The following is a 60,948-nucleotide window of genomic DNA, read 5'->3' on the forward strand; positions in this document are numbered from 1 at the left end:
GAACTTGTTTAACTTTTTAGTGTTAAATAAAAAGTACCGTCAGATGCAGTGTTAATTTTGACAGCAAATTTTTATTTAGTTTAATCATAGTCTTTTGACTAAAATGCCATTTAGTTTTAGTCATATTTTAGTCATCTGAATTGTTTTAGTTTTAGTCGACGAAATACAATAAGATTTTAGTCGACTAAAATATAATGGGTTTAGGTAAATTGAATTGCGTTAATTTAGAATTTCTCTAAAATTTCCAAACCGATATACTCCCGGAGAAAACATCTTTTAACCAATAATATGAATGATTTTTAAGTTTAAACATGCAAGACAGATACCGATTTAACTACTGTGACTTAAAAAATATCTTAAAATTAAATAAAAACCACTTTTCCTAAAGTAGAACAGTCTTCTTTTCAATGAATGATATAAGCATTCTTTAAAGGTCCCATTCTTCGTGATTCCATTTTTTCAAACTTTAGTTAGTGTGTAATGTAGCTGTTAGAGCATAAATAATACCTTTAAAATTATAAAGCTCCAAGTTCAATGCCTAGCGAGATATTTTATTTAACAGAAGTCCACTTTCAAAGCCTACAGCGAACGGCCGGTTTGGACTACATCCCTCTACTTCCGTTTTTAATGACGTAACTAGAACAGTTTTTTGAATAATCTCTGCCCACGGGAAAACACAAAAAAGGGGCGTTGTCTTGTTGCGCTCCACGGTGAAGAGGAAGAGTTTCGTTTGTAGAGTGTGTTTGTTGCCATGTCGTCGAGACACTGTTATTTTCATGCCGGAGTCAATTCACCTGTGTCTGGCCTTCCCAGGGACGCTGTGCTTAGAGATCAATGGTTACAATTTATGTTTAACTCGGTTCCCGAAAATGTGCGCATGCATCTCCACGTTATGGTAAGAGGCGTGACCTTTCCGGGCAACGTGCGCTAAGCTGCTGTCAAATCACAACACAGGAACCGCTGGCCCAATCAGAACTCGTAACGTGTTTCTGAAGGAGGGACTTCATAGAGCAAGGAAGTCATCAGCCCGTTTTTTGGACAGTGAAAACAGCGGTATACAGATAAGTAATTTGTGTGAAAAATACTGTGTTTTTTTACACGCGAAACATGACCACATGTTATATTGCATACTGTAAACACAATCAAAGCTTCAAAAAACATGAAGAACGGGACCTTTAACTACTTGCATACATCATTCTTTATTCTTTCAAGTAGACATATTTATTTGTATGAATTAAATATAATTAATCCTTAATAAAGCTATTAACAAACAGTGAATGCTTTTCTCATTTTCTTTTGTTGCTTGATCAAAATTAAGGACACAGACTGCATTAGGTTTATTGCCCACTGTCACTTTAAGACATCGGATCATTGCCAATGACATGCGGATACAATTGCACTGATGCACATCCGATACACTCACAACTGTTTAAGACATAACCGACATAGTTTACATGAATACTCTCCAAAACGGACATTTAGACATAATGTTGTGTGTGTATTTGTCCATTCAGACACGAAAGAGAGCTCAATTCAGTACTCGCCCGCTGTATAGGTGTCTATTGTGCATGGCTGCACGCTTCAGGTCGGGTGTGTGGGCACAGAAAATCGTACCGAATAGAGCTCTTTTTTGCGTCGTCACTCTTATTCGGATCTATATGTCTGCTCTACTCATTCTCCCAGACGTTCACATTTTTTAACATTTTATGAGACTGCGGGGTAGATCAGCACATTACAGTACAAATGTGCGCATCTACCCCATAGCAGGACATCAGTTCTGACTGGATCGCTTCCTAAATCGTCTCTATCTAACATTTTCGTCTAGTTTTTATTCGTTGACGAAAATGTCAATAGATTTTCGTCATAGTTTTTGTCATTCAAAACTAGGTTTTATTTAGTTATCGTCTCGTTTTCGTCTGTGAAAAAATGTCATTGACGAATAATTTTCGTCATTATTTTCGTCAACGAAATTAACACTGGTCAGATGAAATCCTGCAGGTGTCAGTGCTTTCTATCCGTCCATGCAGTAACGTTAAGTTAGATGCACACCCTTGAATGAGCGCGGATTTCTAGTGCATTTACTTGAACTTTATGAGGTAATATCTTTGGTTTAACCCATTTAAGAAATTGAGAGGCGGACAAAATCAGATTTTAAAATGGACTGAATAAAGCTCTTTACGAACTTGATGTGCAATGCCCTGCTGACTGACATGTATGTGCATGAATCACTGTCACACGCACAAGCTCAGAGCAATATTGTAAGTTACTGCATGATAATACATTTTTATAGCAGAATAATAATATCACGATACACAGTCTCACTTTTAGTTACGTCTTTTAACTATTATAATATTTCGAAGAGCAAAAACATGAACTTTAACTATTGGCTTTACTTCTTCAATCAGCTGTCACTTTAGCGCGAGGCCAGTAGCATATAGCATTAGCACCTCAGCTCCACCCACGTCCCGCCTCTTTGCCCATTTTATTTATCCGGTAGTGACGAGAGGTGACGCGCTGCCAAGATGGCGACGGCCGGCCCCGCCCACTTTAGGCTTCAAAAACGCTCTTCAGAAACCTATGGGTGATGTCACAGACACTATGTCCATATTTTTTTTTCAGTCTATGGTATTTACTTAGTGTGGTGTGTAGGAAATTTGTAATTTCTGTTGGGGTTTATTGTATTTATTAATTTGTTGTGTTTATTTTCTTTTTAAGTGTTGTTACCCTCCATAGTTACTTGTACTGCCATCTCTCATGCATACATTTGGCCAGCTTGTGAGTGAAATCAAATGAAACCAGAATCCCTGTATTTCAGGGGTCTCAAACTCGCGGCCCGCGGGCCATTTGCGGCCCGCGGGGTGATATTTTGTGGCCCCCTACTTGACATTAAAGTGTAATGTTAGTGCGGCCCGTCGTTGCGTGTGCCGCGTTTTAAATGGGCTACCATACGGTGGGTTTGTTGTCAATAGTTGCCATAGACAACCGCTAAGTACAAACATACTGCGCGCCTGGAAAAAATGAGCGCGTCGCTTCAATTATGAGCGCGCTTGCCGCCCACGCGCACCTACATTTGAAATAACGAACTTGAGCTCGCAAAATATGTGAGCGCGATATGTGAACTGCCCCTTGTCGAGCTACCACCAATCAGGCCGCGAGCTACTGGTAGCTCGCGAGCGACGTGTTGGAGAGAGACCCTGCTTTAAAACAATGTGAGAATAATCATTTTGAGCTTGTAATATGTGTCTAACAGGTTGATAAGAAGGTTTGCTTTGATTTGTGCAGTCAGTAATTTGCCTGAGACACTATACATGTGTAGAAAGAATTCAATAAGACGGGCAGACATGACTGCAAATATTTGTATTTCAAAAGCAATAATTGTTTTTCTAAGTATATAATAAAAGGAAATGTGCCTTCCAAAAAAAACATTCAATATCATTAATGTGTTGTATAAAGAAAATAAAAAGGACATAAGCAAATATAAATATTACAAATATGTGTTATAGACAAAGAAAGTTTGTAAAATGAACTTCAACTGTCAGAAGGACAGCTCATGAAGAACCAATCATGTACAGAAAGGAATGTTCAAATTCAGAGGAACAGTTCAGAAGAAACGTTAATAATAAAGATTGAGAAGATTGGATCAGTTGTGCTCCTTTTTTGGAATACTTGAATACTATTTTTTGTGGAATACTTGATGCGGCCCAGCCTGACCCAGACTCTACCTCCAGCGGCCCCCAGTTAAGTTGAGTTTGAGACCCCTGCTGTATTTAACCCTTTAGGCGCCATAGGTTTTTTCCTAAAATGTTCGATTTTGACATCTTAATTTCAAAAGGCTATATCTTAAAAGTGATAAAAGATAGAGGGCCCTATTTTAACGATCTGAAACGCAAGTGTCAAAGCGCAAGTAACTTTGTGGGCGGATCCCGGCACTGTTGCTATTTTCCCGGCGGGATAAATGCCTCTTGCGCCTGGCGCAAATCTAAAAGGGGTTGGTCTGAAATAGCTTCATTATTCATAGGTGTGGTTTGGGCGTAACGTGAAATAAACCAATCAGAGCGTCATCTCACATTCCCTTTAAGAGCAGCTACGCATGTTGCATGGCGGATTGCTATTATAACGGCGGATTTACCAGGCGCGCGCCAGGAGCGGTTCACAGCCGAGGAGACCGGTGTTCTTGTCAGGACCGTGAAAGACAGAGAAGTGACGTTGTATGGGGATGGGAGAAACCCACCCAAATCAGCGTCGGTTAAACAGGCGTGGGAGGAAAAAAATGAACATTTTTACATCTTCATGGACACCACAATGATTTCCCTCATGTGTTAAAGCTCCAGTCGGCAAGTCTGGCAGATTGAGTGGATTTAGGAAAATTTTGAATGTTTACAACTCTCATGGCCCTCCCCCACTATCAACGGATACCCTCCCACCCAGTTCATGCTCGTCAGTGCGTGTGCACCAGATTTTCAGTGAACGCCAGGGCTCTCAAGTGTCACGCATCGAGCGTGACAGTCACTCATTTCGGTCTTTTGTCACGCTCTCCCGCCACACATTGTATTTCTCACGCTGAAAAACTATTTGTAATATATTTAATATGCCGCAGCGCCCAAAACTCTGGCCGCGCCGCTCTCACTGTGGCACCGGCATGAATCAAGCGCGTTTCCTCTGGTGTTGTTCGTCGAGCTACACAATAGCCAATCAGAAAATAGCACTATTGTATCTGGGTAAGATTTAACGCAACAACCAATGACAAAAATGTATCCAACCCCCCGTCGGCTGGGTGTCACTCTTACCTGTCTTCAAAACTTGAGAGCCCTGGAACGCGCCCGTCTCATCAGCATCCATCAACACCATGGAGTATTTGGAGGTATGCTGTCCTGGCTAATCTACCGATAGATTGCAATTGCTAACGTCATTTATACTCTAAATGAGCTTACTTGATTTTCCGCCATCACTCGTTACTGCGCGAACTTCCGCGAACTTCAGGCGTGTGCATGTGATTGTAACGTGCGCGAGGGGTGGCGTGTGCCCGATCTGTGATTGACAGTCAGATCTCACACCCCCCTGCGCTGATTGGACATGATGAACCGGGAGCTGTGGAATTTTGCAAAACAAATAACTTTATTTATGTTGTTCTGTCAGATTATAGTGTCGATTTCACTGAATATGATCAAAAAAATGTTGCCGACGGCACCTTTAATATTTTTCCTTGTTACAATGTATCATTTGCAAAAAATAAAAACTGCTGCATCTGTGTTGATGAGAGAATCAAAGTGTATGCGCGTTGTGCACCCGCTACATTATGGCCAAGCATGCGCGCTTAAAATAGCATTATGAACAACGCGCAACGCGCTACTGACTTTAGACTAGGTTTTTTCTGGTCAGTGGCGCAATTGTTTTATAGAACAGCAAAATAGCATGAGGGAAAGTTTGCGCCGGAACACGCCTCCTCTTTGCGCTGAACCGCCCCGGGGAGCGCAAGTGTATTTCTTAGTTAACCAACGTGTGTCTGTGGAGGGAAAAGTCCGCTTTGCACGGGTGCAAAATAGGAATGATACATGCGTCAGTGTACAAAGTCATTTCCGCCGGGTGCAAGATAGAGCCCAGAGACTTACTGTAAATTTGAGAAATATTAAGGATGACCCAAAGTTTATGAAGGGATTACATTTTCCCATCTAATTTGCATATTATGACGTCATATGGTGGTGGCCATCTTGGATTATAGAATTTTCATGAAAAGTCACATGTTTAAATGATAAAATGCAGCACTTCTTTCCCCCCAAAAAGTCCCTCACCTTCTGTATAATACTGAATGGTCAGGTAAATAGTAGTAAACAAACTGTGTAAATCATTACTAATAAATGGTAGAAACAAACCGAATGCATGTAGTGGTTGGCCTTTTGCTGTAGAGATTTTCCATTTACTACAGTAGGCACTCTGATTCCATGTATGGGGCACATATATATTATTCATATGACACACAAACACAAGTAGACAAGACCTGTTTAGTTCAAAAGCTCACTCGCCACGGCAAGGCACAGATCATGATTGATGACAAGACAAGACGAGAGACAATGTTAGTATTTAATTTTTTTTTTTTTGTGGTTTTTGTTGATGTTTTTTTTTAGCTGACAAAGACGCACACATCACAAGGACATGAACACACAAAAAACAACACATATTGTACACTACTAAATGGTCAAGGAAATAGATAGTAAATCAACAGTGTAAATCATTACTAATAAATGGCAGACAAAAAAAAAAAGAATTTATGTAGCAGGCCTTTTGCTGTAGAGATAATGACTCCCTATCCATCCAGGTGACATTTCTTGTAGTGTTTCATGGTGTGGTACCTCTCATTGCAAGGCACAACACAAAGACCGGCCCCACAATGCCTGCACATTTATTTTGTCTGACGGTGGCCTTTAGGGTGGGTCCGATCAGAACAAACTACACAATCTGGCTAACCATCAGCCTGGCAGATAAAGTGGCGCTCAGTAAGTCTCTGTGGCAAGTCTCCCAGTGAGGACGACTTTCGGCCTTTTTTGCTCTCTTTCCTGGAGAAGCCTTCCACTAAAGAAGTGATGAAATCCTGCACGAAGACTTTCAGGGGCTTGTGAGGAGCAGCAGTGCAGCGGCAGTAAATGATGTGGGCATTCACCATGCTTACACTGAGAATGCCATTCAAAATCCTGTTGTACCATTTCCTTGACCTATGGGGAAAGAGGTAGGTCTTCATTCTCTGGTCTGCTGTGTCGACACCCCCCATGAACGAATTGTAGTCATCAACACAAACAGGCCTATTTATCTCCCTATAGCCACTATCAGTGTGTTTGGTTCTGATGCGCTTTCTGACACGTGTTGGAATGCAGTGTAGAGAGCATTGTGAGGCGCTTTGTATCATGCCACGCACAAGCTAGCATTTTCCCCTTCCTCATGAAGACTGGGTCATCTCCCTTGCTCAACGGTAACTGTTCACGGGTGAGGCCCGACAATACTGTCGCAGCGATTGCGGAGAGGCACACGGTCAGAATTCAAAGCTACATGGCTAGCGCGGTAAAAATCTCCCGCCTCGTTCCCCACAACACTAACACGCCTGCTAACTTCGCGATGAACACTCCGACCCCGGGAAACATTGTTCCCAGCACTGACATTGGGCAAAGGACCATCTACATTGGGCACCAATGGATTCACCATTTGTGCTTGGTGTAGGGGTATACTTTCACTTTCAGAATCACCGTCATCTTCTGAAGGCAGATATTCCCTTTCAGAATCAGATTCCGCGAATAGAAGACCCAACACTTCATTGCGGGTAAGCTTTATTGATGCCATTAGATAATAATAATAATCTAATGCAAATACTTGCTGACGTTGACAATATTGCTCTGATAAAATGGCTCACTCGCACACTAGCTCCGCTTTTGTTCACACTGATTCAATGCGCTCTAGCTCGAAGATTTTGTATAGAAGCATGACGTTTTTTTGAGTCGGGATGAAGTATGACATGTCTGCCATCTAGTGGAGGCGAGGTCGAACGAAATTTGACACCCTATTTGACAAAATCGGCCGTTTTATTCAGTGCCGCATCTTGTCGCGTAAACTCGACCGTGGCACCTAGAGGGTTAAGTCTATTAATTGAATTGGATAGCCGAGCGGAAAACCCTTTAGTGACTTGGGATCTCCTACCCAAACAAAATTGCAGTGGCATAGTCAAGAGGAGTTAAAAAGCACCCCTACTGCCTCATTACATTAGGAAGACTGTTCCAAAGTTTTGGTGCTAAATAGGAAAAGGATCTACTGCCTGCAGTCGATTTTGATATTTTAGGTATTATCAACTGGCCGGAATTTTAAGATTGCAATAGACGTGAAGGACTATAATGCGTTAAGAGTTCGCTCAAGTACTGGGGAGCTAAACCATTTAGTGCTTTATAAGTAATTAGCAATATTTTAACATTTATACAATGTATTAAACTGCAAATTAACATTTATATGTCCTAATCATAAAAACGATATGTTACATATGAAAGACAAGATGTCGTTTTTACTGTAAAATACTGCCACATCAAATAAGCTTGTTTGCTAAGATGTTATTATAGTATTTGTTCGATTGTAAGCTATATTCAAACTAATTAATCCGCAACTGTGAAATATGTATGATAAAATGTATACTTTAGTATATAATACAAAGAAAGATTACATTTGAAATATAGTTACATTTTAATTGTTGTTGTAATTGTAACCTTTTTATTAAAATAGCAAAAATATATGTAGGCTACATATAAATAAATCTTAGGTAAATCTTAAAAGCTCAATATAAGCCTCCTCTTTAAATTATGTGTATTGTGTTTTATTAGTGACACATTTGGGATACATTCCCAAACTTTCTGTAAAAACAGTATGATAATTAACTGCACAATTACTATAAATTTTTACATTTGATATTATACAATTTGCAAGCACAATTTGAAAAATAAATAAATAATTGGAACTGTGAACCAAATTTGTATTATATAGGCATATATATATATATATATATATATTGTCATTGCATTGCATTCTTGTGGCTCAGTGACACACCTGAATGAAAGGGTCATTAGTATGCTGCCCCATTATGCGCTCATTATGCGGGCCCATTGTCTTCTCAGGTGTGAATCACAGCAGGTCACACCCCTGCGCATATTGCCTTTCCAAACAAAAAGTGTCATTTTTAAATTTAAACCAATCTATTGTTTAATGTGAATGATAAGGCAGGATGATTTTCAGATCATTTTGAAGAAAAAACTCTAGGCGACAACATCCATTAGTCAAAAGTCTTGTGGACAGATATTTAGTATGTGTTTTGTGGCCTTATTTCAGAAACTTTAAGTTTGAGTTTTTTCAATAACCACGCATAAACAATATTCTCTCAAAAATACAAAAATGTACATACATGTTGCTCACACATTATGGTAGCCCTGTGTGTGCTAAATAGAGTGTAATTACACCTTTGCCAGTAATATGTTTATAAGCAACTGAAAAAAGCACAAATGTCAGAGTATGTCAAAACATCTCAAGGACCCCAAAAACACCTTGGACCCCAGAGGGTTAATAGGGAGCCAATGCAGTGTTGACAGAACTGGGCTAATATGGTCATACTTCCTGGTTCTGGTAAGAACTCGAGCTGCTGCGTTTTGGACCAGCTGTAATTTGTTTATTAAGCGTGCAGGGCAACCACCCAGTAGAGCATTACAATAATCTTGCGTTAATGTCATGAACGCATGAGTGTGTGTGTGTGTGAGTGTATTGTATGATATTGTGTAGCCTGTGGACTACATTGCACAGGTCTCTTTAACTACTCATGCCTTTAAGCACAACAAGTTTTTCAAAAAGTGTAGCATTTAGCGTCGTCGATGGGACCGGTTGATCAGTCTAGCTAAGGAAAATAAACGCTCTACTGAAGCTGAGGATGGGATGATCGTGTTAAACCTCACAAAAAGGTGCTTGATTGCTCCAAACATGTCAAACCCCTCCTTTGATCCTGTAGGAACTCAGAAGCGAAGACTTGGTTGTATCTTCAGCAGGATTCTTTATTGAGAACACGAGCTGTTGGTAGCTGCAGTCATCAAGTCTAGTTTATATAGATTTTAGTGGGCAGTGCTTAGATATGGAGATAAAGCACCTGCGTGACAACCTTAAACAAAGCATGCAAATGAAGTATCCAGATTTAGGAACCCACAGTAGAGTGTTACCAATCCTAATCCAATCATCATAACTATTCAAAGACTGGTACAGGGGCTCCAGAGCCATTAAAGACAAAGGGTGAGTCTCAGTAATCTGACTCATTTAACTTACAATAGAGAGAACAGGACTGGCAGGAATCTCTTGCTGGAAACTTTGCTTAAATTCAATGTACTCTACCTTAGATTTTCATGTTATGTTATGTAAGGACATAAAATCAGGAGATCTTAAACAGATTCTTAAATTTGTAATCCCACAATCCTCAATGTAGTGCAAACACTCTAGCTCCGCGGGACGCCTAAGTTTACTTCACTATATTACAATTAAATCTTAGCAAAATCATTACAAACTATATATTGTTGGAAAGGTCTTAGACTCCTTAATATATATTTTACTAATATATTTATTTTAATGTTCATTTTGTAATAAATTCTCTTTTTCTCTGTGTAGATTTGCTATAATATACTAATTGCTACTATAGTCTTCTGACCAGCAACAGCCAAACTCTGTCAACATGACAGAAGAAGGAACACTTTAGACCAGTGTTTCCCAACCGGGGGTACCTGTACCCCTAGGGCATAGGTCGGCAACCCGCGGCTCTTAAGCGCCGCCCTAGTGGCTCCCTGGAGCTTTTTCAAAAATTTGAAAATGGAAAAAATATTTTTTGTTTTATTATAATTTCTGTAGGAGGAAAAATATGACAAACTTTCTTAAAGTTTTTCAACGTTGTAAAAATGTTTATAATAAATATTTAATTTCAACATTTCTGTCAACGAAGAATTTACGTCATAGACTGTGACACACGTGTCTGTCAGATCGGCGTGATGCCAGACCGGTGGCTGACAAACAAACCGGCGGGTGTGTCATGGGCCATGGATCCCAAGGGGAAAAAGAGAAAGATAGCTGAGCACTCCCAACGCAATAGAGTGCGGCGCGGGACTAGATTTGATGGCCGAGTGCGAGCGCAGGCATGAACAACATGAATTATCTGCCCGAACACGACCCGCGGCCCGACGCCACCCTTTTGATCGGTGAGTGATGTATGTAGAATATAATGTATTCTATGACTGCTGCGCTTGACGCAGAGAGAGAGAGAGAGAGCCCCGGCCGCGCGCGCGCGCACTCTCACGTCTCACACATTCCGCCCATCCAGCTGACATAAACCACATTTCAATAAACGAAAAAAACTATCCAGTGATTAAATGTTTTCTGTATTGACGCAAATCTTGTGCGATGTCCTAAACTGCCGAGATAATCACACAACGTGTCGCGCTGCCCCTGAGCAACGGTGATTTCACCTGCAGCAAGTTTACTTTTCACCAACTCCATCTTCTTCTCCGGGCTAAAGGCGTGCACGCAGCGGCGTCAGGTCTGCCCTCGCGTTGCGATGCACGTTGCACGCAGCAGCCAGACTTTCTTTACAGTGAACAGCAGCGATGAATAATAAATGTTTTTTTTCTTTCACTGTACAATTCAAAAGATTAAGCCCGAGGTCCGACCCGACCCGAGTCATTTGCAAATATTTTCGACCCGAACCCGGCCCGAACCCGCGGGTCCCGTCGGGTTTGTCGGGCCGACCCGACCCGTTGAGAACTCTATTTGGAGGTACAGAAAAAAGTCTATTTGCGGGCGGGAGCGGGACAAAACATAAATGTTGCGGGCGGGAGAAAGAAAGTTGAGAACGTCAGTTATAACGACCCACGCATTAAAAAAATGTTTGGGTTAAAATCAGGCTCGGGCTCATAATTACGTTTAATGTGTCGGGCCGGGCTGGGCTTGATTTTTGGGCCCGATCTAAGCTCTAATTTGTAGCCTACTTATCATTTTGAAACTAGGGGGCTAATAAAGCTAATATAACACTTACAGCATGTGTTGCCTTCATTATAAGGCTTATATAAAGCTTTTATTTTTTTGCGGCTCCAGACAGATTTTTATTTTTTGGTCCAATATGGCTCTTTCAACATTTTGGGTTGCCGACCCCTGCCCTAGGGGTACGTGAGCAGTCACCAGGGGGTACGTGGGATGATTCTCAAAACATTATAATCATGTTATAATATTGCTTGTCCGTGGCCGCGTGGTACTGTGACCGGCAGAGAGGCTATCAATCAATCAGCAGCAGTGCTAGCGGCAGCTCAAGTGAACCTATGGAAAAAAAAAAAAGAAAAAATCTGATAAGTCAAAGTACCAGCAATTTCATGAACAGTACCGTATTTTCCGCACTATAAGGCGCACTTAAAAGCCTTTAATTTTCTCAAAAAACGTCAGTGCGCCTTATTATGCGGAGCGCCTTATATATGGATGGTGAACACACGTTGACCAAGACGGGGAGACAGCGCCGGGCGACTTACGCCACTATCTGCCAATGGATCGTGGATGCCTGGGCTGATATATCAGTCTCAACTGTGATCCGAGCTTTCACGAAGGCAGGAATAATCTCTTTATTCAGCCAGCTCAAATACCCGTATTTACTTCCTGTTTTCGGCCGAAGTCCACACTAGTTGATTGTCGAGTTCGCGCGCGCGATCAAACCTCCTCCGTGTGTTCAACATCTGATTCGGATGAACCAGAGCCGTGGCTCTGGGATGAACTATCCATTTGAGCTGATATTCTCAGCACACCACACAGCACCGTCATCGGCTGACAGCTGACAGTCTGAGTCTCCACTGTTGCTTAGTTACCAATGATCGCGCGCGCGCACTCGACAATCGCCTACTGTGGACTTCGACCGAAAACAGGAAGAAAATGGGGTATGTGAGCTGGCTGAATAAACATCATTTTTATTCATATCTTTCACATTTACTGGAGTCAGATTCACCGTGTTCACTCACATGGCTGTGCACTTGTAATGACACATTAAGGTTGTTAAGAGGCTAAAAGCAGGTTTAAAACTTTTCCCGTTTAAGTCAACAGGGTGCAAATTTTAAAAATAGGATAACACGGTGTAGGCAACACCGGTTTTTGTCGTTGTTATCTGTACTGACAGCACTCCAAATTTACAAAAAATGAGCTCAATGTTAAAATTGACCGTAGTTTTCCTTTAACGTTTGAACAACGTTACCATGGGAATGAACGGAGTTGTCAGAACGCTTAATAAAGTTTGACTTTATCTGACTGTTTTGTTGACATTTGTTGACATCTAGTGGATGCATAACGCAAACCCAGTCAAACGTTTGACTGCAGTATCTTATGCGCCTTATAATCCGGTGCGCGCTATATATGAAAAATGTTCTAAAATAGGTCATTCATTGAAGGTGCGCCTTATAATCCGGTGCGCCGTATAGTGCGGAAAATACGGTATGTGGTTTCCGGTTTCACGTCCACACCTACTGAACCGCCTCAGCCGCTATGTTTCCTCTGCGGGGATGTGCTCTTTAATAATAGCATGAAACCAGCCCATTTACAACGACACCTAAGTACCAAGCATCTTTCCTGTGTCGGTAAGACAGCAGAGTTTTTTCAAAGAAAACTATCGGAATTTAAGGGAAGTCAAGAGAAATTAAAGAAAGCGACCGCAGTGTCAACCAAAGTATTGGAGGCCTTCCAGTAGAGCTGCTGCACAGACGACAAAACTGATGAAGGAAGATTAGCTGATCGCGTCAGAAAATGAAAATGATGAAGCTCGTCTTTAATCTGCTAAATTATTGTTTTGTAAATCATTCACGAAATTGAGATGACTGACAGTGATACCCGGCCATAGCAACGGAAGAAATTTTTGAACAATACATTGAACAAATCAGAAAAAGACTGATTTTGTTGACTTAGCTACACAAAATAACAGACTAACTAAATAGTACTGCTTTCAATATAAAAACCAATGAAAATGTAAAAGAACACTAAAATTAAGTTTGAAACCCCATCGCACATTTCAAGGTTTAAATAGTGTCTGTATTTAATTTATTTAAAACAGGGTTACATCGAGTTTAGAGTTTATTTCCTTTGCGAGGCAAAATGAGGAATACAGAATCTTGCTACATTTTAAATTTGTATTGCCAAAGAAATTGCAGCTAAATTAAACAATTAAACCAGTACAAAACGAAAATAGTCCAAAGCAACATAAATTAACCCTTAAGAACCCGATGTGACGTGGGTGTCACAAACACTGATGATCATCTGAAAAGGTTTTTTTAAACGATTATACATCACTTTTAGTCTCGCATAGCCAGACCTTCAGACTGACGGCTGAAGGTCTGGAATTCATAGCAGCTTTCTTTGGCCAAGGCCCGCCCATAAGGCCGTTTGACCGACATGTCAAACAACCAATTACAGTTCGTTTCGTTCAGCGTCACGTTTCGGGGCTTGGAAATGTCCCCACAACAACAGACCTGCGTGCAACAAGTCAGTCAGCATAGAAAATCAAAGAAGGAGAAGAAAACAAGCAGTAAGTCATTGATCTGTTCGTGCACGTATAACAACAATAGCGTCTGCATTACCACATCTGATCAAAACACAGAGTAAATCAGTAGGAAACGTATGCAGACTTTGTTCAGAGACCTTCAAAGCATCTAAAACTAACAAACAGATTATTTTGTGGACACGACTAAGTGCCTCAAACAAAACTCCTGGACATCTCTTAAAGAGTCTATGCCGTGAACCTCGCATACTTTTGAGAATCCTACGTTTAGCTGATCTTGATAAATGCTCATTGTCACTCATGTAAACACAACAGCTTTTCTTCCGCAATCACACGTCTGCGCTTTGTTTCCCGGCGGACCGAAAATACACGCGACACTCGCACCCCCGGAAATCCGATAAAATTCAACCAATCAGATGACGACTTCGACATTCCTGAAGTGTTTCCAGTTAAGTGTACCATATGCATCAGACGTTTAGCCAACGTTCCGTGGGCGTGACGTCTGAGGCTGAGACTACATCACTTTCAACCCAGGAAGTCCCTAAGGGACATATAAGGAACATCCCAAGGGGGTAATCCATCGACCGGAAGTTGAAGCCGGCCGGGTGCCGCCATCTTGTAGCAGAACTTCACTTGCGTTAGCATTTCCATTGACTCCCATTCATTTTGGCGTCACTTTCACAGCGAATAACTTTACATCTGAGGCGTTTAAAGACTCCATTTGTCCAGTTTTTATTTCTAAAGAAACACGAACAATGTATACAGAGCTCCATTACCTTCTATGCTACATTATGGCCCCGTAGAAACAGATATTGTAAAAATAGGCTAACGATTGCGTCATAACCACTCGACTCTCTGTCGCGCTGTACAGAAATTACCGTACAGACAGGAGGAGAAGCTCGCAGGCAATCGGGGGGACGTCCCGTCAAGGGAGAAGCCCATAGATAATGAGTCCATAAAAGCCACGGAATACTTACTCCTGCTCACTCACGCCAAAGAACTATTTGCTCAAGTTCCCCGTCTCTGCAAGATTAACGTTGGCAATTTTCACACACAGCTACTAGAAGATTAACGTCTGTCAGACAGGTTGCTCGCGTCATCAAGCTTAGTTTGAGTCGGTTTGAGACTGCGCGTCAGGAACGGAAGTGCTCAAAAATTGCTAAAAATGGGCTTCAACTGTCTCAACTGAGTTCCAATGAGATGGCTCTGTCCACTTCTTATACTGTCTATGGAACATCCAGGTTCAGTCATGTGACAATGTGTGCATTTTTGTTGCCATGGTAACATTTCCAAAATGGTGGCCTGTCTTGGGTGCACATGTTGCAGTGTCAGCACTTTTTAAAGACGCTTATTTTTGTTACTAAAGGTATGTTTCAACCCATGCAACAATTCTAATGTTTTAATAACATATCCTAGATTACACTTGACCTGATTTTAAAACGTTTCTTGTACAAATTGATATAAAACAAGTTTTGAAAATGTTGTTGTGATGTATGTGTCACATCGGGCTTTTAACAGTAAAACAATAATTGGAAAATTGATGTGACGTATGTGTAGGGTTGCCAATCGTCCATATAATACGGAATCGTTCCGTATTTGACACATAAAAGGCTTGTTCCGTATTGAACTAATACGGAACGCACTTTGTTCCGTATGTTTGAGAATCAATTCAGTGCAAATCCATGACAGACGCATAGCTTCTAATATATATGTCAGACAGACTATGATGAATGAACGAAGACCCGCTGTCGGTACACGATCCGTTCCACCTGCACGATCTGTTCTACGCATGCATACTAGACGCAGGAAAAAAAGCACATGCGCAAATGATAATTCTGTTTTGCGACGCTGATTTTGATTTACGACGCTGCACGATCTGTTCCACACATGCGCATATTTTGTGTGTGTGTGTGAGAGAGAGTGTGTGTGTGTGTGTGTGTGTGAGAGAGAGAGAGGGAGAGTGTGTGTGTGTGTGTGTGAGAGAGAGAGAGAGTGTGTGTGTGTGTGTGTGTGAGAGAGCGAGAGAGAGTGTGTGTGTGTGTGTGTGTGAGTTTTTACTCCTAAATAAAGATACTCAGTGTACTTCACTACTGTCCACCGCTGGTCTCATGTCACTTCTGTGTGCACACATGCTTCTTTTTAAGTAATTTCCATTGTCAGTTTGAAATACTCTATAACGTTTCCCTAAACTTGTTTGTAGTTCTTTCTTCATGTAAGTGCAGATAGTCTAGGCAGAAATGCATATTATGTCCCTTATTGTCTTCTGTAAACAAAATTGAAGGGATTATTTTCCTCATTTAAATTGTATAGATATATATTAGCTTATATAGACGACCCATTCTAATACAAAATTACTTTAACTTAAAAGTTAACTAATATTAGCAGCTTTTAAATAAAAAAAAACGACACAAACCGTCTTTGACAATCCTACCTCAGACCAAAACACGGCAAGTTAAGCCTAATACCATACAGCAAAGGAGAGTATGGATTAAACAGATCATGTATGTTCATGTAACAACTCACAACTCAATTTTGGATTGGCAACCACGTAAACACATCGTAATGCATAGCGTAAGCTACATTTAAAAGCATAAAAACAGACCCGCTGTGAAATGTTTAACACAATACAACTAACGTTACACAAATATGCCGCAAGTTGTGCCGCCTGGCCGTCAAGTGTTTCATCGCATGCGTGGTACCGATAGTGTAGGAATACCGTGACGTTTTCTACTACGTAGTTACGCGCATGCGTGAAACGGTTCGTGCAGGTGGAACGGATCGTGTACCGACACCTGCTGCTATAATGGCAAATTCGGGGACTTGGCGCCACCTTGACGGGCTCTGACGTGTAATGACGTAGAGTTGGCTCATTGCTCGCACGTCAGAGGCGCCCGCGCCATTGGATGTGCAGTTGCCGCAGCGCAGCCTGAGCGAGCCAGACGCTCAATGTGCAAGCTGTGCCGCTGCAAATGCATTTTACAGGCTTCAGTAAATCGAGTAAAATGTGTTTCCGAAGACATTTGTAGGCTATGATCATAGACTGTAAAAAATGGCTATGATAAGAAAAACTACAAAAAAAATTGTTTTTTACATTTTTGCACCGGAAAGAACATTCTAGAAGTCTAATTCTATTGAATAAGTTCGCACAAGGCTACAGAAAACTGTTGTGTGTATTTTTCTTCAAATGCAGTCTAAGCCGATGAGTTTTGAATGTTATATGTTGTATTTGTTTAAGTTAAAAATAAAACGTATTATAATCTAAACAAATACATGGTTCATTTTTGGCAAAATGATCATGATAGCCTTTATATATCTGTGTGGTTAAGTCTTGTATATTGATTAAGCCTACTTTGCTATTCTATAAATATATAGGCCTAATAAGTTGCATTATAATATGATATAAAATGTATGAATTTCAGGGGGCATGTCACTACCACATAACCACCCACTCCCAAACCCCCCCCCCCCCCCCCCCCCAACCCCCCCCAACCCTACGTATGTGTCACATTAAGAAAAATGGTAATGAGCTGCTCAAATAATTTAGCTGATTCAATTATTTTAGTGTTATATATATTCTGCTGTTCAATTCAAAGCATATACAGGTCCTTCTCAAAAAATTAGCATATTGTGATAAAGTTCATTATTTTCCATAATGTAATGATAAAAGTTAAACTTTCATATATTTTAGATTCATTGCACACCAACTGAAATATTTCAGGTCTTTTATTGTTTTAATACTGATGATTTTGGCATACAGCTCATGAAAACCCAAAATTCCTGTCTCAAAAAATTAGCATATTTCATCCGACCAATAAAAGAAGTGTTTTTAATTTAAAAAAAAAAGTCAACCTTCAAATAATTATGTTCAGTTATGCACTCAATAGTCAATACTTGGTCGGGAATCCTTTTGCAGAAATGACTGCTTCAATGCGGCGTGGCATGGAGGCAATCAGCCTGTGGCACTGCTGAGGTGTTATGGAGGCCCAGGATGCTTCGATAGCGGCCTTAAGCTCATCCAGAGTTTTGGGTCTTGCGTCTCTCAACTTTCTCTTCACAATATCCCACAGATTCTCTATGGGGTTCAGGTCAGGAGAGCTGGCAGGCCAATTGAGCACAGTAATACCATGGTCAATAAACCATTTACCAGTGGTTTTGGCACTGTGAGCAGGTGCCAGGTCGTGCTGAAAAATGAAATCTTCATCGCCATAAAGCTTTTCAGCAGATGGAAGCATGAAGTGCTCCAAAATCTCCTGATAGCTAGCTGCATTGACCCTGCCCTTGATAAAACACAGTGCACCAACACCAGCAGCTGACATGGCACCCTAGACCATCACTGACTGTGGGTACTTGACACTGGACTTCAGGCATTTTGGCATTTCCTTCTCCCCAGTCTTCCTCCAGACTCTGGCACCTTGATTTCCGAATGACATGCAAAACTGAGCAACAGTCTAGTGCTGCTTCTCTGTAGCCCAGGTCAGGCGCTTCTGCCGCTGTTTCTGGTTCAAAAGTGGCTTGACCTGGGGAATGCGGCACCTGTAGCCCATTTCCTGCACACGCCTGTGCACGGTGGCTCTGGATGTTTCTACTCCAGACTCAGTCCACTGCTTCCGCAGGTCCCCCAACGTCTGGAATCGGTCCTTCTCCACAATCTTCCTCAGGGTCCGGTCACCTCTTCTTGTTGTGCAGCGTTTTTTGCCACACTTTTTCCTTCCCACAGACTTCCCACTGAGGTGCCTTGATACAGCACTCTGGGAACAGCCTATTTGTTCAGAAATTTCTTTCTGTCTTAGCCTCTTGCTTGAGGGTGTCAATGATGGCCTTCTGGACAGCAGTCAGGTCGGCAGTCTTACCCATGATTGCGGTTTTGAATAATGAATCATTCAGATGATTAGGTTAATAGCTCGTTTAGAGACCCTTTTCATGATATGCTAATTTTTTGAGATAGGAATTTGGGGTTTTCATGAGCTGTATGCCAAAATCATCAGTATTAAAACAATAAAAGACCTGAAATATTTCAGTTGGTGTGCAATGAATCTAAAATATATTAAAGTTTAATTTTTATCATTACATTATGGAAAATAATGAACTTTATCACAATATGCTAATTTTTTGAGAAGGACCTGTATTAACATACAGTGGTTACTCAACCAGAATAATACTTTTACCGCCGCCGCTCCCGCGGCGGTAAAATTCGGGTGTGTATTTGCTGCCTTTTACCGCTAAGAGGCGCTACACTCACAGACTTTGAAAAGTGTCAGTTTATTCTCTCTATTGCGTAATCTACCGCCGCGCCGCGGCTCATTCAGAGCGATTAAAAGCTGGTAACAGATTAATTCAAGTGAAACATTGTAGAAACGAATTCATAATCACAATACTGAAATTAAATTGAATAAATAGTGAAAACATTTCAACATAAAACATTGAAACAGAAACATATTAGGCTACACCAAATGAGGGTTTAGCATAAGACGAAGTTTATTACCGTTCAGACGGTAGCTCAGTGGTTAACGCAACAACATAAACCTCACGGAGCTTCAAGCGATCCGAGATCGAATCTCACTATAGCCTAGATGGCCGACTTCGTTTATGTGTTACCGTTCTTGATGCTTAAATAGGTAATTGTTTATTAGCGAGTTCATTAACTGTTTATTTATTTAAAGTCAACCGTTTTGTTTAATATTATTAATGGCACATTACAACATGAATTTGCTACATTCCCGTAGAGCCGCTGCACGACAAAGCTGATGAGGGAAGATTAGCTGATCGCGTCAGAAAATGAAAATAATGAAGCTCGTCTTTAATCTGCCAAATTATTGTTTTGTGAATCATTCATGAAATTGAGATGACACTGATACCCGGCCATAGCAACGGAAGAAATTTTTCAAAACAGATCCATACATTGAACAAATCAGAAAAGACTGATTTTGTAATTGGCACAAAATGACAGACTAACTAAATAGCCTATTGCTTTCAATATAAAAACAAATGAAAATGTAAAACACTAAAATTAATTAAGTTTGAAACCCCATCGCACATTTCAAGGTTTAAATAAAGTGTCGGGACAGTTTATTCATTTAAACAGGGTTGCATTGATTTCAGAGTTTATTTCCTTTGCGATCCAAAATAAGAAACACAGAATCTTATTCTTGCAACATTTTAAATCTGTATTGCCAAAGAAATTGCAGCTAAATTAAACAATTAAAACAGTACTAAACGATAATAGTCCTAAACGACATAGGCTACATTAAGAACATGCGTTTTTCTTTGCCTCTCGCACTGGATCTCTTTTTGGCAAGTTAATTTTGTCTCCCTCCCTCCAAAAAAAAAAAAAAAACTGTAACAAATTATTTAGCCTTTGTTACTTCAAAGACACAGCATGCCTTATTGAATTCACCTTACAATAAAACGAGGTTGATCGCGAATTATGAGCTCTGTATCTGCTGTGGCATGAACGCGTTTCGTCGACAGTTCATGTTTAGATAATGCCAGATTGTTGACAATCATGCATAGCCAGCCTACACACTGCTCAAACATTCTAAAACTCTACAAAACCAGAAGAAACAACTGGATTGAACACTTTAATATAAATTTTGTGTGAAAAAACTTTAAATACAAAAAAAATAAACTACAATAGGCCTATTTATAATTTAATAAGATATAGGGCCTTGGACACATCGAGAGATTTATCCTTAAAAGAGTTTAGCCTTTGCCTGCTCATCAGACTATCCGACATCTCCATATGAAAGAGGAACGTTAACACCTTTTGTCCTGCGCGCACGATAACTGCGACCACTGTCCCTCCAAACCCCCCACAGGCTCTGAGACTGACTTAGAGAAGTCGCAATTCACACTTAAACCGCTCTATAAAGTGTTGATAATGAAGGAATTAAATAATGTAAGCTACATGTAGTGATATTTCTGTCATGAAACTTTATTACTAAATATATCATTTCAATAATTCGTTCAATTTCAATAAGTTTTTCTTTTTCTTTTTTATTCAAATAAATCTCGAACCACAGTGCTTCGTGGTCCTGCTGTTAAACTAAATAACATTTATAGAATAATTATGAACTTACATGAAACAATATCGCAACATTTCGACAAAGAAATTATTTGATCTGTTTTTACATTTTAATTCAGGGCGATTTAGCCTGCATTTAATTAGAGCGAGATTTTCCCCGTCTTGTCCTTTCCTCATTGGGAAGGGCTCACATCATAGCTAAACATGTTTAAGTAGATGCTCTGTACCTCTCAGTTTCAGATGGAGTACATAATCAGAAAACATTTATTAAATATTTAGACATTTAAATGCTTTAGATAGCCTATAGCGATTTCTTATCGTGACTGAGCTGAGGCAAGTGGCTTTCGGTTCATTTTTGTGACGCGCAATTCCCGGAGACAGAGACGAGACGACAACTACATTTTTGTTGTTAGCCTAATATGAATACAACTTTACAGTTTTGAACGATTTAGTAGGCAAAAATACGGAGTAGCCTATTAACAGTGCCGCTGCTAGCCATTTTGGTGCCCTAAGCATAATTCCTTTATGATGTCCCCCCGCCCCCCCTAAAAAAAAAACATTTTCATTTAGTATTTTCATTTAGGGGGGCTAAGCCCCCAATGAGGGTATGATTTATAAAAAAATTAAAAAGCTAAAAAGTAACACTTTTAGATTATGGTCTAATGCTTATTATTAACTAGTTTCATTACCATGCAATGGCATGGTTTTATAATCACTGGGATCCCGAATTTGAGGCAGGTTAGTTAGGGGTGTTCGGGGGAAATTTTGGATTTTTCTGAACTACAGATGTGCATTTTAAGATGTTGTGAAGGCAAAAAAAAAAAAAAAATTCGATAACAACAGCTTTAAAACCATGTCAGTGGGCAGCTGATTATTTTCCTCTCCTCATCAGCATCACACTCTTTTTCTCTTTGTTTTTATCTTGCCCTGTCTCTTCCCCTCCTAAAGTTGGCTTTTTTAATTTACTAAAGGTTACAATTTGTATTTTATTCTCAATATGTACACATTCATTATAAATCCTGTGCCTAACATGATGAAAACGGCTTTGTTCATGTTTCTTGTCCCCTCACAATGACAGTAGCCTAAACTATTACACTAGGCTACATGTTACATAGGCCTATTTTCAGTTAAAAATGGCGAAATTAGACAAAACTATATTAGTTTGCCTAATTATTTTTTGTCATTCGTTTAACATTTATGACCTAAAAAAAACTGTCAAATAAAGTTGTTTAGCTACTTACATCTTATCTCGCACTTGACCGTACACTGAAGCGTAGAGTTGCACTGTTAAAATTCGCGCTCAGCGTCTGTGAACATAAAGCCCGCCTACTTTGATTTGATTGGTCATCTCAAATATTCTGACATTGACGAGCAGTGACAGACCAATGAGGCTCAGAAGAACACACACATGAACACACACACACACACACACACCCTGTCCTGTGTTTCTGACGTGCTCTCTGTCTCTGCTCGGCGCCGCTGCGGAATGAAGAGGAAGAACGCGCTGAATCTGATTATAACAAAAAGTTTGATGATTGGTTTTTCATTAGGCTATTTTTGGTGCCCCCTCAGCACTTGGTGCCCTACGCACAGCGCGTGATGCGCGTGGTGGGAGCGGCGGCGCTGCCTATTAACTTATTTTAGCTGTTATGAGAAAAATAAATCCAAGTGAAAGCGCCGACGCGTTTGTCGAACACTAATTCAACACGTCAGAAACCCGATTTTAGACCAATTTATAGCGACACTTGGTGTGGGTGGGCCAAAACACTTAATTATAAACTTCAATATTTCATTCAAAATAATCTCAAAACGCTTTGTGACATTTTGAAAAGACGTGGTGCATAAGGCCACTGGAACCACGAACGGACTGTAACTGAAACGCTGGTTTTGATTTTATTGTTTGTCGTTTAAACGTGCCTGTTGCATATCTTTATTTGATATATTTGTTATGGTCTATTGGTGAAGTAGCCTATAGCATTGATTACTGAGGAGGGAGGCGGTGTGGGGATTAAAATAATTCAGCAGAAGCATGTTTAGACCAGAAGGAAATCCCCGTCCCCCCTGGCAAACCTTGCTTAAAACCATGTTTTAAAACTCCATGTAGGGAATCCAAAATATATATAGGGCCTATAGTAGGCTATATATATATATATATATATATTTTTTTTTTTTTTTTTTACAGAACTGCTTTTGAAATGACGACTGGTATTATTATACAGATGTAAAGTCATTCTGGTGGATACTATTTGTTCCAGTGTAAAATGGAAATGCATGGAATTTTATTTTATAAATATAAGAGTTTTAGAACTAGACAAATTTCTCTGCATTAATAATAGGATATAAAATGCATTAATAGGTTAATATAAAATTTACAAAAGTCCAAGTTTGTTCGAGATTTGAACCCGTGTCATCTTAATGATCGAACCGTAAGTTCTACCACTCGGCCATGAATTTACTCACTGCAATGCCCAAACGTTTGTTTGTCCAGTGTGTTCGGTCACATTAGCGAGAAAACGTTTTATCGTTAGCCTATTGTAGACCTTTTACAGTTTTAAAAGATGATATTTTATCTGTATGACCGAAAATTACGGAGTAGGATAGCCTTTTAAGTTCTTTTAGCTGTTATGAGAAAAAATAAATTCAAGTGTAAGCGCCGCCGCGTTTGTCGACCTCTAGGCCTAATCCAACACGCCAGAATAAAACCCGATTTTAGAATAAGGCGTAGCGCCACTCTCTGTGCCAAAACACTTAATTATAAACTTCAATATTTCGTTCAAAACCATCTCAAAACGCTTTGTGACATTTTGAAAAGATGTGAATGTATTAAGCCAAGGCCACTAGGACCAGGGTCGTAACTGAAACGCGCTGTATGTTATCTCTCAATACAGGAGCAGAAGCGCCGGTTCAGATTGTATTGTTTGTTGTTTAAACGTGCGTGTTGCATATTTAAAAAAATATTTGAAATGGTCTATTGGTGAATTAGGCTTTGATTACTGTGTGGAGGGGGGAAATCCCCCACCAGCAAATCGCACGGTTACACAACCTCTTTCTGTAGCCACTAGCCTATAAAATCCCATGAAGTTTTTTTTTTCTATTTTTTTAACAGAACTTCTTTTGAAATTACGATTGGAATTATTATACAGATTGATATAAATTCAGTCAATCTGTTGGATGATAGCCTATTTGTTCATTTGTGTAAAACGGAAATTGTATTTTATAAATACCGTATTTATTCGGGATTTGAACCCGTGTCATCTAAATGATTGTAACCTAATTTCTACCACTCGACCACGACTTTTCTCACTGAGAATTACCCAGAAGTTCGGTTGTTCAGCAGTCAGTGTGCGCGCACACGAGAGAAGCGCTCTTCACTCCTCTCATTCCTCAATAGTTTAGCGACATTGCACCTAATTTATTTTCACTGACTGCGAGATAGGCCTATTTTAACTTTTGATTAATAGCCTAAAATGTTCTGCTCTAAAAGTTTGTTATATTCTGTTTAGAATGTAGGCTACTTTTATTTAATTACGTTTTGCTTTCTTAAATTTAACCGAATCTGTTATAGGCTCAATTATTTTTATTATTTATTTTTTTTGTTCTAAAAGTTTGTTCTATTCTGTTTCGTTTGTTTATTTTTATTTTATTTTTTACATATTCAATCAGTCTCATTCTTGTTTTTTTTTCAAGACCTTGTGCTGTGTTTTTTAATAAACAGCCTACAAACAGAGATATATGATAGTTCGTACAAATAAACGTCTGGCCAATAGGCTACTAGCCTACTATGTATACTATAAATTGTATGATCGTATGTTTAAATAACATTAACCAAATTGTCTGTCTTTAATTAATAATACAATTATTACTTTAACATGCAGTTTCAACTTATTAGCCCCGCACTTACGTTTCAAAATGCGGCAATTGCGGCTGTTTTGCTAAATGCCCCTTTGCGCCACCTGGCGGTCATTTCGCGAACAACTTTGAAATGCGACTAGTTTATTTTTGCCGCGGTGGATTTGCCGCGGCACGACTCGCGGCGGTAATAGGCATTCTGGTTGAGTACCCACTGTATGGAAACAAAAAAATGTCAAATTAATAAAATTGTTAATGAAATGTATTTTGAAAATATTTTGCATATCTGTAACTAAAACAGGTATGCAACATATGGTATAAAACAGGTATAACATATGTTGATATCATATGTTGGTACTATTTTAAGGTTATTTTATCTTTTATTGTAGTGAGAATAACATGAATAGATTCAGGACACATCTTGATGTTCAGAATGTACTGAAGATTATCCAGGGAGATGACAGCGAGTATGAGGGATGTGACAGTGACTCGGATGAAGACATTGAGGGTAAAAAAACATTTTCTTGGAGAAAGAAATATTTTGAAACCCCTGAGTGCACATTTAAAGGGCCGAGCGTCACACCTCCAGACAATCTTCAAATGCCCCTGGAGTATTTCAGAAAGTTTATAACATCCGAAATGCTTGAGTTACTAAAGGAACAAACAAATTTGTACAGTGTGCAACAATCTGGAACTCAAAAGAATGTGAACACCACTGTTAAAGAAATGGAAATACTGATTGGTATCTATCTGCGCATGGGTCTGCACCAAATGTCAGGAAATCGTGCATATTGGGAAAATGACACAAGGTGTCCCATGGTGGCTGACAACATGTCACGCAACCGTTTCCAGACCTTGCTAGCATGTCTACATTTCACTGACAACAATGATTTGTCAAATCGGCAGGAAGGGGATAAGTGTTGGAAGATTCGTTCATGGCTTGATATGTTTCGCAAAACAATGCCTGGCTATCACCCCGGAGGAGCAAAACTCTATTGTTGAGCAAATGGTGCCCTTCAGAGGGACACACAGCCCAATAAGGCAGTATGTGAAGGGCAAACCCCATCCTTGGGGGTTAAAAATCTGGGCCCGCTGCTCCTCCTCTGGAATCTTATGTGATTTTGCAGTCTATCAAGGTGGCACTGGGAAAAAAAACACCACTTGGCATAGGAGGTGACGTTGTGGTTGAGCTGTGTGAAAGTCTCCCATCAAATCAAAACTACAACGTTTTTGCCGACAATTTTTTTTCCTCTCCAGCACTGATTGTCGAACTTCTTTTGCGACAGATCTACTTTGTAGAAACACTCCGTTGCAATCGTTTGGCTGGTTGTCAGCTTGAAGATGAGAAAAGTCTTGCCAAGCGAGGCAGAGGATCTGTTGAAACCATGGTGGAGAAGGAAGACAGGATGGTCATTGTCAGGTGGTACGACAACAAAGCTGTTACCCTGATCTCTTCCTACTGCGCAGTTGAGCCTCAAGATAAAGCTCGACGCTGGAGCAAATCAGACAAAGCTTTTGTGGAGGTCAACAGGCCACACATTGTCAAGGAGTACAACAAATTCATGGGTGGAATAGACCTCCTTGATGCATGTGTTGCAAGGTACAAATACCACATGAGATCACGTCGGTGGTACATCTACCAGTACTGGCAAACCATCATGTTGGGCCTTGTTAATGCATGGTTGATCTACCGCCGTGACTGCAAACAACTTGGTGTCCAAAAGCCATTGAAGCAGAGGAGCTTCCAGGCAGAGGTTGCCACTAGCCTAATTCTTGTGCAAGCACAAAGAGGTCGGCCAACAATTCACCGCAAGTCTTCACCACCACCACCACAACCCAAGAGAGTTCGTTTTGGAGTAACAGATGATGTTCGCACTGACCAGGTTGCACACTGGCCTGCGAAATGTGCCACGCATGGCCGTTGCAAATTCTGCAAAGTCCTTACAACCACCACTGTCTGTGAGAAATGTGATGTGCGTCTTTGCTTCACTGAGGACAGAAATTGCTTCAAAAACTTCCATCTACCCTAAATTGCCAAACATTCTTAAAGTGAGAAATGTGATAACAATGGTTTGATCAGAGTGAACATGTTTTTATTTTCACTGAGCATTGTATTGTTTGTTTGTTTACAGTTTTATTGGACAATATACACATTTTTGTAATGTTATCACACTACATGCATGTGCAACATGTTGACCTACATTTACATTTTACATTTATTAATTTAGCAGATGCTTTTATCCAAAGCGACTTACAAATGAGAACAATAGAAGCAGTTAAACTAACAGTAGGACAACAATATGTAAGTGCTATAACCCCTCTCAGTTTAATTTTAGTGCGGGTTTTTATTTTTTTATTTTTTTTTATATAGAATAGAAGAGAAGAGAAAGTGTTAATTCTACTGAATCAAGTGCTGCCGAAAAAGATATGTCTTCAGCAGTTTCTTGAAAGTGGCTACTGACTCAGAAGCTCTGGTTGAGTTAGGCAGATCATTCCACCAACAGGGAACAGTCATGGTAAAGGTCCGAGAAAGAGATTTTGTGCCTCTTTGAGATGGTACCACAAGACGACATTCGCTAGCAGAGCGCAGGTTTCTGGATGGCACATAAGTCTGAAGTAATGAGTTTAGGTAAGAGGGAGCAGTGCCAGTGGTTGTTCTGTAGGCAAACGTCAGTGCCTTGAATTTAATGCGAGCGGCAACTGGCAACCAGTGCAATTGTGTGAGGAGAGGAGTGACGTGTGCTCTCTTCGGCTCATTGAAGACTACTCTGGCTGCAGCATTCTGGATCAATTGTAGAGGTTTGACAGAGCAAGCTGGAAGACCAGCCAGGAGAGCATTACAATAGTCCAGTCTGGATAAAACAAGTGCTTGGACAAGGAGTTGTGTGGCATGCTCTGTAAGGAAGGGCCTGATCCTCCTAATGTTGTGCAAGGCAAATCTGCAGGACCGGGCAGTTCTAGCAATGTGGTCTGTGAATTTCAACTGATCATCAATTACAACCCCAAGGTTCTTAGCTGACCTTGATGGAGTTATGGATGACGAGCCTAGCTGAATGGAGAAGTTGTGATGAAGTGTTGGGTTGGCCGGGACCACAAGTAGCTCTGTCTTCGCAAGGTTTAGTTGAAGGTGGTGGTCCTTCATCCAGCCAGAGATGTCTGTCAGGCAGGCTGAGATACGAGCAGCTACCGTCGGATCGTCAGGCTGGAATGAGAGGTAGAGTTGCGTGTCATCAGCGTAGCAATGATAGGAAAAGCCATGTTTCTGAATCACAGATCCTAGTGATGTCATGTAGATGGAGAAGAGGAGTGGTCCAAGCACTGAGCCCTGAGGGACCCCAGTAGCTAGATGTTGGGTCTTAGACGCCACACCTCTCCACGACACCCTAAAGGACCTACCTGAGAGGTAAGACTCGAACCATTGGAGTGCAGTTCCCGAGATGCCCTTCATCTTTAGGATTGACAGGAGGATCTGGTGGTTAACTGTGTCAAAAGCAGCAGACAGATCCAGCAGGATGAGGACTGAGGATTTGGAAGCTGCTCTTGCCAGTCTCAGAGCTTCAATTACTGAGAGCAGGGCAGTCTCAGTTGAGTGTCCGCTTTTGAAACCAGACTGATTGTCGTCCAAGAGGTTGTTCTGTGTAAGAAAGGAGGAGATCTGGTTGAAAACAACTCGTTCAAGTGTTTTCGCGACAAATGGAAGAAGAGATACCGGTCTGTAACTTGTTAGATGTGCTGGATTTAGATTGGGTTTCTTCAGCAGTGGGGTTACTCGAGCCTGCTTAAAAGCTGTGGGAAAGGTACCAGTGTGAAGAGAGGTGTTTATGATGTGCGTGAGTGTGGGTACAACTGAGGAAGAAATGGCTTGAAGTAGATTAGTGGGGATAGGATCAAGCGGACAGGTAGTAGGGCAATTGGAAAGGAGGAGTTTAGAGACTTCCGCCTCTGAAAGTAAAGAGAAGGAGGGTAGAATGTGTGCGTTTGTTGGAAAAATGTGTGTGTCAGTTTGTGGATTGGTAAATTGGCCGCTGATGGTGGTTGTTTTTTCTATGAAGAATGTGGCAAAATCGTCAGCTGTTAGGGTTGATGAAGTAGGAGGAGGAGGAGGGTTAAGAAGAGAGGAGAAGGTTTTGAAAAGCATGCGAGAGTCAGAAGAATTGAAGATTTTGTTGTGATAGTAAGCCATTTTAGCAGTAGAGATATTAGCAGAGAAGGAAGAGAGAAGGGATTGATAAAGACCCAGGTCTGTCGAATCTTTCGATTTGCGCCACTTTCTCTCTGCACCCCTGAGTTTAGTACGATGTTCGCGAAGAATATCAGTTAACCAGGGGGCAGAGGGTGTGGCGCGGGCTGGCCTGGAGGAAAGGGGACAGAAGTTGTCCAAGCAGGATGTTAAAGTGGAGAAAAGAGTATCAGTTGCACAGTTAGTATCAAGTGTTGAGAGCTGATCAGGCGGAGGAAGTGTGGATGAGACCAAAGAGGATAGGTGAGAGGGTGAAAGTGTGCCTCCAGTGTGACCTCCAGTGTGAGGTAGTTATTAGGTGTTCAAGCACGAAGTGCTGAAAACCTATTGTAATTGTACTGATTTTTATTATTATTAGGTGTTCAAGCACGAAGTGCTGAAAACCTATTGTAATTGCTATTTAAAAAAAAAAAAAAACCTAAAACGCATCGTGCAGCCCAAACCGTAAGGCCTAGAGACTTGAAACCTGGCCAGGTGGTAGGGCCTCAGTTTGGGGAGAACCTATCAGAGTATGACCCCGATTGGCCCATAGGTGGCGCTACAGCAACCAAAAGTACTAAATTGCCCATACCTCCTAGACCGTTTGACCTAGAATCAAGATTTGCACACCACTGTGATCCTTGGCTCAAGACGGACAAGATGACCAACAAAAAAATTGTTATGGCCAATTTTGTCCAAAACCTACTTTTGCGAACTAGTCCCTGGTTTTTTGCCTGATCGGAACCAGACCAGTCTAGGACAATTCTCTGGACTCTCTAGATCAATAATTATCAAAAAAAAGTTTAACTTTGCCCTTTGGTTCACTGTAACAGGGTCATTTAGAGAAGGGGGCGTGTCAAAATACACTCAAAAGCCTATAAATCATAAATAAAAACTCAGAATTTGACAAAAATTGATGAGCACATGTGTCATAACATGGTGAAGAAGCATGCAGAGTTTCATGGAGATCGGACCATAGGTGGCGCTATAACTGTCAAAAAGGTCGCCTATTATTAGGTGTTCAAGCACAAAGTGCTGAAAACCTATTGTAATTGCTATTTGAAAAAAAAAAAAAAACCTAAAACGCATCGTGCAGCCCAAACCGTAAGGCCTAGAGACTTGAAACCTGGCCAGGTGGTAGGGCCTCAGTTTGGGGAGAACCTATCAGAGTATGACCCCGATTGGCCCATAGGTGGCGCTACAGCAACCAAAAGTACTAAATTGCCCATACCTCCTAGACCGTTTGAAGCATGCAGAGTTTCATGGAGATCGGACCATAGGTGGCGCTATAACTGTCAAAAAGGTCCCCTATTGGATCTGGGTTTTCACCTTGCACTTTTGCTAAACACCATTGCCGCACTTTGTAAAAGATTTCTGACTACTTTCTGACTGCTTTTCAGATTTCTGACTGCTTTTCATTCAAAGAACGCAGTAAATTCATGGCATCTTGCTTTGTCATAGCAGATGGATTGTTTTCTATCTTGGAAGTCCCCACATTTGGTAATAGATCAGGTGTGATATCATCACTTTCTCCTGTATCTATTTGGTCTTTCTTACTCTCCAGACATTCAAGACGTTCAAGTTCTGCTTCTGGACAGATTTGGGCCCAAGCATCTTCCATTGGTCCATGTTGTTCTAAATCATCTTGAGCTCTTTGTATTGTGTCTGCTTCTTTTTCAAATTTTCCCATGTTAGTGTCCACTATCATTTTCACGGACTTGAGCTCATCATTTAAAATTGTTACAAATCCAGTCTCATAAAAATCCTTATGTGTAGTGAAATTTGTTGGTTTCAATTGATCTCGCACAAAATGAGGCAAAAATAATTCTAAAATACTTTGATGATAATTTTCAGAATTTTTAGTGGGTGAAAAACGAGCATATCGCACAATGGCAGAGTCTGTACGAGTTCTTTTTCTCACAAATCCCATGTCATTTTCCAGTCTTACTCTGTCTGAACATTTTTCAGAAGCACCCAAAACTCTGTAGTCTGATGCAAAGGTCGCTAAACACATTCCACTGAATTCTGTTGTATGTGGACGGGCTCTGTATCTGTCTGAGATGCTTTTCATCCAAATGCCATCACCATCCTCTTCTCCACATTCAGCTTTTTTATGTATGGTGTTTAAGGGTAAACTCATTCTTATTTGATTAGTACCAGTTGGAATAAACACCACTTTCCTTGATCCTTCTTTTAGTTTCATGTTAGTCAGTCGATACACACTCTCTTGAGCTGAGACCTCTCGATTATGTAAAAACACACTTCCTAGTTTTCTTAAAGCCTGTTTAGCATCCATATTCCCTTGATTGTTTGCTTCTTTTTGAGCGTTAGCCAGCAGCAATCCCATTTCTCTCTCTGCTTTGGAAATATAGGAAACGATATATACTATGCATGAGTAAGCGTCAACAACAAACTGTATGTCCATGTTTGCATTCCAGCATCGTAAAAGATCTGGGTTATATTGATTCACCCATACATCACTTGGCTTTCTTTTCAACACAACACTGGTTTTCTCTGTCATTTTATTGTAAGCCATTTCAAATATCTGTTGATTTATACCAATAGATTGAAACATAGAGTCAACTGAGTCAAAAACAGCATCACTATTCAACAAACATTCTCTCACTTTTTTCATTATAGCTTCAGCTAACTCTTTTGATATTTGTTGACAGTTGTCTGCCTTTTTGCATTTACCTTCATTTTTTTCATCATCAGTTTCTTTTTCATCCTTATCAGTCTTGCTGCTTCTTGTAATGAAAGTATTTTTGCTTGGCGGACGTGGAAAGTTAAATCTACACACAGTTCCTTTTCTTCTTACATGTTTTTGAATGTCTTTTGCTGTGTTGTTGGACAGTGCTCACAATTTCATGCATTTCTTCCTGCTGTTCAGGTGGCATTTCACAACTGACATATTGATCAACAAATGCTACAACTTCATCATCGTCATCTCTGTCCACTTGTGGTGCATTTTCAACCCAAAAGAGACAATGTGTATGAGGGGATCCACGCTGCTGAAATTCTATTCGATAGAAATAATCTATTATTTTTCCGATTGGCTGGGCTGGCGACATGATCACATCTTTAAGAAAGCAATGAAATCGATGATCAAACATTCTGGCAGCAGTTACAGGATTGCGTTGGAGCATCCCACATCTATCAGACCAGTCCAGTTCATCAATAGTAGTTTCACAGCCCTCTTGTTTCACAATAGTTTGCATTAGCTCTGGCCATCGCAAGTCTGCTGATGAAAATGAGCAAAACCATGTTGGGATACCTAATTGTCTCACCATTGCAAACAAATCTTTTTGAACACTTTGCCAAAAAACAGGACTCCCTCTCACTGGCTTCAAGAATTTATAACCCTGATCAAAATTCAAAATCTTTTGCAGTGACTCTTTGTTTGTCAACATTTCTGCAGTAATCTTTGTTTTGTTGCTGGTGTCATGGCCTTTCCTCAAAGCAATAGATACATTTGAGATAACTTGATTAAGTTCAGACAAATATTGTCCATAAAAGATGTAGTCTAGGTTTTGAGCAAAACGTCCATCTGCATTTAGGATTCTATTATTTAAGTATCTAGACAGAGTTAATTTTTCAGGTCGTTGATCATGAAATGTTCCTGTTCCTTTTGGGAAGAGAACTGGAAAACATTTGGCTTCGTTAGTTTCATCCATTAACATTCTCACTGGATTATTGCCCTCTGCTGGTGCAAGTGACATAATTCCATCAAAATGTTGATCTAAAACCTCTTGTGCAATATCCACTGGCTGTAAACATGAATCCATAAATAAACCGTGTTGCTGTCGATCATGAAGTGTATCATCAGTGATCTCTTCATCTTCATTCTCAATATTGTGCTCTTTATCAACAGACATGTCCTGACATCCATCCAAATCTTGTTCATTGTTATTACTTGTATCATTGATCTGTTCTTCTGTTTTACTCAGAGGATTAATCCAACTTTCATTAAACTCTACATCTTCATACCATTTGTTATTTTCTTTTAAATATTCCAAAGCAGTTTTGACATGATCAGTGTTCACAAATTTATATTCATAATGTCCTTTGTACGTTAATTTCCTCTTAAGTTTTACTCGTATCATTAAATCATCATTTTCTGATCTTGGTAGAACATTGACCACATCTGTGATATTAGATGGAACACAAGTCACTGGTCCATGAACACCATTCTGTCCGCCTCGTGGTAATGCCAGCATCTTCATGAATGGAATATGCTTTGCTATCAGATGCGCTTCAAGAGAGTTTAAAGGCACATTATGCAGAAATTGTGTTTTAGTCAAACAGTGACCCCTATAGTCGCTGTGGAACACTTACACTGTCGTAAATAGCTATCTAGACATATGTGGACATTTTTGGACTGGTCTAATTATCAACAATGGATGAATGAACAGCATCGTAAAAAAAATGGCATACTACAAGCAAACGCAACAACATAGAACGCAATCAAGTTTAGAAATAAGAGATTTAGGCTACTTAATCCATCAACAAGATCGCCAGGTCAGCATCGCGGTTGAATCCAGTGCTGCTTTTTAGCTCGCGCCAACTAGTGAAAGCCCGACCGAGTGGGACTGTCACAAGGAAATAGTCAAAGGATTCAGTTGCGAGTAAACAGTTATTTATTGAGCACAATAGTAGATATCCGTGTGGGTCAAAATGGAAGCAGACAGAAGAAGACTCAGGCTCGGCAACGCAGGGACGCAGTGGGCAGACACAGATGCAGGAACAGGTAGAAATTCCTCCGGGAAAATCTCAGGAAACCACAGCATGGTACAGGAGTGGAATGCAGGAGAACACGGCGAGTAGAACCCTGGTAGCCTCAACAACCAACTGACAAAGACAGGACGAGGTAACAAACAATATATCGGACATCCTCATTCAAAACAGCTGGCGCTGATCAGCTCATCAGCCGCGAATCAGGGACTCTTTTCCGGTTCCTCACGCGGTGAGTCTCAAGTCTCTTCCGACCGCGTTTTCTTTGCTTTTTCCATCGTCAAGTATCACGTCTGAAATGCGCGCAAGTGTCTTCGTGGGTTCATGCTTCATATGTGGTTGTTGATGTGTGTGACGTCGTTGCCATAAAGCAAGTCGTGATTCTCGCGAGATTTGTCGGGGGCGCTCATCTCAAACTTGCATTGCTGGTTTTTCCGGCGGCGACCCCGCCAAGCTTTACTACCAGGATGATTCGCCCTACTATGAGTTTGTTTACCACCGAAATGACTTTGAAGCTGTTATATTAAGGTACAATTCTTGCATAGTGTGCCTTTAAACAGCTCAATTCAACAGGTATAGGATCCAGAGCGAGATTGTTTGCTACACTTTCAGCAGGCATTTTACCTTCACTTATTTTTCTATCACATGTGTGACAAATCCACAGAGATTCAGCTGGAGTATTTTTATAAACACAATCTTTACTGCAGTTTCTATTACACTCGTGCAAATAATTCAGTGTTATACATTTTTCTGCAATATAGCCAGCATGGACCGATTTCTGAAAATATTTATTTTTATTGCAATTTTTCACTTGCATTTTGAAGCAGCATCGATGACACACTGAACACACGTAATCAGGACCTGTTGATATTTTTTCTTTGAATTGTTCAATCACACAGTCAATCTCTTTTCTTTTGATCTCTGCCTCACACCGATTTACAGCATTTCTCATTTTAATACTATTGGCAAAACTAATATCATTTTTATATTTCTCTTTGTTGTAATCAATCACCTTAGATTTGTGTATCTCATTTTCCTTATATTTGTCAACACTGTACTTTTTGACTGCCTCCTTGTGAGCGATATTGTCAATATATTTGTCAACACTGTACTTTTTGACTGCCTCCTTGTGAGCGATATTGCCAATATATTTGTCAACACTGTACTTTTTGACTGCCTCCCTGTGAGCGATATTGTTACTATATTTGTCACCACTGTACTTTTTGACTGCCTCCTTGTGTGCTTTATTTGATGTATATTTCTGTATACTGTATTTTTTCAAAGCCGCATGATGCAAATCATTAGATTCGTATTTTTCTGTACTATATTTTTTTACTTTCATTTGATGTTGTTCATTGCACTTGTACTTTTCAGTGCTGGATGTCATTAATTTCTCTTTGTAACTTTCATCTTCGTGATATCTTTTGTTTGTATTGATTTTTACATTCTGCTTAAAGTCCTGATTATTGCTGTATAGCACTTTCTTTCTATAAAGTGTACGTGGGTCTGAGTTAGCATTTAACGATGCATTGAATGCTGAAGCTTCAAATGGTGATTTACAAATGGAAGTACAGCTACCATCTTTTCTTTTTACACATCCAACAACTTCATAGTGACAGCTATTAACATGTTTCAAATAAATCCCCTTGTGTTGAGAGCGCTGTCTATTTGATGACACATTCGAGGCAGAATATTTAAGCCATTTATCTTGACTGAATGTAAATATGTCCACACCAATTAAATCACTGGCTGCTTGTATTTCCAGCTCTGTTGCCCAAGTTCCGACATATTTCATTCTTGAACTGTCAATGTAGTTTGCAACAGAATTGTGTCCTTGTCTCAGATACTGACTGTACCTTCCTTCATTCTGGAGTATGTGTGTTACAACAGCACGTCTCAGTTTTCTGTGTTCTCGTTCACTTCCACTTACAGCATAAGCTACCGATCTGAAAAAGCAGTTACCATCACCTACAATATCTTTGGTTTCACAAGGTTCAGCCATTTCCACAATCTCATTCGGATAATTTTGTTCTTTTACAACGTGTACAATGTTCAGCTTCAAGCAAATACTTTTTTGTTGTTGTTCTGTTAATGGACTAAACTGAAAAGATGCACTGTCAGTTTGAGAAATAAATTCAACCTCATCTTCATTACTTGAGCAGACAGAAATGATTCCTGTTTTCTTTATTTGATCTGTGCTTATGGAATCAGTCAAAGAAACACTGTCTTTTTGTGAAATAAATTGAACATCAGTTGCATTTTCATTGCTTGGACAGATAAACAACGTTCCTGTGTTCGTTTGTGTACATGTTTCATTTGAAAGTATTTGATCTGTACTGATGAAATCTGTCAAAGAGTGACTGCAACTTGTCCTTTCTGAGTTTACACCTTTACTCACTCTTTCTGCATCAGTATTTTCCGGCCTCACTGCATGGCACACCAATCGATCATGCTCACTGCGTTTGTCAATCATATTTGCCTGGACTCCAGTTATCTCAAAATGATAATTATTTGCTTTTAAGGACGCACCAAGTCTCCTGAAATGAATGACCAAAGCATCTATGCTGGGATGGTAAACCACTACACTCTTACCACGACCGGAAACTGTTCCATCACTGAGTCGTGCATGTGGATCAATCACTGCATACCACGAACCTTGCCTGACAGCTGCACACATGGTCTGCCTAATGTTTACCAAACACGCATCATACATCTGGAATGCTTGCCTTACTGCTTCATCAAGTGACATGGCAAAGCCTTGCAGAGCTTCATCATATTCATTGAGACCAAACAACCCTGAAAATGATTGTCCATACTTTATTGAAAAACAACAATTATTCAGTGTGTGTGTGTCAGGCAGCTCAGCAACTTGTATGAAGCCGTACTTATGATCGTGGATTTTCCCAGCATCTCTCATGGCACTGTACAGCTTATCTCCAAGCATCAGAACATCATTCAGGTGACTCGGGGTCCATCGCAACACACTTTTAACCTTACACATCAAAATTGCAGTTAAACTGTTTGCTGCACATTGCCTGCCGCTATTGACACCAAAACACTTCGCTGCCTGGTGGAAAGAGCCTCTGATGTACGATTTCTGTGGACACAAATCAGAAACAGCTTTCATGGTCATGTTAGTAGGTATAGATGTAGAAGGAGATTCAGGTTCAAGTTCAGAGTTTTGTTCAGAGTTTTGTTCAGAGTATTGTTCAGAGTATTCAGTTAATTCTGCCAATTTTTTAAGAGGTGGCAGAGCCTCTTCAGGATCAGCAGCCATCCGGTCCGCCATCCTCTTCTTCGCTGCCTGGGAGCGTCGTGCTTGCTTTGTACGAGGCATCTACACACACAAAAACACAATAAGATAAATAAACTTACACATTCCTGCATTCTAGTTAATAAACAAAATATTAAAAACATAAATTAGTGTTAAATCACATTAAAACAAGCAATTAATCAAGGTATATATCCTGGAGGTAAATTCAATAACTTTGATACAATTTTTTATACCTTCTGAATATTTTTTAAAACCAACATGTAATTGAGTTGCACATATATACAGCAACATGTTTCAAACCATTAAGCAGAATTTGTGATTTATAAAAAATAGGAAAATCACGATTCTTTTTCATGTTGGTTTTACTATTTTAAAGATTGCAGGTAAACTGTTTACAGCACATTGCCTGCCACTATTGAAGCCAAAACAGCAGCAATGCATCATGCTCCAAATCCCCAAAACTAACCGTATGCCTGTAAACACTTCTCAAACAAACTAGATGCACAACCATGTTTTATGTGGTTATAATGACATCTAGTGGTAAAACTATGGTGTTATTTTATTTGATCGTTATAACAATAAAGTCCGACTTCTTCGTTTTATTTAGATTTTATATACACTTTCCTAATTTTTTTTTTTTTTTGACAAAACATACTATGCCACATCCTTCCCAATAAGGTCTTTCAAACAAACGTGTCAATTGAATGCTAAGAAAACATAGCTAAATAGTGAATAACCCTATCTATGATTAACGTTATATAAGTTATAAAGCAAAAAAAGAGTTCTCTACATTAAAAATGAAAATAATAAAAGATAATAAAGCAAAAACTAGGGCTGAACGATTAATTGCATTTGCAATAATATTGCGATATAATGAAACACGATTTTGTAACTGCAAAAGATGCAATTACACTCTGGTCACATGACACGCGATAGTAAAGCAGTCTGCACTGCAGATGAAGCATCAACTTGTCACGCTACGCATATCGGCCTGGCACAGGCTACAGGAAAGAACAGTTTGTTTAATTTATGTGATTGTGTTATAGATTCTCTTCAACTATTCTGTATGGAATCAGATAATTTCAGAATCCAATTTGAGCTTAGTTTTAAACACAAATGCGTGATGACGCTGTGTGTGCTTTATAAACAACCGTATTCTGCTTGCTTCTAATTCCTCTGTCACACACACACACACTTGAACCTTCCAAAAAATAGTCTTTCATACAGTTCGGAAAAGTTTAAGCGAATTGGACATTCACGGGCTTCATTGCACTACTAGATCATATGTCACTAGATATGCGCTGTGAAATACACACGCTTTGCTTGATGTTACTCTAGTAGTGCGCGGTCTCGCCCGCCGGTATTTTCCTTACAAATGCTCTAAAAAGGCATCATATGTCTTTTGTAATGCAGTTGGCTTATATATTAAAAATAAAAATATGAAAACCATCGACAGAAGCTGCTTTCAATTTCAAATACTCACTGTCTACGTGGTTAAATGTACTTGCATCTCAAAATGCGTTTATGACGCGAAATTAACCCTCTGGGGTCTGAGGTGTTTTGGGGGTCCTTGATATGTTTTGACATGCTCTGACATTTGTGCTTTTTTCAGTTGCTTATAAACATATTAATGGCACAGCTGAAATTACACTCTATTTAGCACAAGCAGGACAACCATAATATGTGAGCAACATGTATGTACATGTTTATATTTTTGAGAGAATATTGTTTATGCGTGGTTATTGAAAAAAACTAAAAAATAAAGTTTTTGAAATAAGGCCACAAAAAACATTCTAAATATCTGTATACAAGACTTTTGACTAATGGATGTTGTCGCCTAGAGTTTTTGCTTCAAAATGATCTGAAAATCATCCTGCCTAATTATTCACATAAAACAATAGATCACTTTACATTTTGTAACACACTTTTTGTTTGGAAAGCCAATATGCGCAGGGGCGTGACTTGCTGTGAGAAAGGCGTGATTCACACCTGAGAAGACAATGGCCCCGCATAATGAGCGCATAATGGGGCTGCATACTAATGAGCTTTTCATTCAGGTGTGTCACTGAGCCACAAGAATGCAAGGACAATATATATGTATATATATATATATATATATATATATATATGTATATATATATATATATATATATATATATATATATGTATATATATATATATATATATATATATATATAGAAAATACAAAATTGGTTCACAGTTCCATTTTTTTTTTCAAACTGTGCTTGCAAATTGTATAATATCCAAGGTAAACATTTCTAGTAATTGTGCAGTTAATTCTCATACTGTATTTACAGAAAGTTTTTCAATATATCCAAAATGTGTCATTAATAAAACACAATACAAATAATTTAAAGAGAAGGCTATATTAACCTTTTAATATTTTGTTTACATCTACCTTGTAGGCCTACATATATTTTTGCTATTTTATTAAAAACGTTACAATTACAACAACAATTACAATTTTAACTATATTTCAAGTGTAATCTTTCTTTGTATAAACTAAAGTATACATTTTATCATACATATTTCACAGTTACGGATTAATTAGTTTGAATATAGCCTATATAGAACAAACACTATAATAACATCTTAGTTGATGACTTTATTTTGACAAAACATAATACAATCTATCAAAAATTAGTCAACGACATGTTGTCTGTCATATATTTTCATTTTCGTTTTTATGATATATTAGGGCATATAAAATGTTCATTTGCAGTTTAATACATTGCTTATACAAAAATATTTTATTTCATTCTATTTTTACTCATCTCAGTAGGCTATAGCAATATAGTTAGGTAAAAGCTGTTCATTCATTCACACACAAAAACGCAATTCATATTCAAACAGTCTTTTTGCGTTTACAGACATTATTCTCAAGTGCTTTGTTCTAATTGCAATGTGGAATAAAGAACTTAACTATTCCTCAGCTGGATCCGTTGCTCAAATGAACCTGCACTTCTGTTCTGAGGTATATTTCCAGGATTATTATTACGATATAATTATTCTTCGTCACAGCGTCGTAAATATGAGTCTGAGTAAACTCGGTGTGTTTTATCCAGCTGATGTGGGTGGGCGTGGATCGCCTCAGATCATTTGTGTTTGAATAGCGCGCGCTCAGTGGGCGTGGTCAGATTAACTTTTAATGAGCTGAGACGAGAACGACTGGCATCTCTCTCTTTTCGTACAGATTACATAAAATGTAAAAATTTGTTTTTTATATAAATTACTTCATTTATAAGAAGATAATTCAGGCTTCATGCCTGTGTGCCTGTATACCTGTTTGACTGAGTATTAGCTGAGATATAGTTAATTTTCGGACGCATTTCAGAATGAACTGCACTGACAGAGAGAAGGCAAAACTCGCATCATGTTTATTTTTATTTATTTTACAAAAAGCACAACACTTTGTTTTTATTGTGAGTATACAGAAAAATAATAGATACTTAACAGGATCGAATGATGTATAACACTTATATGTAAGATCAAAATCAACCGAGTATTTTGAGTCTCTTTTGCACTGATAAGAAAAAAAACGACCAGATCACGTCAGCGTGATTGCCGACCCCAGAGGGTTAATGTAAACAGTCAGTTATGACTGTTTACAGACAGGTCAGTTAAACAGACAGGACAAACCACATCTTATATTTCAAAAGAGATCTGTGCATTAGTGTGAAGCAGCTTCGTTTATAAAGCCTATTTAAAATTCCTAACATGTAATTGTATTAATTTAGTTTTTTAATGTGTAATTATTTTTAAAAGTAGCCTACTTATAATTACATATGTAATTAAATAAATATTTAAAGTTTTATTTATAAAATTACTTAATAAATAAAAAAATCGGCTCATTAGGCACCTCATGATCAGCTCATGAGGTGCCTAAAGATTCCCATCCATATTTTACAATGATTTATTGCTTGTGTTTGTTGACTAATATAAAAGATAAAGAGCTTAAAAAATAAACGCATATTACATCGCAGTATTGGTAAAAATAATCGCAATTCAATTATTTTCCAAAATCATTCAGCCCTAGCAAAAACCAAAGTGTTGATAGACAAGAGGTAAGTTCTACAGGGACACATTCAGTTTACGGTCATTTCTTTGTCATAAGAAATCTTACATTTATATTCAATTATAAGCTATTAATTCTTTACAAGTACTAATCTCATAAAATACTTGAATTACATGTTGACATTTAAACCTAAATTTAACTGGTTTAACTGGTGCCATTTTAGAGATATTTTAAGTTTAATGCAGACAAGCATTCAAGAAAAATGGAAAAACTTGAGTAAATTTGTAAATATAAATATTTTGTGCTAAAGAAACCAATATCACACATTAAACAGCACACGGAAAACGTCTGACAGGGCAAGCCATTTAAAACAATAAGTGATGCAATAACAATAAGATAGAAATAATTTTTCATGATTTGAGCAGCTTGGATTAAACACACTTTCAGCAGCAGCTCATTTAGTTTCCTATGCTATTTTTGTCCATAAAAATGCAGTATTTAGAGCTGTACTTTGACACAGAAGTTCTCTGTGCACAAAGCCAATAGCAGTTTTAACATTAAGTAACATGGCATCTTACGCACAGAAGCTAATGTCACGTCACTATGTTTATTGCCACATCCAGTCTTCATTAACATGCGTCACTAACATTATCGTGACACACTGACTGACACTGGGTCACAAAACATCTCACCGTATGTTGTGACAGCTCCAATCGTGACTAATAAATGAATTGAGCACCTATACTGATGTAATTGTGACACACAATCTTAAAAAAATTGAAATATTCTACATATCAATTAACCCTCTGGGGACTAAGCCCTTTTTGGTCCATTTTCTCTATTTTTACATTTGGCCTTATAAACCATATGTAATGGAGATGGAACACCATGTGTTTGGTATCTATGGATTCAGAAGACCCTAAGCTAACATAACATGTAATGTGTTTATAAAGGAAGTATGAGTGATAAATGTACAATAATCGAGAGAATTTCAAAAATGAAAATTAGATTTTTGACAATCTACACCTCACACAACAATAGTGACCAGTTTTTGAACCAAAAAAATATTTGTCAAACCCTTTGCTTGACAGCCATTTGTAATTGTTCAATCAAATGTGTTAAGAACAATGAAATAAGGAACTTTTTTTACAAACAGTCCCAGGCGTGAAAAAGCTGCCTGCTTCAAACTAAATGAGAACTGCTTGCTCTGATGAACAGACACACTCACAACCTGGCAGATTTATTTTCCAGTCATTGTTCCAGAGCTTATTCTGCCGTAAATCTTTTACTGCTTGCCATCATAAAAGTGCTAAATCAATACAATAATAATGCAATTTAAGTTATTCTGTATCTCTCATATAGATCTCTGTGCGCTCTGTAATACTCCGCTCCGTTCGCTATCTGTCTCATTCTCCGTCCACATGACGCTGTTTGTTTGTACATGTTGAAGGCTACAGAGTCCTCTGATTAGCTAAAAAACGTCATGGTAACCTTCCTCTGATTGGGTAAAAAAAAAAAAAATCCTCCCAGCAGCAATTTTTCCATTGGTGGAATTTGCCTAACAACATCGATTTCATTGGCCTTTTTATGCAGTGGTATTGCGCAACAGTGAAGGGTGTATAATACAAACGGGATATCACTGTTTTCAGCGGAATCTGAGGAAGACGGCAAAAAAGACCGCACCTCTCTATCATTAATAGTTTTGAAGATAATTGCACATTTGTAAAAGTATGCCATTTTGGGCGGTACCACCCAATTCGTCCCCAGAGGGTTAAAGGCATTAAAATCAATAATATTTTTCAAATATATTATTTATGTCCATGTATTTAATTAGCACTGAATGTTTTGTAATACCACTGTTACTTTGTTGTTTATCTCGCAATTTCACAAACTGCCCATTCTAGGAAAAACACAAAATAAATCTATCATGCGTCAATACAAATAACGTATTAACAGTTGCATTATTGCACATGTATGCCAGTTGTCCTGTGTCACTAAACCTAGCATGTCTCTTTATGTTGTGGCACCTACAACTGTAAACCTACAACTGAGTATTATGTATATTATGTAATATGCACATAGTTAATTTTTACAACAAAAATTTATTTTATTTATTGAATAATTCCATAAAATTTAAAGGAAAGTCCTGCGTGACTGAAACGTTTGTTGAATTTTTAAAATGCACTGAGCACTTTTTTGCACTTGTATAAATAATGAACATTGTAAGCTCGGTAAACCTTTTCAAATACATAGCCTAACAAATTATTTTTTTATGCTTTTTAAAAGGCCTTAAAATATTAAAGGTGGGGTATGTGATTTTCTTTTTTGACCATTTTTTCAAAATCAATTGAAATCCTATTCCTAATCCACCTACAGCCACTGAGTTAGAAGCACTGAAATGAAAATTTAAAAATGTAATCATCTGTGGAACGGGCAGGACTCGAAAAACTCCAGCCAATCATTTCCAAGACCACCTAGAATCATTGGACAGTCAGTGCGTCAATCAAACGGTCGTACCATACCCCCCTCCCCCCATGTCCCTCTTCGAATGGGTGGAGTGGGTGGAGTCAGGGAAAGAAGGTAGGACCTTTTGAGTTGTGTATTTTCAAAATCTGCCGGCTGTTTTGCGAATCACATACCCCACCTTTAAATGAGATGAGAATCTTGCACTTGCCAGTGTTATACTGACATCTACTGGCGTGCGTCCGTGCAGCATCATGCAAAAATAGGCTAAAGGTTTACAGTAATGGACGTGACTGTTAATGCGTTACTCGTAGTGACCCACGATAGATTTATTTTGTGTCTTTCCTGGAATGGGCAGTTTGTGACTTGTGAGATAAACAACATAAAGTTGCACTGGTATTATAAAACATTCAGTGGCATGCCAATCAAATACAATCGTGACACAAAAACCACGTTCGGAAAAAAGAATATCAATACCTTTGATATTTAAAATATTACAAAATTAGGCTATTTATTTAGGATTTTGAAACTATGAAACACGTGTCCAAGGTTTTGCGTTCCCAAATGCACATTTGTGGAAACCTAAACAAACAGCACATGCAGAGACTGAGTTTACGTGGAGCAGTGTGTATTAAACAAATTATTTATTTTTACACTGTTGTTGGTATCGGTACCTAATACAACTTTTTTGGTATAGTGATATACCAATAGACATGAATTAAAGGTGCTCTAAGCGATCTCGGTTGGCATAACCTCTTGTTGATGTTTGAATTATTATCAAACAAAACAGAGGCTAGCTAGACCCTCCCTCCTCCTCATCCACGCAATAACCCCCCAAACCCCACCCCGCATCATTCTTGTCGGTTATTGGCTGGAACAGTTTGTTATGTTTCATGCTGCGGGTTGCTCTGTTTATTGCTCAGTTTGTTTTTGCTGCTGTTTGTGGAGCTTGGGCAGAGACCGCGTTTTTTTACAGTGTGTTCAGGGGACAGGCAGCTAGCAGATAGTGAGATGTTTGCGGTATGTGATAAAAAAATGTTTTGGCCTAAAAAACACGCGAGATCGTTTAGAGCACCTTTCAGCAAAAATTAAAAAAAAGTAAGCACTATAACTCCGGTCAATTTTAACATTGAGCTCATTTTTTTGTAAATTTGGAGTGCTGTAAATACAGAGAACAACGACAAAAATCGGTGTTGCCTACACCGTGTTATCCTCTTTTTAAAATTTGCACCCTGTTGACTTCAAAGGGGCAAGTTGTTTTTAACCTGCTTTTAGCCTCTTAACATCCTTGATCTGTCATTACAAATACCCAGCCATGTTAGATGATTCCTTCAGAGTGAACACAAGTGAATCTGACTGCAGTAGATGTGAAAGATATAAATAAAAATGATGTTATTTCAGCCAGCACACATACCTGTATTTACATCCTGTTTTCAGTCAAAGTCCAAAGTAGTCGATTGTCGAGGTCACGCGCATAAGTTTAGTTACCCATGATCACGCACGTGAACTTGACAATCGACTACTTTGGACTTCGACTGAAAACAGGACATATCAAGGATGTTAAGAGGCTAAAAGCAGGTTTAAAACAACTTGCCCCATTGAACTCAACAGGGTGCAAATTTTACACAACAAATTTACAAAAAAAATATGTTAAAATTGACCGGAGTTCGCCTTTAATGACACTGTCACTTTTTAGACCTCATGCACGGATTTAATACTGATGCACATGTATTCTCAACAGTTTGTTCACTTAAAACAGGAGCAACTGCAAATTACAAGAATACTAACCAAGACCTTTATTTCACCAGCAATGTTTCTGCATTTGACTACTCAACTTCAATAAGTTGCAAAATACAACTAAATTTAGAATCATGCCCTGATTATAATCATTACGAGCACATATTGACTTCTTTTCCCCAGGATAATAAATAATTGTAACACTGAGCACATCCCACACTGTATATTATATCAGTTATACATTTTTCATTAAACTTTACCAAGCATGCACTACCCAGACACATTAACTTCTATATAGAATTTGCATCATCATGATAATATAATGTTATTCAGGGTAATTTTGTTAACTATCCTTTAAAATATAAAGATATTTACAATAATTTTTTTTTTAAACGCTTCCGATTCTTATTGATTACAGAACTTTTGCCTGTTTAAAAATACCATAGATAAACTACTAGCCTAACTTAATATAAATTCCGAGCATTAATAAAGACAAGTAAACACTCAGTAATTAGAAAAAGAACAAATAAATAAAATTAGAAATCTCAAATAAATACAATTGAACAAATATATGATTTAAATAAACAGTTTTAAGATTTTCAGGTAGGCTACAGAAAGCTGCAATCAAATGTAAAATAACAGTGCACTGTTTTATAAATAAGACGTACATTACAAATATATGTACGAAGGTTATTCAGTCAAGAAGAAGTGAATTTTCTCTTTGTCCTTTGATTAGTGTTATTATAGACACATCCGCTCCTGTCACTTTAATTTTTGCCCATTATAGTTAAGTATGCCTGCAGCACTGAACACTCGCACTTCAATGGTTTAAAACCATATTTTGTATCAGCACGCTTGAATGTGCATACAGCATAGAAAACAGCGCATGAGTCTTCTCGTTGTTAAAAGGTTTACAATAACTTCTGTGTACGCGCTTTGGATGTGTGCACAGCAGACAACACAGAAAACAGTGCGCAAGTCGTCTTGCACAGAATTGTTTAGTCATAATGAAATGCTCACAATTGGAATCAATTTTCGTTTCCCAACCATACAAGTATTAACACTATTAAACTAATAAGAACAACTGCAACACAAAACTTGTTTCAAACAGTACACAACTTATCAAACTTGTTCTAATCAAAATGCTGGCCAGGTGAAGAAAATGTAGCACTTTAAGAAAACTATGCTTTTATACAATTAATCACAAAATACAACCACAGAACATTCAAACAGACAAAAAACAATTTACACTGGCATAAAGTTTTTAAAGATGATTAAGATTAGATTACACACAGAGCAGCATCACCGCATGTCTTACCTTTCCAGAAAGTAGACAAAATGGCTTCCTTTCCGGTCAAAACGGAAAGACAATACAGCACGCACCCTCTAGTGGATGGAATTATAAAAACACATTATAATTAAACCTCAAAATGTGGAATATACATTTTGTTATCAGTAATTTATTTCAAACATCTATATCTACAAAAAAATGATTTTGTTATCAGGAATTTATTTTAAATTTCTAGGTCTATATCTAGGCTATAACAAGATGTTTGTCAGGGTGTATGTGTGCGCGCACGTCAATGGGTTTTGGTTTAGTTGGTCTACATTATGAAGATGTTAATATGGCCTTTAGTCTTTATCCTTGTCATATATCATTTTAATGTGTGTGTGTGTGTGTGTGTGTGTGTGTGTGTGTGTGTGTGTGTGTGTGTGTAAGCACTCTTAGGCTACGTCTACATTAATCCGGATACATTTGAAAACGGAGTTTTCGTTTAAAAACGCTCTCCGTCCACACTAGCGTTTTCAGGCGTTTTCAGACGTTTCAGTGTGGATGAGAAACTTATAAATTCACCTTACTGCGCATGCGTGAAACCTCATAAAAGCTCACTGAGATGATACAGTTGGAAAAATAAATAATAAAGGTATCGCGCAATTCTTCTAACATGATAATTTTATTTAGCAAAATATCTCACCATTCACTGATGCGTCCAGGTCGCACTCAGTCACCATATGTTTGGTCTAAAACGAAACCGCTCTCATGTTTTGCCGCAGGACAGCAAATGTGAGTACATTTTCTGTCATCTTTGCAGTAGGCTACTGTGATATGAAGAGTGTGCAAAGTAACATATTTTAGCAACAGTGTAAAAGTGAATCGCACATAATTAACAGGCACAATACCGGTAAACATGAATATCTATTGGTACAACATGGATCACATGACTAAACTTACGTCATCGTTTTCAAATACCTCCGGCTTCACAGTCCACACTACAACGCGAAAACGGCGTTTTCAAATCTATCCACTTTGGAGAGCGTTTTCCAAACGCTACGTTTTCGTTGACTTAAAACGCCGTCTCAGTGTGGACGGAAGGCCAAAACGGAGAGAAAAGTATACGTTTTCAAACGAAAACGTATTAGTGTGGACATGGCCTTAACAGAATTGCAATATTTCCACTGTCGGGATAATGCGATCCTGCAGGGCTTTCAACAATCCGGCCTAGCTAATAGCCTCAGACCTGTAACACCAAGCCTTAACCTGCGCTTCAATTGCACCATTGAGCCAGACAAACCCACTTTTCCTTATGCACACCCAGATACTCTTTTCTGGCTATGCTAGTTGCTTGTGTAGCCTACATTTTTTTAAATGACTGACATCAGACCACAAACAACATCAAAGTACAAGTGTACAACAGTGATGTGGAGACGTTGTATATGACCAATTACAAGACACCTCCATATTATGACGTTCTGATCGGCTCATATTAGGGACTTTAAGCAACAACTGCTGATGGAATGGCATCAGCAGCCAGAAGTAAACGGTTAACTGCCATAGCTACCACAAAAATCACTAAGCACCAGTAAAAAGTACAGCGTAGGCCGTAGGGGATAATGTAATAATTTGACAAAATACAAATAAAGAAAGAGAGGGTCGATTTTAACATTTAATGATGTAGGCTATTGCAATGCAATGCCACATTCCATAAAACATTTTTGAATGTCAAAACTAGGTTGGATGAACGCATAGTTGTCTTTCCATTCTTCTTTATATGTTTTATCGTCGCTGTCAACTTTCCTCTTTAGACTCTTTGATAGTGCGATGTTCTCTCATTAGCCAGCTTAAATGTTAACATCACGCTGCACCCAGGGCCGTATTAAGACAGTGTGGTGCCCCTGGGCACTATAGCTCAAAAGGCCCCCCCACACACAGTATTTTTGTAGGTGTATCTCGGCACCTCTAGGGGGGTCCGGGGGCATGCCCCCCCCAGAAGAAAATTTTGTACATTTTAAAGATAAATTAATTAATCTGGTGCACTTTGAGTCCCCCGAATCCGATGTTAAAAATAAATAATCCACCCGCCAACCGCCCAAACATATGATATTCTCTGATTTAGATCTGATCATCGCATTACAATTATTGAAACTATCAGTGTTACTGTTAAGCACGATAATATGGTTAAATATCACACTGAAGTAGACTGATTTAAAAATAACACTTACTTAAAATAAAAGTTCTTCTTTTGGCAAAATTACATTTCCTTAATAGCCTAAACAAAGTCTGTCTTACTAAACTAAAACTTTCCAATTGAAAACCTTCAAATTTCAAGCTTTTAGTTAGGCTTTTTCAAAATAACTTGAAGTTTGTCTACAAACTTTTTTATCTAATTGTAAAGTGTTACCGAATTATGGTAAACATCATGTAGGGTACACATGTTCCAACGCTGCCTGATTCAAGCAGATCGTGGCTGTTAATGCATGAAAATACAAATTCAACATTAACAATCACCATGCTTATTCTAATTTGAAGGGCTTTGATAACATATCTGTGAAAATAAAAGACATTACGAATAAAAGAAAGATTGAAAATAGTGCATGTTTGTGCGGGTAGTGAATATTTTCAGTTTACAACAAAACTCAACAAAATAGGCGTTCATCATTAATCAGAGTTCTTCATAATTGTGCAACACAATTCGAATACTACATGACAACTTACATACAGTGCTTCACTTTTTCGTGAAAAAGAAGTGAAGAGTTTTTTGCCGTTTTGATGTGAAACCAAAACTGATGGATTCGGCGTGGGTGCGAGCATGGGCGTTTCGTAGGCTAATGCACGAGTGACTTACCATGGAAACGTGAAAGTCACGTATGTAGATAGATTATCCTTGACTCTTTGGATTTTAAATCTCGAGGTAGGCTAAACACACGTCCCCCGCGTAATCTACGCCCATGTGTTCTCACAAAAAAACTCTCGATCCCTGGAACATTTTGAATTGTAGCTAAACGTTTAGCGTCCTTGTCTTTCTTTAACTTTCTTTTAGCAAAACCATTCAATTGATGTCTGTCCATTTTGGATTTAGATTCATTTTCTGTAGCCGCTAAAAAAATTACACATTTGCGCGTACTTGTTGTGGGCCAACCCAACTCTGACAGATTGGGGAGGGAGGGGGGGAGTGATAGTAGTCATGCAATCTTTATTTATTTATCATTTATGATTATTGTTAAATTAGTGTTCATAAACGAGTTATGTATAGTTTTTCAAGAATTTCAAGTTAATAATATAACAATTTACAAAAAATATTTTTAAAGCTTGTGTCATGTGGTGCCCCCCTAGTGGTTGTGAATGGTTGGTGCCCCTGGGCACTTGCCCAAGTGCCCTTATGGATAATCCGGCTCTGGCTGCACCTGACCTGTAACTTACCTTCAGCACGTAAACAATAATAAAACTAAAAAATACAGTTTAGTACATGAAAGGATGCCAAGGAATAATTCTGTGTATAAAAGTAGGCTATACGTCAAATAATTATTACAATAAGTTAGGCTCCATGGTGTAATAAGCGAATTAAAATGATGAACATTTATTATTCACAATATGGAAAGAGGAAATAAAACATTCGGTAAGAGCATGACTTAAACATGCCATTAACGGACTTATTCAAGTCCTCTTTTATTTTTTGAATTATTTTTATCCATTACACATCTCCCTTATGCATGTTAGCGAGGGATATGTCGCAACTGCAAGATGCCACAATATATCGGGAGACATGTGGGTCACACATGAGTTGACCACTTCATTAAGTTTTGTTTTAAAAAAAGCCTTTCTTTGAAGTGAATTTCGTTTTGTATAAATTGTATTTTAATTTTAATAATAGTTTCATCAACCAATTGCCTGGCTTTTAATAAATAAGAAGCAAATATAGCAGACAATATAATCATGACGTGGAAGCGCCAGCGCGATTGCATTGCTCATGAACTGGAGCTCATCTCATAAATGAATTGAAACTCAGCGTAGCTATAAGCTGCCTCGCAGCACTAGAAATATATATATAAGCTTGAAATGTCTAGTTCTAAACAAAACATTTCCAAAGGAAAAAAAAAGACTAATGTTTAGGCTACATTTGTAATCCGAAATGTGCATTTCTCTTTAGGCGCATTCCCTGGGGTCACAATTGAAGCCAACATCGACACAGAGAACACTAGTTCCTATTAATAAACAATTAAAATGTCTCCTTGCTACATTTGAAACATTCATAATCACTAATTTTGCCGGTTCTTTGTGACAGCTTTTATGTGTGTTATTGGCAGCGTCACCCCCGAAAACATTGTGGATTTATTTAGACAATAATCACAACCTATTCAATATTCTATAAATAAACATATTGAATATTCTACAATAATTACTGCTTTATTAATTTATCCAGCGTAAAACCCGGACACAAATGTGGATTTTTGTTAATGACTGTCCTACAGGAATTAACAGCTCAATTGAGTAAAAGCTCAATAACAGTTCCAAAAGACACTGTAACAAGCAATTGTTATTAAATTTTTCATCAATTAATTTCTTAATTTAGCTTTGACTATTTTTTTGGGGCCGATGCCAAACTTACTTGCCGACCCGGCTATAAAACAAAAAATGTTTTGTTTATAGCCTAATAGTTATGTTTTCAGATTGTAGTTGTATAAATTCGATTACCAGACATAATGGGCTATTTTTTTTATCCTGTTCTATTCATCTATTTACAGAACCAATCTCATAACCAGTTGACAAGATGGAGTTGGCAACCACTGATGTTTAGTAGGCTATACCAAAATGCTGTAGCCTAGGCCTATTCACTTTATAAAAGATAAACACAAACCAACAATAAGCTATAAAAATGTAATAGCCTATATCAAATGTCTTCCATATTTCTTTGTGGGAGGCATTTGGCCCTCAAATTGTGGGTTAAACAAGAACACACATAAATATAACAGCCGCAGACATACGTTTAGTGAGAGGAATTAGTGAAGGGAAAGTTAATTGTGCAGAAACTGACTAATTGTTAATTGTGCAGCCGTGCTGACTAACGTATTGCCATACGTTTTAGAGATATATATATTTTTAACTTCACTGCCACAAGTGAATGACGCATAACATCTTACTCAACATTTCACTGCCACACGTGATTTACGTGACGTCTGCGTCTTAAATTGAATGAAATAGACAGCAGAATAAAAACTACGTTAGTGAACGTTAAGTGAGACGTTCATTGACATGAGTGAATGTTGCAAAGTTATATAATAGAGCCGATTGGAACGCCATACCTCATTACATTATGCTTACATACATCATTGCCATGTACGCTGCCTTACAAGACACACGATAGACTACATAAATTGCTTCCATGCATTCCCCCCAAACATTACACCCTCTTCATACTGGTACTATGGAAACACCACAAAAACTGAAATTATAAAGAAACATTTACTGAAACAATTAAATTGTTGTAAATGCAGTACAATAAAACAATGCCCACAATTTATTAAAAGATCACCTTAAAATAAATACATTAAACACTATATTGGGCTTTAAATGAAATAACATGCATCATCAAAAGTTTGGCATAGGCTACTAAACAAAATTAGTGTTTTTCTAAACTTTTTATCAAAAAGAAATTCTAACACAATTTTACATAAACGCAAATATTTGCGCATAAAAAACTAAATAAAAAAGGCATTACAATTTCCAATTACTTTGACTAATATCCAGAAAATGCTTCTATGAAAATAAAGTATATTAATAAAAAAATAAATGTTTATACATGAGCATGTTCAAAACAAACTTAGCAAATAGTAATGCCCCGCTTAAAAATAAATTGACTTTTTTTTTATGTTCAACTGGGAAAAACAAACATCCTAAATGAAAAAAACAATAAATAAATGAACAGCAATTGGTCTGTTTAAAATAAAGGATCCCATAAACATTATTACTCCTTCACACTTTCAGATGGCTCACTTGTTTCACTTGAGACCGGTTGGTCCAGCAAACTATTAGCTTCACCTAACACAGTCTCAGCCATCTCAGCCATTTCCATCTCACCTTCAAGCAGACTGGCTGCCTCTCCAAACAAATCTTCAGGTTCAGCTTCAGCCTTATCATTATTCACCTTGCTCAATGCAATGACTACACTATTCTGCAACTTCAGTAAACAGATCCCCATTTCCAGCAAATATTCCTCGACATTCTGTGCATCCAACAGCAAGTTGCACAATCCCTCTTCATCCAAATGATTTCTCAAAACTGAATTGCACAATTTAAATTCATCATCCCCAAAGTCACCTGACACAGAGACTTTTGCTGTGACAGTTGGCAGAAAACTGATAATCTTTTGTAGCAGCCCACATTTTACACATCGATGAAACTTTGCTTTGGAATTAAAATCAGCCTGCCAAGCACGGCACTTCATACAGCAGCGCCGGATACTGACCTCGACACCACTAATCTCAGCTGTCACTGTTGTAATTTCCCCTTCATCAACTGTAAAAGGAGTATCTACGGCCGAAGCAGAAAGAGCTACCAATTCTTTAAATTGGGAAAATCGAGTGGCTGTCAAATAAAAACCACCCTCAAACTCCCTAGTGTAGACATTGGTAATTTCGTACATTTTATTATGCACCAGCGCTCCCACTTGGGTTTCCCACAGACTCAGCTTAATACGACTGGTGTGATCAGCCACATAGCAAGTCTGCATGTCCACTGGTACTCCATTGATTGGAGCAGTTCCACTTGCAGAACCAACATAAACCGCTTTCACCTGGACAGCAGCAACCTAAAACAAAAAGTCTTTATTTACTTATGCACACAAATGCAAAAAGACAACATCTACTACATAATCATACATGTTTTGTTCTGTACGACAGAAAAAAAAAACATTTAAAATAATGAATGGGACATTTTTCTGTGTACAATCTACAAATTATGATTTTTTTTAAAAGACCGACCATAGGAAATGAAGGGAAATAAAAAAAAAAAAAAAAAAAATCAAACTCTACAAATCTGCCACAATGCAATGAAGGGGTGACACTAAAACATCATAGGCTAATGTAACCTGTAACAAAATGCTTTCTCTGTATTCGGGTTTAACTGTAGTAATAATGCAAAAGAGTGTACACTTCACATTCAATTTATAAAAAAATAAATATAAACCTTGGCAACAAGTATTAGAGAATTTTTAAAAACTAATTTCAAATCCACATCTTAAAAGTAATTTGGTTCAAAATCAACTAGAAAATTCACAAGCCTCTCCATAGAGAGCTATAAAGGCATCTAGTGGTGAACCCATGAAATAACATGATTTATTAAATTTTCCAAAACAGATGGCGCTAATCTGACTTCAAAGAAAATTTTAAAGGCCTAGTCTCTAAATTAATCTGAAAAACCACAATAATTGAGGAAGTATTTAAAAAAAAAAAAAGTATTATTTTCAATGGCAAAGATTAAAGTAACATCAAATTCTCTCAAAATACAAAATTAAAATGTCTATTACAAAAAAATTAATTGCATTGGTTTTTACTGAGATGGAGGAAGTTACATTTTTAGGTGTCCAGTAACCATGGGTTAATGAGCTGATAAGTTGAATCAGGTGTGTTTGATTAGTGAGACAAAGAAAACATGCAGTGTTCGGGGTCCTTCAAGACAGGGTTGAGAAACACTGATCAAAAGGATTTCTTAAAAGTTGTTCTGATAAAACAAAATCTTTTTTTCGGGGGCCAAACAAAATCTAAAGTTAATGATTAAAGGATCAAAAGCCCAAATAAAGCAAACACTGATAACTATAACGGTGTCTTAAAATACATTTTCTCCTTTGATGATTCTGCTTGTTAACATCAGGTGTCTTCAATAATGATCAATCAGCACTCAATTAATCACTTAATTAGCTCATTAACTTTAACACTCTTGACTTAATTTAACACTCATATTTTAACACTTTAACACTTAAACTCCCAGGAGAGTTAATTTACCACTGGAGTTTTTGCTGTACACCAGCATAAAAAAATATGTGTGGGAACCACTGATGTACACAAATGATCACAACTTAACCACATTAATACACATAACACAAAATAAATCACTTACATTCTGCTTTGGAGCCATGTTTTTCACCTCAGCTATGGTCTTCACTTTCAATGATGGGAATTTAAATGGATAACCAAGATCTACCACCACAGAAATAGCTGTACAGGTACCACAGTGAATGTCATATTCACTGCCATTCTTACCTATGCAAACAATCACATTACCAATCATTTAACTAATCAGTAACATTAGAAAAACACTTAAATATTTTCATGACGAAATAGATACTCACTAACTCTCCGTGCTATCCGGTCCAATTTGACAGGACTCTGATTCCTGTTAGCTTGAACAAAAGCTGTTCGTTTTTCAACCGCAAACACAACGACATCATGGCACTCATCCCTGTTCACTTGGAACTCAGCATTGAAAAACTTATAACCAGTTCGAAGTGAAGTTTTTATTGCACTTACATTGTGGATGTATCCACAAACTGACTCAGTGTAATCACTCTTAAATTTTTTGGCTGTTGAAGTGGAAGCCATTTTCTACTTGCTGTAAACTAGCTGAAAACCTGCTTCTGCTTTTACATTTGATTGATAATTGTCTCCCTAATCAAACACACCAGATTCAACTCATTAGCTCATTAACCCATGTGATAATGAGCAGATGAGTTGAATCTGGTGTATTTGATTAGGGAGACAATTATCAATCAGGGTTGGGATAAACTCTATCATATCATTTATTTATTTATTTAAAATAACTGTATCACTAGTTCTGTGCCCTAATCCTGAGGATCAAATTCTCTGCACATTTTATATGTCGCTCTTATCTGATACAATGATAACCAATCATTTCATAAAACTATCTTCAAATGACATAATAATCGACTTTACTTGTGGTAAATAAAATAGACAAACTCAACAAAGCAATAGGACCCCAGTGCTAAAAACAATAATCATATCTTCACAAAACATACATAACATTTCTTTTATCTACAAAACAATTTATATGCAACTGTGTCACTGTAAACATGCTTAAATAGTTTTAAAATTTTACTTTCCCCAAAGGAAATCATTAAAATAATCCATGTGACTACAATGATTCAACATTAGGCTCCAATATGAACATGAAACTAGAAAAAAAAGTTTGAAACAAACTTTAAGTTGGCTTGAAAAAGCCGGACATGAGACTTTGAAGTTTAAAGTAGCTAAAAGTTTAAAGTACTTTAAATGTTGATCAATAGATTAGTTAGAAAGAAAGAAAGATAAGTTAGAAAGAAAGAAAGAAAAAAAGTTAAAAAGAAAGATAAATTAGTTAGTTAAAAAAAAAGATTAGTTAGTAGTCACAAAAATTGAGAAGCTTATGTGTCAAAACATGGTGAAGAAGCATGCAAAGATTCATGGAGATCGGACCATAGGTGGCGCTATAACTGTTAAAAAGCTTTAAAACTAGGGATGTCCCGATACCACTTTTTCACTTCCGATACCAATACCGATGCCTCAGCTTTGGCTTTTGCCGATACCGATATTAATCCGATATTTTTATTTTATTCTTAAACTAATAAAAAATATAGCAATTTTCTCAATTAGCCACCTAAAATATACCTCCTATATAGTCCACAACAACAGTTGATTATGAAAGATTGCCACCCTTTATTCAAACACTACAAAAAAATAAAGAAATATATAAATGAAAGAAAATACAGGTACTTCAGTACTTAAAGCTAGCTAGCTACCAACAGGTTTAAAGTTAAAACAATTTAAACAGCAGCATTCTACATTGTAAATACCAGTACAGTTTCTTTTTAGTAGAATTTCTATAACTGTGTGTTAAACTGATTATCACTCTTGTGTGTGTTAAACACAATCTACTTAATACAGACAGCTTCATTATAAAGATAAACAACAAATCCCCAAATAATCTATGACAAAAATGCTATTATAAACTAGATTAGTGGATAATACACATTGCTCTTTTTATTGTTGTAAAATACATTCATGAAAAACAAGATAACAAAAATGAAAAAGATAATTATTTTAGATATAGCTAAATCTGCTATAAAATTGAGACATGTTTTAAGTGTATTGCACAGCTATTTAATGAGGCAGCAACATTAATAATTATTAATGTTAATAAGCTTTAATTGCGTCACTGCATTATGATATGAAAGGCTTCAATACAGTGCGGCACAAAGCGCGTATGCGCATCCCGAGCGGAGAATGATGCGCTTGAAGCCACGTGGAGTTACAGCACGCAGCGCGTCGAGTCCGCTTTGAAAAGTTCAAAGCACAACGGAGATACATATTGATGGACAGTGTATTATACAGTATCTATCTATGCAATCGTTTATTGAGCCTTTTCTTTTAACAGTTTTAAATTTCAGTTACTGTGCGCGTGAAGAACAATTATAGTGCTCTGACTCTAGTGTTGTGATCAAACCGACAGCGTCCGACACCCGGTATAGAGAGTAACACGATTGAGTTACAGCAATAAAGTCCAGCAAGATAAAGTTGTTTTATGCGAAAACATAGACCTTTATGTTACAGATCAAGTATAATAGTATTAACATTGAATCATCTTGAAGATAGTTTCATCATTGACTGTAACCGAACACGACGCGCTGTTTGAATGCTGAATGGAGATTGACTGACAGCCGCGAGAGGGAAAAGTTTACGTGATCTTGAATTTAATGACTTAAATATTAATTTATATCTCACATAATGGCTTCAGAACACTTATAATAGAGTGCACGAAAACGTTATGGTACTTTAGTTTTTGTGCCTTTTGTGGGGCTTAACAATAACACATAATAGTATACCCACAATATCGGATTTGGATCGGCCTCGTCTGATCGATACCCGATCCCGCAAAAATGGCAGTATCGGAGCCGATACCGATCCTGAGTATCGGATCGGGACATCCCTATTTAAAACCATATATTTCCTATGGAAAATTGCCTGTATTGGCTGTATTGGCTGTAAATGGTCTTTTCCATCTATTATGTCAGTGGTTAAATGTATGCTAAATAAAACTTAATATCTTTTGATGCTTTTGTGCTTAACGGCCTTAAAGGCCTTAACTGCTTGAACACCGCTAAATGCTGCTTGCAGCTTTAATATTTTTTTTTATTTTTTTTTCAGTTTGCACATTTTCAAGTTGTGATAAAAAAAATGTATTTCTGGTTAAAACGTTTACCTGAAAAAGTAGAATTTTGCAATGTTAATGCACTACATGCATGTCCAACATGTTGACCTCCAGTGTGAGGTAGTTATATATATATATTTTTTTTAGTTTGCACATTTTCAAGTTGTGATAAAATAATAATAAAAAAGTATTTCTGGTTAAAACGTTTACCTGAAAAAGTAGAATTTTGCAATGTTAATGCACTACATGCTTGTCCAACATGTTTATTCAGTTTGCACATTTTTGAGTAGAGAAAAAATAATTAATTTATTTCTGGTTAAACTGTATACCTGAAAGGTAAAATTTTGATATGTTACAAAAGAGTTTTTGTAAAATTGAATGGTCACAGTTTATGTGGTTTTGAAACATGTGGCAAAGCAAATAAAATGCTAAAACTGTATTACTTCTGAAAAAGTAAAAGATTTTTTTTTTATCTTCCCAGAAAAGTCATAATTTTGAAAATGTTGTGGAAAACAAAACAAAACTTTTTTTTTTTTTAAATAGACATAAAAGCCCAATGTGACATATGTAAACATTAAAAAATGCATCATAAACGCCCAATGTGACATATACGTCACATTACAGATCTTTGACAAGGAGTGGTTGTATTTTTTTTTTAAAACTGCTGAAACATGTTTTAAGTAGTCCATTTAGTCTGTTTTATGTCCCCCATAATTTTCCTATAAGGGGAAATTGGTCCGGGTTCTTATGGGTTAAGAACATGCGTTTTTCTTTGCCTCTCTCTCGCGCTGGATCTCTTTTTAGCAAGTTTATTTCATCTCCCTCACTGCGCACGCCGGGTCTCTCCCGAAATTAAACATTTCAGGGTAAAAACACATCATACAGTGAATAATACTGTATATGTCGTTGTGTGTCATCCATACAAATCACAAAAAAAAAACTGTAACAAATTATTTACCCTTTGTTGCTTCAAAGACACAGCATGCCTCGTTGAATTCACCTTACGAATTCCACCAACTCACTGAAACGAGGCTGATCGCGAATAAAAGAGCTCTCTATCTACTGATCACTCACATTCGTTTCTTGGCATGAATGCGTTTCGTCAACAGTTCATGTTTAGATAATGCCAGATTGTTGACAATCATACACACTGCTCAAACATTCTAAAACTCTACAAAACCAGTTTAAACAACTGGATTTAACACTTCATTTTAAATTTTGTGTTAAAAACTTTAAATACAATAAATAAACTACAATATTTATAATTTAATAAGATATAGGGGCTACATTTGGACACATTGAGAGATTTATCCTTAAAAGAATTGTGCCTTTGCCTGCTCATCAGGCTGGCTATCCGACACTCTCCATATGAAAGAGGAACATTAACACATATTGTCCTGCCCCTCCAAACCCCCCACAGGCTATCTGAGACTGACTTAAAGGTCAACTCCGGCGCAAAATGAACCTTTAGTCTAATAACACATTGATACCTAGTCAACCGTTCTCTGAGATTTGTTTTCATGATAATCGAATGTAAAGAGTTTTATCTCTAAAAACTGTTTAGCGTATAACGCTAGTATATAGGGCATAGAGTAATGAAAAATAAAAATCGCTAGTTAATACCATTAACAAGGCTCAAAATAGCCCCACACTAACACGGTAACATAATGAGGGTCCCTACATGCAAACCAAAGCATTGAGAACTTTGTAAGTGTAGAGACAGTTTAATAAGAAGATATTTTATAAAGACAGTCCACTTCGCTTATACAGGCAGGAGCCATCTTTGGGAAACAGTCTCGACCAGTCAAACCACGAACGCCGTGCCAAGTTAGCTGAACTGTGACTTGTAATCTCAAATGGTCTGTTGTTTCCCCTTTACTGTCTATGGTTGTTTCCGGAAGAAAGCACTGAGCGCAACAGAGAAAATAATAAAAAAAAATTAAAAGGAGACTTAAAATACACACTAAAGAGATGGCGGATTATTCAACCGACGAACCGTTTATGTTTGATGGAGGGTCTTATCTTTTTGCGCCGGAATATACTGACGAAGAGCTGCAGGAGCTCCGTGAAAGGGCTACGAGAGAGGGAGTGAGAGCTGCCAGTGGTCAATGCCGCAACACAGCCTCGTACTTCGGGAAACTAGTGGTGTACCTGCGGACATTGTGAAGCTATGGACATCGAACAGGAGTGCCTGTGTTGCACGGAGCGGGACCTGTTGAGTCGCGACAACCAAGAGACGCATTGTTTTGTACAGTCTGAAGATTTCCCCGCTCTGTACTTGAAACTTTACTTGAAGGCTGTACTTGAAACTTTTTTCCATGTCCCGAAAATAAATTGGAGGCGGCGACCCGATACCGGAGGGACCATATGGACAGTTATCCACTGAGTAAGTGCACTAGACAAGTTGTTTTAAATCGGTGCAATTATTTCTGATATATAGAGCAAATATTGCGTGGTTTTAGTTTGCATCGACAGCTGCTCATTGATCTGCATGAAAGACCGAAAAACCTCTTGACCTCCCTCTCCCTAGCCAGTGCAGACTTTAAACAGATATTCATGCATTTCCATGTAATTAGATTTCACAAACATAATTCCGATTGACCAGCTCACTTGGCATGGCGTTCGTGGTTTGACTGGTCGAGACTGTTTTCCAAAGATGGCTCCTGCCTGTATAAGCGAAGTGGACTGTCTTTTTAAAATATCTTCTTATTAAACTGTCTGTACACTTACAAAGTTCTCAATGCTTCGGTTTGCATGTAGGGACCCTCAATATGTTACTCTGTTAGTGTGGGGCTATTTTGAGCCTTGTTAATGGTATTAACTAGCGATTTTTTTTTTTTTTCATTACTCTATCCCCTATATACTAGCGTTATACGCTAAACAGTTTTTAGAGATAAAACTCTTTACATTCGATTATCATGAAAACAAACCTCAGAGAACGGTCGACTAGGTAGCAATGTGTTATTGGACCAATGGTTCATTTTATGCCTTTTTTTTTTTCAACAAGATGGCCGCGGCGTGAGTTAACGTGTGTCAAGCTCTACTCAAGCATGCTTATTGCTATCATAGTAGCTTTGTAAG

General features: G+C 38.1%; 1 protein-coding gene across 1 annotated transcript; it reads right to left on the reverse strand.

The window, feature by feature from the left end:
• Window positions 1-52,401: 52,401 nt before the first annotated feature.
• LOC130092433 (uncharacterized) lies at window positions 52,402-55,944 on the reverse strand. The gene is made up of 2 exons (XM_056260289.1): window positions 54,784-55,944; window positions 52,402-53,476 (listed from the first exon to the last, which is right to left on the reverse strand). The coding sequence occupies exons 1-2, from the start codon at window positions 54,952-54,954 to the stop codon at window positions 52,634-52,636; spliced, it is 1,014 nt and encodes a 337-aa protein (XP_056116264.1). The 5' UTR covers window positions 54,955-55,944; the 3' UTR covers window positions 52,402-52,633.
• Between the last annotated feature and the right edge of the window lie 5,004 nt (window positions 55,945-60,948).

Source organism: Rhinichthys klamathensis, unplaced genomic scaffold, assembly GCF_029890125.1.
Source record: "Rhinichthys klamathensis goyatoka isolate OS25496 unplaced genomic scaffold, OSU_Roscu_1.1 h1tg000176l_1, whole genome shotgun sequence".
Classification (NCBI taxonomy): Eukaryota; Metazoa; Chordata; class Actinopteri; order Cypriniformes; family Leuciscidae; genus Rhinichthys; species Rhinichthys klamathensis.

Coding starts and splice junctions, on each gene's coding strand:
- LOC130092433 (XM_056260289.1), bottom strand. CDS start 54,954: ATGATTGGTAATGTGATTGTTTGCATAGGTAAGAATGGCAGTGAATAT. Junction 53,477..54,783: donor ACATGGCTCCAAAGCAGAAT/GTAAGTGATTTA, acceptor TTTTTGTTTTAG/GTTGCTGCTGTCCAGGTGAA.